At 41.4% G+C, this 71,416-nt stretch overlaps 4 protein-coding genes and 1 long non-coding RNA gene across 7 annotated transcripts in view; all 5 read left to right on the top strand.

Moving 5' to 3' along the window:
- The window catches only part of LOC133745061 (uncharacterized), a 3,258-nt gene extending 2,989 nt beyond the window's left edge, over positions 1-269 (top strand). The window contains exon 3 of the mRNA XM_062173056.1: positions 1-269. This exon is cut by the window's left edge and continues 164 nt beyond it. Within this exon, the coding sequence (XP_062029040.1) occupies positions 1-19 (19 nt within the window). The 3' untranslated portion in view covers positions 20-269.
- Positions 270-19,830: 19,561 nt separating this feature from the next.
- LOC133741925 (transcription factor MYB106-like) lies at positions 19,831-23,592 on the top strand. Its single transcript, XM_062169638.1, has 3 exons — positions 19,831-20,101; positions 20,194-20,323; positions 22,609-23,592. The coding sequence occupies exons 1-3, from the start codon at positions 19,954-19,956 to the stop codon at positions 23,285-23,287; spliced, it is 957 nt and encodes a 318-aa protein (XP_062025622.1). The 5' UTR covers positions 19,831-19,953; the 3' UTR covers positions 23,288-23,592.
- Positions 23,593-34,927: 11,335 nt separating this feature from the next.
- On the top strand, positions 34,928-38,638 carry LOC133745060 (uncharacterized). Its single transcript, XM_062173055.1, has 5 exons — positions 34,928-35,029; positions 35,159-35,243; positions 35,379-35,461; positions 38,086-38,143; positions 38,345-38,638. The coding sequence occupies exons 1-5, from the start codon at positions 34,928-34,930 to the stop codon at positions 38,443-38,445; spliced, it is 429 nt and encodes a 142-aa protein (XP_062029039.1). The 3' UTR covers positions 38,446-38,638.
- Positions 38,639-39,152: 514 nt separating this feature from the next.
- Positions 39,153-51,895, top strand: LOC133706781 (NAC domain-containing protein 100-like). Its single transcript, XM_062132318.1, has 3 exons — positions 39,153-39,242; positions 51,315-51,520; positions 51,589-51,895. Exons 2-3 carry the CDS (start codon positions 51,326-51,328, stop codon positions 51,682-51,684), a joined length of 291 nt encoding a protein of 96 aa, XP_061988302.1. The 5' UTR covers positions 39,153-39,242; positions 51,315-51,325; the 3' UTR covers positions 51,685-51,895.
- A 7,375-nt stretch (positions 51,896-59,270) lies between these two features.
- LOC133707060 (uncharacterized) lies at positions 59,271-62,996 on the top strand. 3 transcript variants are annotated; one of them, XR_009844896.1, is made up of 8 exons: positions 59,271-59,576; positions 59,661-59,851; positions 59,964-60,052; positions 60,423-60,514; positions 60,955-61,056; positions 61,788-61,946; positions 62,038-62,267; positions 62,815-62,996. It is a non-coding gene; the product is annotated as an uncharacterized LOC133707060 (long non-coding RNA). The 3 variants fall into 3 exon arrangements; XR_009844897.1 differs by having other exon boundaries at positions 59,661-59,831; positions 60,423-61,056; XR_009844895.1 differs by having other exon boundaries at positions 60,423-61,056.
- The last annotated feature ends 8,420 nt before the right edge of the window (positions 62,997-71,416 follow it).

Raw genomic sequence — 71,416 nt, 5'->3', positions numbered from 1 at the left:
TCAAGATTATGATTTTTAAACTCGTGTTAAACTCTTGATTTGGACTCAAGATTGATTCATGAAGCATTTTGCAGTTTCTTCCATTAATGATTAACCCCATGCTGCTTCCATTTTTTTTTTGTCGCAGCAGCTTCACAAGTGAACTGCCCAAGATTCCAAGAATGGCATGCTGTTGTCAATGTGCAGCAACCCCTATGGGAACACGTCTCAAGAATGGCCATGCTGCTCAAGAATTCTTTTGTCTAGCAAGTTGCATCAACTTTTATATATTCTTTTGTTTTTTGGAATCATTGCATGCGTATAGATTAATTCCATTTTCCTTTTCTTAGTTTGATTCACAAAAGAAAGTAAGAGAGATGCATTTTAGAGAAGAAGAAGAAGAAGAAGAAATGAAAAGAAAAGAAAAGAAAAATAAATTAATAAAAAAGGGTAAAAAGTCGATTTTGCCCTTCTGTTGTTTGCCACGTGTTTGCCACGTCAGCAAACAGACGGCACCGTCAGAAATTTTGGACGGAAGTATCACGTTGATACCAATTTAGGTCTTTGGGTATCACATTGATACTTTTGAGAGTTCGGGTATCAAATTGGCCTTGGCAACATAGTTTGGGGACGGTAGCTGAATTTTTCTCTTATACAAAATATATAAATCTTGACAGACATGAGGTTCGAACCCCCAACCTCTATCATAAAAGCTCAACTCCCCACCACTGGAGCACAAGCTGCCAATTAAATATTTCCTACAAATATAATATTTATACTCTCTTTAGGTGAGGCCGAATAATTATACAAAATATATAAATCTTGGAAGACATGAGGTTCGAACCCCATATATTATACAAAATATATACTCTCTTTAGGTGAGTATATAAATATTAAGATATATATATACACATACATATATTAATATCTTAGTCTTAATTTCCAAGCCTTATTTTATATATAGCAAAGAAATTAAGATATATATATATATATATATATCACCTAAGATAATATTTAAATCTATCACCTAAGAAGAGTATAAATACAAAGTTTGTAGCAACTATCTAATGGGCAGTTTGTGTTCCAGTGGTAAGGAGTTGAGTTCTTATGAAAGAGGTTGGGGGTTCGAACCTCATGTCTTCCAAGATTTATATATTTTGTATAATTATTCGTCCTCACCTAAAGAGAGTATAAATATTATATTTTTAGCAAATATTTAATTGGCAGCTCGTGCTCCAGTGGTGGGGAGTTGAGTTTTTATGATAGAGGTTGGGGGTTCGAACCTCATGTCTGTCAAGGTTTATATATTTTGTATAATTATTCGGCCTTGCCTAAAAAGAGTATAAATATGAAGTTTGTACATAACATATTGAGTATAGCTCCTGCTCCAGCGGTGGGGAGTTTGGCTGTTGTGTAAGAGGTTGGGGGTTCGAACCTCACCTCTTTCAAAGCTCATTTTGTATAATTATTCGGTCCTAAAATGACCATTTTAGCCCTCAAGCTTATTTTGTATAATTAATCCAAAAAAAAAATTATTAAACAAAAAAGAAGTGAGGGCATAATGGATATTTTGGTGTCAAAAATTGACGTCGTGTACTGATAGTGAGTCGAGTTTCAGATTTCGTGTACCGAAATGTTTGGTTTGAAACTTTGTGTATAAGAATTATTAGTGGCCTTTACTTGGTGTACTGTTTGCGAAATTTTCCCAAAATTAAATTCTTGAATTAATTTTCTATTTTTATTGTAGTGTTTGGTAAGTCATAAGGATAATATATAAAATTAGAATTTTCAATAACACCATTTTACTAATTAAAGTACAATTATGACAATCAACTTATAAGGAATATTGGTGGGGGTATATAAATTTTTTAGAGGGATAATATATGTAATTTTGCCTTTGACAGTGGGAAATGGAATTAGAATATCATCACTGACTAGGTAATTCAATTCAGGCTTTTTTAAGGAGTCAATTTGCACTCAAATCTCATTTTTTTTATTTCCTTTCCAATATCTGATTACAACCAAACGACACCTCTCAATGGAAAATGAAATTAATTCATATTTCATACCATGATTTCATGTCATCCAAACGGGGCCTTATTGTAATGCCCCAAATGGATTGACGTCATAGCACCGCGAATCTTACGAAGCTCAAGTATTGACAAAACAATACTCAAACTCTTTAATATAGACAATAACTGATTTTTAATCTCTACATTGTAAAAACCAAACTAAAAGCCCAAAGATTGAATTTAAGTACTTGTTTCAAGGAAAAACTCCAAAATCCTGTTAACACACTTAATAGTTGGAATAAAGATATCTCAAAATTTTAGGTGAAAGAAGCTAACAAAATTCAAAGTATAGTAATTAAGCTTAAAACCAACTTCAGCAAAATCAAAATAATTAAGAACTAGTGGTCTTCAAGGAGAGTCTAAAATCTAAGAATTTCAACAGTATACTTTAAGGACAGTTTTCAAGCAAATGGCAAGTAGCAAGTATGATCAGTTCGGCAGGAGGAATAATCTCAACATGACTAAATAACAATTTAGAAATAGGAATTGAAAAGATACAAGTTTGCATCACAAATTGGGGTTCAAAGAAGCTTGGTTATATACATACATGACCCCGAAACAAGTTGTCGGGAGTGATTCAACATAAATGACTGATCTAGATATTTATACAGACCAAAATGAGCCTTTCAAACAGATCTATAACAAGCTAAGTTTAGCTTTCCAAGATAAAGTTTAAGGGGGATAAAGGCTAAAAAAAAGCAAAAGAAACATCAAGGTATGAAACAGCAAATATAGACCTTAGAGGACAGAAGTTGACAAGCTCCAAAACGCCAAAGCCACCACTTCAGTTCTACTCCCTTTCAACTTCGGGCACAGTACCTGAAATGAGTAGGGGTGAGCATCACTTACATTCATATACTCAGTAGGAAGTAACGCTAGCTAGGTTTGAAAACAAACTGAAATTTGGTACCAACAATGCTATCAAAACAACAGCAGAAAACTAAAAATTGGTATATGAATTTATGGTAAAAAGATGCATGAAATGGTACCAACTTTTCTAAAAAAATGATGACCGGTCTTAATGCCAACTACTTACTTGCTAAGGTAAATACACAAACAGCGAGCAAGAAGTAGCGAGAGTGGTCGTTTATGCCATACCACCTAGAAGTGATGCCACACCTCAAATGATGTTAGACATCCTCCAATCCGTATAGCCCCTCCAGAGGTTTAGAGGATTGAAACCCAAGGTAGTCACTTTGCTCCCTTCACTCTCAGGTCACCACTCAAAAACAATGCAATTTGTATGCATAAAAACATAGAAATCTTTTCGGGAAAAACTCTAACCAGTGAAAACCCCCTACCTGAAATCTTTGATGTATAACTCCCAGCAAGTACCACATAACTAAATTTCAGTCCACTTGAGTCCTTGATTCTATTATGAAAATGTAAACCATCATCAGTCCTAAAATCATTTCTCCTTTAAGACTAAATCACACTTTTATAGACCGAGCAATAGCTAGAGCTTCCATGTGTGGGATTATTCCAAAAAGAAAACACTAATCAGAATGCATTGATTAGAATACACAGAAAACAGTCCTTTGTTGTTACTTTTGAATAAGAATGAAACCTTTTCTAAGCCTTTCGGACTTAACGTTAAAGTTTCAAGGCATGCTTTGCATGTCTAATTTAACTTACTAAAGATCAAGGACAGAAAAAAAAAAGTGTAAAAGTTCTCAAATCAATTGTTTTGTAACAATGAGCTACAAGTTTGAGAAATTTTCAGAAAATTGGTAACAAGAAAGAAAAATTCACCAACAATCATCATTTCAATGAATTCAATCACAACTCTCCAGATTTCAAGTAAACTTCCAAAGCTACTATTTCGCAAAGTTTCACGTTATTCGCAGTTCAAATGAATGGTCAAACAAAAATCCAAAGTGACAGAAATGCTGAATTCTGCATAAATCCTAAATTCTACAGAAATCCTGAAACACTGTTCTAACTTCAAAATAGCATACATATCATTTAACTCCGTTTTTCATGAAACCGAGTTTAAAATGATCATTGAAGAGTCTACTTTAAGATATCAAAAACTGAGATTAAAACAAGAAGTTTAGCTATTTCGAAAATGGTAGAATAGTCCACTGGTTAAGCTTGGTTGTTGTCTTTGAGGCATACTATCAAACACATGGTGTGCATTATTTGAACCTTGATCTATTTCAATTCTACTAATCCTAATGGACTTAACAAAGCTAAGATCAGTCAAAGATGTATTCCACAACAACCTTGAACAGATTAAAGGACAAAGATTTAACTAAAGGGTCCTTGACCCAAAGCCCCAAAATGAGCAAAAATTATCCCACTTACCCCAGCAACAGATTTTTATTCCCACATACACAATTTGATATCAAATGACTATTTTACCCTTAACTTAATTAAGAAATTACATTTTGTGCCACTCTCATCTATCTCCTCCCTCCGATCTGGTTTTTCTCTCTCTCTCTCTCTCTCTCCCCGTCACTCCCTCCACGTCGGAGTCGAGCCAGACCGAATTCCGACTTCCAAAATCTCTGGCTCATTACGACGAAAACCTCAGGATGCTTCGTATCAAATTCCGGAAACCTTACCAGCTCCCTCCCCGTCGGCGTCGGCATACTCGTCGAACTCAGTCCCGGTGCCATATGGTTTATCCCTCTCTCTCTCCAATCTCCAGTTTCGGCGGAGGAGCACTCTCCGGCTTCTTCCTCTTGCTGCTCCAGCAATGAGCTCAACAACGTCGTTCTCGTCAGCTCGCCGCTTCTGGATCTAGACCAAGACGTTGAACGACATCTCCAGCTGAAGACGACTTCTGGTCCCGAGTCTCAGGGTTGAACTCTGATTGGGTGCCCAGAGCTTTTCTCTGGGTGCCCAAATCAATTTCTTTGTTTTTTATTTTTATAAGTAATGGGAAAGAAAGAAAAAAAAAAATTGAATGCCTATTGGGGAGGGGGCAATAGACGTTTTGAATTGATATAATCTCTTCGTTTTTTTTTATTTAATCAAAGTTTTATTTTTCTAATTTTAAGAAGATTAGTTCCTATTCCGGCAACCGAAAGTTCTGGGCAATAGACGTCTATTGGGGAGCAATAAAGGTCTATTGCCCCTCTATTGGGGGGTAATAGATGTCTATTGGGGGCAATAAATCTTTCCGGTGAGGTTTTCAGAAAAGTCCCGTGGGCGGCGGCTGGTGACCGAAATCCGGCGAAAGTTTGCCTGATTCAGGCGACCGGGCTCCGGCGAAGTCTCCTATGATTTCTCTCTCTTCCATTTTTTTTGTCTCTCTCTCTCTCTCTAAGTAACAAAGGGGTGAGGGTAAAATGGTATTAAAAAAAAAAAAAAAACTTAATGGAATATTAGGGGAGACCTCCTTAGAGTGTTTTGGGTGAAAGAGAATTAAAAAAACTTAATGGGGTAAGTGGGAAAAAAATCTCTAAAAATGGGGTAAATGGACAAAAACCCTTAACTAAAAGTAAAGGTTCTCACCAAAAGAATTTATCTGATAGACATGCGAGGGAAACTCGACAGTTTGAAAGCTCAACCTCCAATTGTTCTGTCATGGTGCAATCAGTGATTCAGAAGAGGTTTACAAGATATGCAAAACAAGAAAAGACTTGGGGGTGAGAACATTGGGAAAGCTCAAAAGAAGATTGATCAAACAATGGCTTCATACCTTGTAACATGATAAGAAGCAAATAGCAGGAATAAGAGTGTGATTTGTTATCAATTTGGATGAAGGCAAAGTGAGCAGACTTAAATGTTTTTGAGCTTAAGAGGAGAGTTGGAGCGAAAAGAGAAAGAGAACAGAAGTAGACTTGATTTTTGTTATGTGAGTATTTGGTTGGAAAAGAGGTCTAAGTGAATATAAAGATGACATTTTAAATAAACTAAATAAATATAAACTAAAAGACTTTTGTTAACAAAAGATGCTGAAAATGTAAGAAATAAATTAAAGGATTAAATTCAGTTTACCCCCCCTGAGGTTTGGGGGTAATTTCATGTTAGTCCATGTCCTTTCAATTTAATCAGTTTACCCCCCAAGCTTGTCAATTCTCCTCAACCGTGTCCATTCCATCCAATTTGGACGTTAAGTCTTATTTTTTTGGGCTAAAATGGTCATTTCAAGACAAAAAAAAAAAAAATTATATTTTTTTTCTTCTGTTTTATTTTTTTATTTTTTTTGTTTTTTTTATTTTTTTCTTCTGTTTTTTCATTTTTTTTAATTTGTTTTTTATTTTGTCTTCAACCTATACACCACAAGTTATAATAGGTTTATAAGAACAAAAAGATACTCTAGGTGGTTGAAAGCCGCTCGCTGATCTACGATATTTGTGATATATCTCCGATAAAGTGGAGAATTTTAGGAGATATCCCCAATAAAGTGAAGAAATATCTGTAAAAAACGATTTTATACTTTATTTAGAAATATCTGTAAAAAATGATTTTACACAGATATTTCTTCACGATTTTACACTTTATCTGTAAATATCTGTAAAAAATAATTTTACACAGATATTTCTTCACGATTTTACACTTTATCTGTAAATATCTGTAAAAAATGATTTTACACAGACATTTCTTCACTTTATTGGGGATATATCCTAAAATTCTTCTCTTTATCGGAGATATATCATAAATATCGTAGATCAGCGAGAGACTTTCAACCACCTAGAGTGTCTTTTTGTTTTTATAAACCTATTATACCTTGTGGTGTATAGGTTGAAGACAAAATTTATATAAAAAATGAAAAAAAAAAATGTAATGAAAAAAAAATATAAAATAAAAAACTAAAAAAAGGAAAAAAAAATTCCTTTTTTTTTTTTTAGTTTTTTTTTTTGTCTAGAAATGACCATTTTAGCCCTCAAAAGTCAGACTTAACGGTCCAAATTGGACGGAATAGTAGAAATTGGACACGGCTAATTGAAATTGGAAAGCTTGGTTGGTAAACTGATTAAATTGAAAGGACAGGGACTAACATGAAATTACCCCCAAACCTTAGGGGTGTAAACTGAATTTAATCCTAAATTAAAAGTCAGCAATTATTTGATCTCTAGTTGTCGAAAATCATTTGATTTCTAGTTGGAGTAAAAGAAATATAACGAAATAAGAGAACATAATTATGAATAATTTATAAATTGGGATAGGTACTAATCAAGGTTAAGGAATAAGAGCAGAATAATATAGTTGTCAAGCTAGCAAAACTTAGTGTTTTGAGTACAGAGAGCGACGACAACGGATCTACTCCTCATCGTCGGGTCTAGCAGAGGCGCGATCTTTCGTCGTCGAGCGAGGTTCTAATGTGAGGCAGGGGAAGCAGGTTTTGCGACTTGGAGCAGGTGTTGCAGCAGAGGAGGAGCCGGTGAACTTACAGAGGTGGTTGGACTAGGTGCGGTTTTTGTAGCGGCGGTGGTCGAGGATTGATTGAAGAGGAGGCTTCTGCTGTTGCGGCGACGGTTGGTTTTGAGAACGGAGTTCCTGATCGGTCGCTCGGTTTGGCCGATTAGGTTTCCGATTTCTTTGTTTTTCTCACCCAGTTCCAGCACCGGTTGGGTTTCTGCTGATATGTGTTAGGTCATTGAGAAGAGGTGGAGCTGATGTTGCGTTTGAGGAGCTGTCTACAGGAAAATATGGTGACGACAGCGATGACTGGCTGAGGCAGATTAAATTCTGCTATTGTGTTGTCTTTAGTACCCCTGGGCTTGGGTCTAGGACTAGGTTTCTTGGGCTTGGTCTCAGGTTTTGGGCTATTTAGGTTTGTCAAGAAGTTTGACCTATTAATTAAAGGGCAGGACCCCATAGCTGTCTAGTTGTTTTATTTAGAATAAATGTCTATGCTTGTAAAACTATCTCTATGAGTCTTGGGGAACTGCTTAGCTTTAGCGTACCACAATTGGATGCTCGGCGTGTAAGGTTAGGTAAACTAGATTGCCTGCAAGGAGATGTATTTTATGTGACATAGACTACTCTGAGCAAGAATTGTTAAAACGAAGTAGTCTTCTGTACTATACTTTATCAATGAACCAAAGGCATACTACTGGTATGTTCTCTTTTATAAAAAAATAAAAAATAAAAATAAAAATCAAGGTTAAGGAATGTTCACTTTTGACTTAAGAGCTAGTTTCTAGAATTTAAGGCTCTTACACTTACCCCACCTAATTATTAGCTTTCACAACCACCTTTAAGATGTCTTATTTTGTTCCCTAATACCCTATTAAGTTTTTTAATTTTTTTTTTTTTTACTAATTGGCCCTCATCCCTCACATAGAGTAGGGCTGGGTTCGGATCGGTCCGGTCCGAAAAAGTTGGAAACCGAGACCGAAACCGATATTGTCGGTTCGGTCCAGATCGGTCTTTTAAGCATGCTAGGACCGATGAGAAACCGATCCGAACACAATCGGTCTGGTCTTTCGGTTTTCCGGCCCAAAAACCTATTTTTCCAGCTTTCAGAGTTTAGGTAACCTGCTTCCAATTTTCAGAATTCCACATGACAAACACCTTCATTTTCAGCCTCAGTATAATATAAATGACTAATTCAGATCAATTAAACAGATAAAAGCTATTGGAGCTGCACAAAACAAGTGAAACCTGGAAAACTTTGCAAAGTTGTGGAGCTCTCTCGACCCTGTGGATGTACTCTTCCTCTCTCTCTTTTTGGGTTTTGGTGGTCGGGACGATGTCATCGTAGACGGAGTTCCAGCAGAAGTTGGTTGGTCTATTGCAGCACCAGCACTTGTAGGGATGACAGCATTCTCGGAAATTTCGGTGTCGGGATCAGAATTGGAATTCGAGTTTGCATTTTCCGAATCGGAATTTGAATTGGATTCGGATTGGTTTTGTGGTGTGTTTCCAGTGGATGAATCCATTGGTGATTGATCGAGACACAGTGATGAGTGATCGACACTCGAGAGTGAAGAACAGAAGAAATGGGAATAGGGTTTTCTCAGACTGAAGAGGACGACTGAAATGAAATCGAAATGGGGAGTTGGGGATTTTAGGTCGAATACTCCGGGTGATTGCCTGCAAGTGAGTTTAGGCTGTGCTTCGTAGGCTTGTCTGGGAACCAACTAAAACTTGACACGTAGACATGTACAAATTATCAGTCCGGATCGGTTCTGCGAATATGGAAATCGAAGCCGACCCGAATGACTCGTTAATCGGTTCGGTTTAGCCCGAACTGAGGAATTTGTGTCTCAAAACCGACCCGAATGGTTGGTTTCGGTCCGGAAAAAGTCGGGTTTCGGTCTCTCGGGTGAAAACGCCCAGCCCTAACGTAGAGAGAAAGTGGAAGAGAGAGGAGTTATAAGAGACTTCCCCGGAGGTCTTCGAATCTCGCCGGATGTCGTCGGACTTCACCGGAGGTCTCTAAAGAGGTTGTTGAAAATCTCATAGGTCAACGGAGAGGTCGCCGCAGACTTTATTGTCCTTCCCACCACAAATAAAAGGTTTATTGACCCTATAAAAGCTGTTATTGCACCCCCCCCCCCCCCCCCCAATAAAAGTTTTATTGCCACCCCCAATAAAATCTGTTATTGCCCCAAATAAAAGTTTATGGCCCCCCCAATATTTTATTAGAGAGCAATAAAGCTGGAATCTCACCGGAACATCACAGGACTTTGTTGACCATCGCCGGATTTTTTATTGGGGGACAATTAAAAGCTTTATTCCGGGGGGGGGGGGTAATAAATGTTTTATTGCCCCCCCCAAATAAAATGTTTATCCCCCCCCCCCCTCCCGCAAAATAATTATTTTCTTAGGAGACAATAAAACATTTTTTCTTTCCTTCTTGGCTTTCTGCCACCATTTTACCAGAAAAAAGAAAAACACCAACTAAAGAAATGCTCTATCCATGCCAATGCCAGGTAAATAAGCAAACTAGAACTGAAATTGAACATGATAGAGACGAAACAATAGTCCTGAAACTAAACAATTGACTGGAGATTCTTTATTCAACACCATAATCAATTAAACTAACATTCTACTCCAAAACAACTAAACCGTATTGATAAGCATCCTATCTATCTATCTATTTAACTCACCGCACAACACTCAAAATGCGTAGGGATCAAGATGTTATTGATTTTCACCGAGAATAAACCATTATGCATCACTCAAAGAGTCAAAGTTTCAGGTTTGGCTTCATTCTCCAATACTTTTTGTTCAGAACCTGCAAAAATCAAAACAAAGAGTCCAAGATCTTTCTTTATAATGATATAGGCTGTCCAAGACTCATTTGACTCTTAAATGGCTCTGGCGACGGGTTTGAGTCAGCAGTGGAGAGGAAGCAGAGCAGCCACGTCATGCAGAGAGCGGTGTTGAGAGGGTTCCTGAGGAAGCAGAGAGCGGTGTTGCCGGACGCTGTCACCGATGAGATTGTAGGATTTCAAATCAGAGAGAGAGAGATAGTTTATTAATTAGGTGGAGGGAAAACTGTCATTTCATGTTTAAATTGGGTAAGTAGGAATAAAATAATCTTGGTGGAGTAAGTAGAAGTACCTTGGTCCAATTTTGTGCATTGAGTCAAGACCCCTTATTTTATTGCTTAGTTTCACAAATTGTCTATACAACATTTTTTTAGCTCAAAACAAATTATTTACTTCACATAAGAGTAATTTCCGAAGAAAAAAAGAAACGTGCTCTACCCGCTGATCCTAAACTACCTTTGTTGTTATCTTTTCCTGCATGTTCTCGTCCGGCTGGACCGCGGTCTTGGCTCAAGCGTCCGGCCTCGCCGGCATGCGACAAGTGCACCTGGACAGGATGTCGTTGTAGGCGAATGTTCCAGTGGCCGGCGAATGGAAGGGGGTTGGATCCAATCGGAGATTGTTTGCGTTTTGGACTTGGATTTTGCTGCAGATTAATTGACCCCTAAGGGTGGGATGGGGAAGGGTGACAGTGGTAGGCACGACGCTGGTTTCAATCTGCAAACTAGAGTTAGGCTCTTGAGTTTTGGGGTTGTGGTGGTGGGAGTTGATATCTGCTGGTGGTCTGTCGGTGGTGGTGGGGGTCCAAAAGCGACGGAGGAGCGACAATCTGAGTGAGGCGATAGTGGTGGTTGTGCTCAAATATTGTACCTTCTTGCCTTTGTTAAGTTGTGGGCCTATGCTAGGGTATTGGCCCTTGTCCAGGCTGATTCCCTTTTTGTTTTCAGTTTATTGCTTTCTTCGTTTTAGTTTGGTGATTGCTTTGAATAAGTCCTTACCCATCTATGGTAGGAGTATGTGGGTTTTGTCCAGATCTGTGCACTCAGTATGCCTCGTCCACTTTAGGTAGGCGGCGAGTTCTAGTGCATTAAATGGTCGCAACCTCCTAGTGGCAGTAATGTGTCTACTATGTTAAATAGTTGCAGATTTCTAGTGGTATGGTGAAACTAAGTGTCACCGGATTTGTATTTCACTGGCAACATAGTGGGAAAACTGATCATATTAGATTATTATGGCTTCGAGTAAGCGTTTACTTTATGGTATGTCACTATAATTATAAAGGTAATGGAGTAGCTCATGGCCCACCATTGTACCGATACTAACTCTTAATCAAATTTTAATTACTATAAGTTTCTCACGTATATGTTCTAACTACACTTGATGCTCACCCGACATATATATCACAATTCATTCAAAATTATTAGAATGGAAAGATTCCATATTAGAAAAGTGACAAAATATAACATAACTTATAAGTGGGTGGCTCACACCCAATTGTATCAAGGCCTTTTGCGTTAAAACCCAACAACTACTGGGGGATTAAGTTGGGACAGTATCGGTACAATGGTGGAAAATGGGCCGCGCTTGTCATTGTTTAACAAAAATAACGCGCATACTTTTTATGACCGAAAGAAAACAAAAAAGACGTAATAGAATTAATCATTTCAAATTTATTCATCACGTACTAATTTAAATAGTACTTTTTCAATGTGCTAAAATTCAGTCGAGCGTGTTGACCGATAGTTACATGACACCAAGTTGTATTATATATGGGGAAAATTCTATTGTATGAAGCACATAAGTGCATTAATGCATACCAAGTTCATGTTTTAGTAGACCAATTTCATGTAATGGTAGTCATTGTATTATCGCCTTTCTTTGATTTACCATTATGGTGTTAGGAAGTATTGCTCACTATTTTCAAATTGAAATGAACTCTGAGGTACTAAACTTATATATATGTATATGCGTGTGTAATTATAGACAACGGTGTTTGACTCGTGGGCCTAAGCGCCCGTGAGAGCCTGCCCGGCCAAAAGAAGAGACCGTTTTGGCCTGACCTGCTTGGACGTAAGGCCGGATTAGGGTGGATGGTTCAAAGGCCGACCCGCATAAGCCCGAGTTATGCCCGGCTGGGCCAGCCCTAAAAGTCCTGCCCGAAAACCCATTTAATTTTTATATATTATTTCTATTAATGTGATCCAACCCTGTATTTATCTTCTTTTTTCTTTCCATATGATTAAATTTCTTTTCCATGAACTTCCTTTTGATATTAGATAATTTATTTATTTTCTTTATTATATTAAAAATAAATAAGCCCAGCTCTTTTGTCAGAATAGCCCGGCCCAGCCCGAAAATGCCTTCAAGGCCATCTGCTTGTGGGTAGGCTTGGGCTTAGATTTTTTTGAAAAAGCCCTGCCCAGCCTAGTCCCGAAATCAGTAAAAACATGTTGTGGCCCAATCCAACCCAACCTGAGTCTACTACTTTTGAATAGGGATGGGCCGGCCCTTCCTATTGACGATCCATTGGTGAACTGATCGGCAGATTATTGATCTAACGATTTCATATCATTTGCTGAATATGTGGGCCCCTACCCAATCTCATTCACTGCATGTCTGTATATGTCTTTTGTGGAGATAGCTTTGCTCTCTCCTCTCTAGGCCCTTGTTTTGGGTTACAATTGAATCCTTCGAAGCCTAAAACAGACGAGGCCGATTACTGATTCTTTTTCATTTTCCTTATGAAACCATCACCAGCTTCACTGAATCCAATATGTTTTGATTCGTGACAAAAAAGTATTAGGAAAAAACAAAAAAAACAAAATTCAAAAATAATTAAAGGTTTGCCCTATAACTTTTTACTGGCCGACAGTATAATTGTGAGCCTTAATATTGGTTGGTATACAGGACTCTGTACCTAACTACCTATATGAATTTGAAACAATTAAGATGGTGTAGCTAGCATGCATAATAACCATAGGTTTATTCTCAACCTCTCCTTTCTTCTCGATCTGCTTCCATGTCTAGCTTTGACAGAGTCCTTTCATTCACGTTTTAAAAGTTGGCTACAAAAATCAGCACCAGATTGAATTGGTTAGCTATACGCCTACACTGCTATAGCAACTAACAACTTCAAAGCAATAAAGTAAACAGATATAATTATACATTTATATAAAATAACCATATAAGAGAATTTTGATCAATTTAATGCGAACGACGTCTCTGCAAGTCTGCATGTATCTCATGCCTAGTTTCACAAGTTAACCAGTGAGATAGATACGGTATGTGATCAGATGGTGATCGATCAGATTCAGAGTGACGAATGCGTCCTCATATTTATATAAATCATTTTTGTTTTGGTCTTAACTGTAGCTCACTGAGGACAGCTGAGAGCCCCAGACTGGCAGACTGTATAGAGAAAGGGATAGATCAGAGCTTTGTGCCGCCTTCAGCTACCTGCAGAGTACGTACACTAAATTCATTTAAAGCCATTATATATCAAATATGAGTAAAAACTGAGAATCCGAATATCTAATTGGCTAGCTTTTCTGGGTGGTAAACATGGCAAGAAATATCAAGGTCGAAAAGTCAAGAATTCGACCAGTCAAGTTACTATTTATTGGACATGGGTTTACACCCGTTTTTTTCTTGACCGGTCAAGACTGTTCATCGTGGTACTGTTCATTTCCCACTGTTCATCGAGTTTTTTAGCTGTTTTATTTTACTGTTCATTTTTTAGGTGTAACTATGAAATCTAATTTTTTGGGTGTGAGATGTTACAAGAAATTGTAGGTATTTATAGAGAAATTTTTTGTATGATTTTTAGAATTTTTTACAATTTTTTTTCTTCCCGTTTCTTACCGTTAGCTATATTAGACTGATATTAATTCCCTAGCCGTCAGATCTGCACCACACTATTCAATCCACAGTCCAGATGTGTTGACCGTTGGGTTCAAATTCCCAAACCAGTCAACGGTTGTGAGCCACGTGCGCCCACAATGCTGCTTTAATTATCGCTACGCGACAAACACGGCTGCAACACGCGCCATCAACTTTTCGGTGCTAGAAGACGAGAATCTCGCCAGCACGCGCGCCTGCAGAGCGTCCATGATCCCACTGAAGCCTGATGACGTCAGCCACGATAGCTTAGGGCCGAGCTGGCAGCCGGCCTTGCTTGGGCAAGAAAAATGTCATGGGCTTGCCCTTTTTTTTGACTTGGGGCAGGGAAAGGCAAACCTTGCCCAGCTATATTTGGGCCGGTGGATGCTACTTTTTCTCCATGCCCGGTCAACACGTGGGATTTCTTACCTGGCAGCCGGTCAAGAGAGGACCGCTGGACTTGCTCTTACATTCTACAAAGTTATTGGCAAACCAGGGTTTTGGATGGGAATGCCTGTAACTTAACTAACTTGTACGGACTGTAGCCAGTCATTGACTGTTATTGTACGTGGTATATAGTAGCTGAGTAGTGAGAGGTAGTTATGGTAAGATTTGGACAATTTACATACCGCTCTTACAGTTCTCGATGATCATCATCACCATTTGTGCAATTTGAAAATGCAATCATTCCTCTCAAATTTTGCATTAAGCGTTCTTGGTTAGTAATTGGTAATTGATCCTAAATTTAAGACCTGTAAAGTTGTTTTCAACTTTTCATGGATATCAGACAAGGTTCTTACGTATGGCAAATTAATGTATCACGTAGCGGTAGGGTTACCCAATAAAAATCTAGAAAATTTTTAATGTGTTTCAAAAAACTATCCTTACTTATTAAAATGAAATACCCATATGCATGTTTACTGAGTGGTCAGCCCCATTAGACACGTGGTATGGTTGTCCTACGTAAGAATCTCTCTTACAAATTACTGAAACTAACCTTACGATCCAGCAAGGCTACACATTTATATATAAAGAATATTAATGACAATGAGATATTTTGAATAGGTGATATTTCATCTTAATATGAATCGGTCCCATGATTTATTAGAATACTATGATGGATATAAATCTATGTGGAGTGTTGTTCGATATTGAAGAAATATAACTTTGTGTATGAGCAGAAAAGAGTTTGGTTTTCTCCCCCCTAATGTCAGCGATTTTAGGTTGGATACCTCTATTTCTTCATCATAGTATCATACTCATGTTACTCCAATGGCCACATGTATGTATTCTATGTCACGTAAATAATCCACGTATTTAACTTCAATTTCTGTCTTAGGTGAGGAGGCCTGCATTTGAAACACTACATGTGAAAACATTTCACAGGTCGAATACTTGGAAATGTCTCCACCGGCTGGTTTCAGGGTGTTGAGAATATATAGGTCCCACATGGGAAAAATGGGACATTGCCTATGAGTTTATAAGGGTTTGGGCTACTTCATTCATTGCCAATTTGTTTTAGATGTGAACCCTAGATTACTTTATCATGGTATCAATGTGGGTTATTCCACATGTGTATGCCTCACGGCAACACGGACTCCACGTCACCCAAAGTTGTCCACGTGTATGACTTGAAAATTCACCACACATGCGGGGGCGTGTTGAGAATATATAGATCCCACATGCGAAAAATGAGACATTGCCTATGGATTTATATGGGTTTGAGCCACTCCATCCATTGCCAATTAGTTTTGTATGTGAACGCCATATTAATTTATCACAGGGTACATTTTGCAATGAACTTCTTTTTTGGTAAAACTGCTGATCAAATGCTTGCATATATGTCTGTTGATTGTTGAAGTACCGAAATGAAGCAATCACTGATCACTCATTTAAAGCCTAGTTGTTCCCTGTTCTATTCCAGCTTCATGCTGTATCCATGCCTGGTATATATCTAGAAAGATTTCAGCGTCATGATCAACTTTGACAAAAGTATTACTATGTGTGCGTGTATAACACTGTGCTATTCAGATACTCTGCTCTGAAATGAAATATGATACTTAACTTATGAAAAACTGTGTGCATATAAAATTCCACAAATAGTTACATTCAGATACATACTTGTCACGCCCAGGACTTGGTTTCGGTGGATTTTAAGCACCTAACGCCGAATCCGAGGTGTGAGTGTTACAAAGTAGAATATAAATATACTCTTCCTTCTAGGCTCGTCCAACCCACTTTGGCTCGTCAAATCTAAGTACTTCTCTGCAATATGTATTAGAAATGGGTGGGTGAGCAAAACGACGCGCTCAGTGAGTAGATCATGTAATATGCCGGTAAAACCATGTCATTTTACACACGCTAGAAAGTAGTATATCGTATACACATCAATTCATAGCAATTCATCACATCGTATCATCCCTTCTTATTGATTATCCTTCAATTTAGTGTACCCAATGGGAACCCTAATGACTTTCTCTAGCCCGAGACCATTTTATGGCACATCCTTACCTCAACATAATCAATCAAGAAGTTCACATGTTCCATGACTAGTCAAACAATGGATCTAGCACATAATATATAAACTCCACATATTTTGCAAATAGACATGTTTTACTTGAAGATAGAGAGATATTCATAAACAGATAAAATCATGCTTTTCCACCATTTTTATTGCAAATAAAAATATTTAAAACATATTACACAACCCACTCACCTTAATAATACGAATTGCCTCACAACATACCGATCGTAAATCGAGTTTCCTAAAACGTGCCTTATAGAAAACATTGTTGGATCTAACGCAGACCTTTATGGATAAATAGATTGAATCAAAACGAATCCATAGCTTTTCGCAGATCCTGAATCAGAGTTAATGATAAAAAATTATGATCCACCGTAGTTTTAGATAGAGAAAGCTAGAGAGAGAAAATGAGGAGAGAGAAGAGAGAGAAAATCTCTCGCAGAAAAATCAGTACGAAAGGAATGAGAAGAAAGCAGCTGGTCCCAAAAATTAATACGCAACACCAATGATTGATCCACTTGGTGCCACATGTCAACACACATCAAGCCTTCCCCCAATTTGGACAATTATGTCATCGTCATCCACATAGCGAATCCGAACTCAGCATTTCTATTTTTTTCTAATTAAACTTTAAAAATTCCTTAAAAATAAATAGAGAATCCGAAAAATTCATCGAAAAATGTTGCGAACCCATGGCGACCTCTACTTTATATTTCCAACTCAAGAAATAAAATTCGACTAAGTTCAAAATTCAGGATCTCACAATACTCTACCCTGAGATCTCTCATTCATTATACTGTACGTTAAATCATAATTTCGTTTTGCACTGAAAACATGGATATTTTTCTCATATGCTGCTGACTTCTACTACACTAATGATGGGGTTGAACGAATTACGAGTAATATTTTTGTTTCAGGTCAAAATTAATTACCAGTATATGCCCCACTTTACCATCATTTGCAAACCTAATGTCATTAAATCGAAAACTAATCATGTCTATTTCTCTTTATCTATCAAAAGGGTTTCATCATAACAAACAGAGATATCCATGTCGTGACAAAGCACCAGATATATGAGATCTCGTCCACCAACGTTTGAATCCTAAGCTCCGAGCTAGTGAATTAAAAATTTATTAATTGTGTGTATGGATTTGAAAACGTTAAATCTCTAACCCAGAGAAAAGACATTATTCACATTAACAAATAACAATATAAAGAAGAAGATATGACATTTTGCGAAAGAATAATGTTAGGTGAATCAATTTTTTTGGCAGCATTTGTATCCCACATGACGTGACAGTTAATGTGACATAGCCATGTCATTTAATGAAATTCTGTGATATGTTAGATTTTCTACTACATCAGTTACCACATAAGACGGGATGCAGTTGGTACTCAAAAAAATAGTTCACCTAGCATTACTGTTTGCGAAACCAATAGTAATGAGAAATTATTTATCATTGTCATTATGACGACGCGTCTTGACGTATAAGTGCATATTACACGCACATAATGTTTTATGCAGCTAGTGCAGCATTGCTTTACGGCCCTAAACTGAAACCAATTGAAATGATCAGATCAGCATGCATACGTATTTCAATTCAATCCCCATTAACCCCCAGCTAATTGTTTTAGTTTTCTGTTGTATATGATTAACAAGGGGCATCGATTATGGAATCTCAATTCCCGAGCCAAGTTTGTCATCTGCAAACCATTAGTAAATGGAGAGTTGGAGATAATTAATATTGGACCTGAAGTAGTGGCATGGTAACTAACGGAGGATCCTATTCTTTCGGTGCGTGTGTTTGGTGGGGTGGTCAGACAGTGCCTTTTCATGTGGGAGATCATATGTTCAAGCCCCATTAAGGGTGGGGTAGGATTTTGAGGGAAAAAAAAGAAAGAAAGAAACAAACAAACAGTATCTCTGCATGCAGGCTAGCTAGCTTTATCTAATTATATTAAAAGTTTTTCAAAACTTTTGAGGTCCCGAAACTATGCCATTTACCAAGCCATCTCCAGGCACTGAAGATCGATCATCGATCCAAGTGCAATAGAAATTCATTCAGTTTAAATGCTATACCTATGGGTATATGTGTTGCTGTTAGCTAGGTATATATCAGCATTGTTGACTATTATTAGTCGACAATCATTGTCAGAAAGAGGAGAGAGCTGTATAAGCTGCAAAACTAGCTCATTCTGTAATCTTCAAGTCAGAAAGCAATAATTCAGTCTCACGGCCTTCATTATCTGCTTCTTGTTTCCTTTAATTAAGTTTTTCATAGCATTTGTCCAGGGGTTCATAGTGTGAGATTGTGGAGTATTATTTCAGATAACTTTTAATAGAGTTTATAAGAGTTTAGTGTTATAATAGAAGAATAAGATTTTGGGCCTCTTCAACGATCAACTGGTTTTGGGTGTAACACCTATATTATTTTGTCATATGTGTTGTGGTTTAAAGAATTAATACAATCTTGCTTGCACATATCTACTATGTATTATCTGGTTCAATTCTTTCCCTTTTATCTGCTGTTGAGGAGCTGAAAATAGTTATCAACGCTCACTCCCCCAACAGGGAGGCGTACCCATCGGTTTGAAGTTTATGTTAATCAAGAACCGGTCTCAGTTAAAGTCATTATACGAAAGTGGTTGCAAAACACATGATTGATTCTAGGGACTTAAAAAATCATTGAAAATAAGGTATAAGCTGCTACTTTGTTGCACTCACGAAATGGAACAATTCATATTATCAAATTAAACCAATTTTGAACGAAAAACCCTAGGTTACTTCGTTACAATCAGAGAACAATTACAGCCGAGCTAAACGAACATCGCCCATATGATATCTATTCCCATGTTATATGTGTACATATATATAATATTACATAACATATTATTCACATGCACAGTAGCACAAGCATTGCATTCAGATAGATCATGAGACCCTGAGATATCCCATCAATATATATTTAACTGAGTTGGTGAAGTGGCAGTTACGTCGGTATACCGTCCATACCAAGTTGTGGAATCTTTATTTAGAGTAATTAGTTTATGTTCACAGAATGGGTGTCTGGTGTGTCAAATATCAAGCTGGAGGTGGGACAATATCATTAAGTATAACACATTAACACGGCTCCAACCAATTTAAGCAAAACCAATAGTCCTGAAAACAAAAGGGTAGTCTGGTCATAAAGAAATTCCAATAGTTACTTCAACCAATATAAATATGTAGGTAATGGCGGTGATTCTGGTCATACCTTGATTGGGAATTCTCAATCCGAAAATCTTTCCTGAGAAGCAGAGGCAGCTATAGCGAATCTTCATCATGGGGAAGTCCATAACGTTAACTAACAGCACTGCTACGACTTCGGAGATAAAAAGAGGGCCATGGACTCCTCAAGAGGACAAGAAGCTCTTTGCTTTCATTCAACAACATGGCCATGGAAGCTGGCGGTCCTTGCCCAAGAAAGCTGGTACTCTCTCTCTCTCTCTCTCTCTCCCCCCTGTCATTTGTTGATGTGTTTCTTTATTTTTGGTCTGCTGTTTTGGTACGTATGTATGATAGGTTTGCAAAGATGTGGGAAGAGCTGCAGGCTAAGATGGAGAAACTACCTAAACCCTGCTATTAAGAGAGGAAATTTCAGTTTTCAGGATGACCAGACCATCATTCAGCTTCATGCACTTCTCGGCAACAGGTTACTAATTATTTTTAGTTCTTGGTTTTATCAGTAGGTTATATTAAAGTCATCAAGTTCATTATATTGTAGGTTTTGAGAACTTGCAAGTTGGTTCATGTATCCCATCTTTACAATCCCAACAAGTTTTTGATATACATGTATATAACACCTGAACATAATATATATTATATTATATCAAATCAAATCCAAATATAAAGTATAAAAAAAAAAAATTATTTGTGACGATGAACATAAAATCTGGATAACTTGCTTCAATACTGTGCAAAATTTAGAGTATATATCCGATCAACTCAAAAATTAATTGAGAAATTCTAGTGGATCAGATCATGATCATGGAGATACAAAATCGTAAACATATATACTTGATACATCTAATGAAAGATATAATTTTAACGTACGTGAGGCCCTAATTTGACTTATATAGCTGTACTGTTTAATTTGTTCAACTGAACATTAAGAGTTTTTCTATTGGAATCTCCAAATTTGCTCACTTGGCCTCTATGCTTTTCACACCTCTTAACAAATTTTCAAATATTAAATTTACTCACTAAACCTCACTAAAGTTCCTCAAATAACCTCACTCATATAATTTGCAAACAAATTATTATCTTTAAAATAAAAAATTTAGTCATTTCAGTGATTTAATTACTCTATAGATCTTAACTAAATCTACATTTCTTAATCAAACAACTTGCATAAATCTCTTTTCCAATAAAAACACAAGGTATTGAGTAAAATGACATGAACTATTCTATGGTTTTTTTAAAATTTTTTTTTTTTCTATTTTAGCTGTGCAAAAAAAGTAAAGAAATCATTTTCTTTAATGTTTATCATTTTTCTGTATTTTTTGTACCTCATGATTAATTATTTAAATATATATTTTTTTTTTTGCAAATATGATGGATAGACTTAGATTTAGTTCATAAATCATAAGAGGATTTATTTTGTTTTCTTTCACCAATATGCGTTCAACATATATATCATACATTTTTATGTCACATGATCTTAATCATATTTTTAATTCTTATTAAATATATATGAATGCTTTAACGAGTATGTAGTGAAATTGGAATATGAAAATAGATAAGGAAAATAATAAGGAATACAATCTAATATTATTGAATTGGAAAGTCTACATAAACTAAATATAATATTTTTTTGGGTATAATTATTGTCCTTAATAGTCATTTTATAGTATGTTATATATGTCATTTATTAATTCATAATAGAGTGAGGTCAAGTGAGCAGATTTGGAGGTCATAATAGAAACTCTCGAATAGGGGTCATCATTTGGCCCGCGGGCCTAAAAGCCCATGGGCGCCCGCCCGGCCCAGTGGGCAAAAGCCCGGCCCGGCCCGCAGCAAAGCCCATCTCGGCCCTGCCCATTGGGCACGAGGCAGGGCTAGGGCGGAGGGTTCAAAGCCCAGGCCCGGCCCGGCCCGCGGCCCGGCCCATTATATGCCCATTAAAGCCCGCCCGGCCCGGCCTTATAAGCCCACCCGAAAGCCCATTCAATTCTTGTATTAATATCTTTTTATGTAGTTATATTGAACTAATTATTGCATTAGGTCATATGTTTTTTTAATTTTGTATTTTATTTTGGTCAATCATTAACATATCAAATTTTTTCATAGCTTTTTGTATTTTTTTTTAACAAAATAATATGACATATAAATATTATGGGCTCGGCCCTGCCCACCCAAAAAAGCCCGGCCCGGCCCGACCCTAAAAAGCCCGTAAGGCCCTGGGCCCATGGGCGGCCCTGGGCCTTGATTTTTAAGAGAAGCCCGGCCCTGCCCGGCCCGAAAAATAAAAAAAATATGTTTTGGCCCTGCCCGGCCCGGCCCGAGCCCATTAATTTTGGGCAGGGCCGGCCCTGCCCTGCCCATTGACGACCAGAGAGAATGTGAGTTTGAATAGCATGAACTAGCTGTCTTATCTGAGATCTCAGTGGGCTAGATTTGCAACACCATATGGTCCAGATTAGACACCTTTCAAAACGTCTTTGTACTTTTGTAGTTCCTAACTAGGGTCTCTGACAAGTGACAAAGTATACAGAATTTTTTTTTTTTTGTGAAAAACCCCACTTAAATGATAAAATTATTTGTCATTTTTATCATTTAAGTGGGGTTTTTCACAAAAAAATTATGTCTACTTAACCCCATCCAAATACTCATTGCCAAAAAAAAAATGATAATACTATTTAAAAAGTGCATATTTTTCGATATTATACAAACATGGTGATGCATTGTTTTTGGGGTAAATCCGTAAATGTGTATTAGGTGGTCAGCCATAGCTGCGAACTTACCAAGGAGAACAGACAATGAGATAAAGAACTACTGGAACACACATCTAAAGAAGAGGTTAGCCAAGACAGGGTTTGATCCTGTAACCCACAAACCCAAAACCGCCATCCTTGCCTCTGCTAATGGCGACCCAAAGAACCTGTCAAACCTCAGCCACATAGCTCAGTGGGAAAGTGCTAGGCTTCAAGCAGAAGCTAGATTTGTGAGACAGTCAAAACTACTCAAACCAGCACCACCAGCACCACAGTGCCTTGACTTCAATTTAAGAACATGGGAAACCCTAATGATGTCAAAGTCATTAGCTGCAGGCGGTGGTGGTGGCGACGAAGCCGGTGGTGTTGGTCGTGCCACTAAGGTTGTTCAAGAGATTGGTTCATTCGGTAATTTTGACGGTGTACTTGGTAATAATGGGAGACAGTTTGAAGTTCCAAAATTAACCATACCAGCAGCTCCGGATTTCAATGAAGTTTCAGAGGAGAGTGGTACTGATGAATACGGTGACCTATTTGAGGCACTACTACTCCAGCAGAGCTACAATAATACTGGGTTTGATGTCGTGGATGCTTGGACTTTGGAACAATGTAATGATATCAGTGCTGACTATCAAAATGTGATCATGAGCGGGGGGTTGAAAAACCTATTTATGTTCCAGTAAGCTGACTAAGCTCTTGAGGAAAATTATGATCTTCAATCAACACCTGTCTCAACTCACAAGTAATAAAGCTAATAGACGACAAGAGGAGATGATCATGACTGGGCTTGATTATGAATTAGTATTAGTGAACTATCCATCTATTTAACTATATAGTATTGTACATTAATTCCACCGTTTCCAATTCTTGCTTCTCGGCCTTACATGATTATGCTGAGATTTGAGAAATTAACGTTTTTTTTTTTTTTTTTAAATAATGAAAAGAGACCAGCTGTATTAAATGAAACTAGCATTTCTTCACACATGCTCTGCATCTACAACTTATTATTATTATTTTTTTCTTCAGGAAATAAAAAATGTTTGTTATCGCAGAGAAAAGATAATGGGAAGAGAAAAGTGGGTTGTGGATACTTTTTTTGTTTATTTTTTTAATAAAAATATATTTTGTAAATGTCTTTATTATCCTTCTAATTTAATTAATTCTCAAAGTTTATTAATCTTCTAGGGTCTTTTCTATTAAAATTTTAGATCTTGGCTAACAAACCCTCTTCTCTTAATAATAGTATAGATTAAGGCGATCCCGTTCCAATGGTCAGCTGCTGACCATGGAACTTTTGGTCACTCACTGTCCGATTTCAATCGGACGGTTCACAACTCTCTTCTCCTCTCTCTTCACTTAGCTGTGAACCGTCCGATTGAAATCAGACAGTGAGTGACCAAAAGTTCAATGGTCAGCAGCTGACCATTGGAACGGGATTAAGGAGTGCATGAAGAGAAATTTTAAATACACACCCCTAATCACTTAATACACATCCCTATTATTTTATATTTTAAATTAAATTTTGTAGGTAGGTTAAATGACCAAAACAGACATCTATGCATTAGAAGAAGAAAAAAATAGTCATATTTTCCTTATATTATTCTATTTATGTATAAATAGTTTGTTGTGTTTATCTAATTTCTATACATGGCCTCCCAATTTAATACAAGAATAAAGTTAGAAACTATCTTAAATAAATTGTAATTAGATGAGGTTAGAGACCATAATATTTAGAATTTCAAAATCAATGGCATTAAATATTTTTAAAACATATCGCTTTACTCCCATTTTTTAGTTAATTTCCTTTTTTGTTCTAAGAGTTATGATTAATCAATTTATTTTCTAATATAAAACATCACAGGTGAAAAAACTTTGTAATTGTTAATTTGTTTGGCCCCTCTAATGACAACTATTTAGTTCCGCCACTATGGAGAAACTACTGGTATAGTTTTGGTTGAATGTTCAACTCATAATTTTATACTTAATTAACATGGTGTTTGGTGGATGAGAGCTCAAATAACACGAAGCCTATTTATATGCATCTATTTAAAGGGAATAATAATAAATCTTTATGGATTTCTCAATAACTAACACAAGTAATAAATGTCAATATACTAGAATATACTAATCATATTAAATAGTAACCTTAATATAGTAAAAAAGTATGATATTTCATGATTTTTGAGATTAAGGGTATTTTAGGTACTTTGGGTTGTGTATTTAGTAAATTATTAGAAGGAGAAATTAAATGGGTGGTGTATTAAGTATGGAGTGTGTATTAAGTAATTAGGGGTGTGTATTTAAAACTTCTCGTGCATGAGACGATATAATAGCATAAAAATAAAAAATAAAAAGCCATAATGCATAACAAGATGCACAAGCATGTCTAGAATGAAAAATTAACCAGGATATATATAACTAAATGCTAAAAGGCATCGCTGCACTACATATGTCACTCGAGTAGTGTAAATGTAATAGTAACCGCAATTGGTGATATGATTGATAGGAGCATAATTATGCGATAATAATGTTGTTAATTCCCATATTTACTTTGTTAGTTTATCTTTTTTTTTTTTTTGAATAATTGTTAGTTTATCTTATTTTCTGGTTAATTTAGTTGTTTTTATGTTTATTAGGTTTTCTGAAGTAAGGAAAGAAATAAGAGCAAAAGGAAGGAGATATGTGCAATTGATGGAGAATTGTGGACTCTTGATGAATCAAGGAAGCTTAAGGCAATATGAAGGAAAAGATATTCAGCAATTAATTCTCTTGGCTGCTCCTATTGGATAGAAGGATGTCAATGAATCCTAAATCAATCAGAACATTAATCAAGGAGTTAGAGTCCCAAAAGAAAAGAAGGAAAGAGTTACAAACTGAATAAAATCTCTCCTTGGACGTTCAAGAAAAGGGGATCTCACATACAAAAAAGCATAGACGCACAAGAGCTTGAGAAAAAGAAGAACTACAACCTTGCCAGAAACGATCGATCGTTGCACGCCAGAGATCGATCGTTGATCCGTATTTTCCAATTTTCTGATTTTTGTTGTCTTCTTCCTCCATGAACTCCTTTGTGTTTTTGATTTCCATTATGTGTAACTAAATTTCCAGTAGTTAGGGGGCAGTTGAAGCCCCTAGACATGATCCATAACATGCTTTGACATTCAATTTGTTTTCCAATTAATAAAGTTGAGGTTTTGTTTACCGATTTCTCATTGATGAATTCTATGTTTGTGTGCTTTGGAGGCCTACTTAGTATGCATTCTAGGGTTCTAATACTTTGATTGTTTGATGCCTGGATCAATAGTTGGATTCCTCAAATTATCTAGAGAAGTAATTGGTAGTATCACTAGCAAGTAAACAAAACCCTAGGTTTAGCAAGGCTCTAAGTTATTTGCGATGCCTAGTGATTGCTCAAACTCTTTTCAAACTTAATGATCTCTGCATGTTTAATCTAATAAACGTACCTTTAGGTTGCATTGCTTGGGAATAGTCTAGGTGTAGAGCACTTCCTGCCTAGCGTACAAAGTAAGAAAGGGTAATAGGTTGTGTTCAAGCGTACCGAGCCAATCTGAGCATCTTCAACTAAGTTAATTGGTAGCAAATTGGACAAAGTGTGTTGTGTGTGATTTTTGGGGGTGGATACTTCCTTCCTAGCTACTTTCATTATCTTGATATCAACCAACTTCAAATCTGCTTCAATTTCGTTTTTCTTTCTGTTCTCTGTTTTTCTGTATTTTATTTCCATAGCAAATCAACTCCGAAATTCACCAAATTTTGTGTGCTGGACGCCTTGTGTGTCTAGTACGTCTCTGTAAATTTTCATATTTTTCTGGGTTGTTTTGGTTAGATTCGTAGTTTGTCTTTTGACTGCTGTTCAGTAGGAACTGCAGTCACGTTTTTGTGACTTTTGTAAGCACTTAGTTTAACTTAATCCTCTGCGGGAGACCCTTATTTCTCTATACTACGATTGACATATTTGCAGGAGAATAAGGAAAATCAATAGCTTTTAAACTTAGCTATCAATGATCACTAAGGAGAGGTGATTCGCTCACCAAGAGTTTGAAAGTAACTAAAGGTGTCAAAAACTCGGACATTAATTAGCAGACAAACTCCCAACAACCAGAACCAATACTGGCACAAATTGAGCCCCTGTCTCTAATCTAAGATCCGAATTCAAATCCGGTACAAATCCTGAGTTAAATAAAAAACCTAGGCCCAAGTGGAAATACTTTGGGCACCCAAACACCGGCCCATCTGGAAAAGCTGTGGACACCCAAGCAGGTGGGCACTCGAGAACCGACCCGCCCTGCGTCGTCGAACCGGACTGTCGCATCGCCGACATAGTCTGGGTACCGCCACCATCACCGAGCAGCCTCGCGTCTAAACCAATCGTCCATCTTGCCATGGGGATTTCCAAAAACCACAGTGCCACGGATGGATAGGGATCCCCGTACCGCACTAGGAAGAAAGAAGATCCACTGAACCGGACGCACGCGTAGCCACCTCAGACTTAACAATCTCCATTCCCTGCAAAGCCATGGCGCACCGCCGCGAGCATAACCCCGATCCAAAGTTACCAGAATAGAACCTGGATCCCAGAGGCGAATCCGATGTCGCCATTGCACTAAAAGACGAAAATTCTTATCAACATCATCACTTGCGGCACCACACGCTATCGTACAAGATGTTGGTGAATCAGGTGCCACAACCAGTTGGTTGAACAAGCCACGATCTCAGAGAGATCAACCAACAGGCACCACGAGGAGAAGAGACCTCAACAAGAGCCAAAAAGCTCGACGGACGAAACCCTAAAGCTAGGGTTCGTAGCCGCCAGAAAGGGAGAAAAGATAGAGCTTTCGCTCTCATCGTTTTGACTAGATAAAAATAAAAGTTAAAAAACATATGTTGAGAAACTTAGATACGAATCTCAAAAGGAAAAAATATCGTTTTAGTCACTCAACTTTCGCTTGATTGACACTTTGGTCACTCATGTTTATAAAATCTCACTTTAGTCACCCAACTTTAACTCCGACTATCACTTTAGTCCGCCAGTGAATTTTTTCGATAAAAAAAGTCACATGATACCTAACATGCCATTTTTAAGGGTTATTTTCGTCCTATAATTTCAGAAAATTTCAACCTATATTCAAACCAAAGGTCTCACATCTCTTCAACATCTTAAAATAACCCTTGAAAAATGGCATGAGAGGCGTCATGTGACTTTTTTTATTGGAAAAATTCACCGGTGGACTAAAGTGATAGTTGGAGTTAAATTTGAGTGACTAAAGTGAGATTTTATAAACATGAGTGACCAAAGTGTCAATCAAGCGAAAGTTGAGTGACTAAAAATATATTTTTTTCCATCTCAAAAAATAAATTAAATCATTGAGATGCTTCTAAAACCAAATTTTTTGATAAACGTCTTCCATCACTTTTACGTAAGGCATAATCTCTATACGAATCATCTTCTTTAGGTTTAATTTGGTGTGAGAAATCTAGATTTATTTTGAAAATTAATAAGGTAATTTTAACTTTCGTTTTTGCTAGATTGTTCATAAGGGTGTAAATGAGTCGAGTCGAGGCGAATACCAAAGTGTTTAAGCTTAATTAGCAGATATATCATTTTACGAGTTTGAGTTGCTCATGAGGTTACAAGCTGAATATATTACAGTTTAAGCTCGGCTCGATTTTCTTATCGAACTTAATATTGAGTCAAGTTTGGCTTGTTTCTTTCCCAAATGTGACGAATATGAGTCGAACTCGAACTCTATCTTGCCGATTTATAGCCCTAATTGTTCATTGTTATTAAAGAAGGTTACCTCCTTTCCACAAAATTAATTTCCTACATTCTCTTTAAGAAGGTATTAGAAGTCAATATAAAAAAAAAAAATAAAAAAAGGTTGGTAGATTAGATTAGGTCCTTGTATCTTTCAAATGCATTAGATGAGTTTCAGTAACATAATTGCGGCAATTTTTTGGGCAAACATCTGGAACTTGACTCCTTGTGTGCTTTCGAAGTGCTTGATATTTTGGCAATCTATATCCCTTGACATTATCCACTAACGACCTGGTCTAGGTCAAGATTGAGCCCTACGTAGGGCTTTATTTTGCAATAAATTTCTAGCTACCTAACTTTAGTATATGACTCTTCTACCAGTTTCTCGGGATAATTTGCATGAAATTTCATGCGAGATTCATTAATCCCCCTTGCTTGATGACGAGGCATGACTTGAGTATCAGATATTGACTTCAGAAAAAAAGGGTAGAAAAGGCAAAGGGGCAACGAATCAGTAGTAAATCCCGAAAATTGAGCTGCTTGTTGTACATTGAGTATTTATAATTTTTCCTTCATTTTTTTTTTGTTCGATTCTATTCTGCTGTGCGTGGGAATATACATAATCAGACGGGCGAGAAGATAGAACAAGCACCATTCAGTTAGAAACCCAAAACAGACTAAACACATTTTAGATAAGATCCAAACTATACATAATTTGTTATTGCAGTTTCTGCATTTCCTCCATTATAAATCATTGAATAAAAGTTATTTTTTATATTGGTTACAGCCTTAGAGATTAGGGGAGAGCTTCTAATAAGGACTTCATGAGGAATTTCTTGTGAGACAACTTTTTGATCACATTTCTGCAAATCAACCATTAAATATTTCAGAAGTGATGTACTCATGCATGCATAAACATCTGATGGTTGATTTGCAGTAATGTGATTGAAAAGTGGGTCTCCCAAACCGTTGATCAGATAATCCTCATGAATCCCTCATTTTAGTAATGCTCATTAAAAGTTCTCGATCCCTAGAGGTCAGTATTATTAAGCATTCAGGTTTGCAGTTATATATGTATAGTTGAGAAAGTAATTTTGAAATAAATGCCGGAATCATTGAAGTTGTGCATCTACTGTAGTGTTCGTGCGTACGTGTAGTAATCATCTGCGCGCTTAACTGAATGAAACAGGGTTATAATTAGGTAGAATGAATGAAACATCAGGTGCTATTATGGAAAACATCTACCATGCATATTAATTTTTTTCTCCTTTTTTCAATTTTTCCTGTTCCATGCAGCAGCTGATCAGTAAACTGTAGCTGGCCGACGGGTGGCTATTTAGCTCATGCTAGACCTGGACAATTCATGCCGATGACTCTTGCTGATCGCGATAATGTTGATCATCATGTCCACAATTTGAAAATGCAAGCCAATTTCCAACACCAGTGTTAATCAATTGGCATCGATCTGCAACTAATTAGTACGTGGATCGGAACTGTAAACTGTAAATGGACCACTGCTGGTAAATGAAGGATCCTATCTCTACGTAGAATCTTTTCTGCATGAACGCTGTGCGAGTTCATTTTGAGGTGCTGAAGCAATATATATATATAGCTAGCCAGCTGGTAACAATGATCTCCATATTTGTAGATATTCGGAGTAGTTGATCTGAATTGATCCTAGGCAAATATGGCAATTGCATATTATCAATATAAGCTAGACCAGTAGACCTAACTGGACGCGTACCTATACGCAGTACTATTTAACTCCAGTAGTTACAGATCCAAACAAGGTAACTAGCATGCAGTACTATTTAACAAGAATAGCTTTGTCGGGGGAAATCACCTGTGTAACGTACAATGCCAAGTTTGGTTTTCATTCCCAAATTAAATACCACACGAAATCAGGTCATTTTCTGGTCCCCGATTTAAAGAAAGTTGTCAAAATGAAAAGGGAAGCTGTAAATAAAGGACGTAGTATATTGTGCAGCATGTACTGTACTATTTATCGGAGACTGCTTGGCTTCAAGCAGAAGCTAGATTTTCCACAGTCAAAACTACTCATCAGTCATGACCAACCTCCTAGATCTGGACCGGTGCCTGTACCACAATGCCTTGAGATGAACGAAAGAGCACGGGAAATCCTGTTACTGTTAAAGTCAATATTAGCTGCCGATAGTGCACTATGTGGCCAAGGTGGTGTTATTGGTAGTACTGCCACCCACGTTGGGCACTTGGGCAGGAGGTTGGTTCATTTGGTTAAGTTGATGTTGACTATTGAGGACGTCCTTACTAATTGTGATCAGTTTGAGGCTCCAAGAACCAGTACATCAGTTCTAGACTTCTGGGTACTAATAATGAATATGGTGAACTATTGGAGGCATTAGGCCATCTCCAACTCTGGGCTAAGGGGTTGGTATATATAGCCCAAAAAACACCATTTTCCATCTCCAACCCAAGACTATGCTATAACAAAAACTGATTTGGGGGGCTAAAAGGGCCAAGGGCTGGGCTAAACATAGCCCTTTGTTTTAGCCCTTGGGCTTCTTCTTCGTGGGGACCACGCTGGTGGTCCAAAATTTTGATCAACAAAATCAATGGCTGAGATTAAAGGACAAACAATAAAATAACATGGTGTTTAAACTTATAGTCTTAAGGATTGGAGATGGTAGAAATTATAACTCTTGCTATTTGCTTGAATAGTGATTATCGGGGGCTAAAATTTAACCCGGGGGTTATTTTAGCCCTCCACAGCTGGAGATGGCCTTACTACCCCAGCACAGTCATAACAGTAATGGATTTGAAGTTGGGGATGCTTGGAGCTTGGAACAATGTGCAACGGTCATGATGAGCGGACAGGGAACAACGTACCTTTGAAATAATAATGATGATATGTCCTCACCAACCGCCTAAAATATAGTACCTAAATTTTAATAGAGGACTAAATGTAGTACGTATATGAAGTATTATAAACCGTGTATCAATTTACGTCGATTTTTTCGTTTCTAATTAACTTTTGTGTCTCTTATTTAAATTTGATAACATGTCAGGAGATAATTTAGAAAACCTACTATTTTTTAAATTTTTTTCTGAAAAATAATTTATTATAGACAAACTTTAGTTCTTAATGAAACTACTATATATGTGCTAAATTGTTCTTTATATTCGCTACTAATTAATGTTATACCAACTATTAGACAGTAGGCTAATTAAGGATTACTGCTAATTCACATATCCTTGAGCACTATTTATACACACATATCAATTAACGCATTATCATGCAATGTGACTATACGTGATTCAATTACAATTCTGGTTATAGGATATACTTGTATACAATAGTGATGTTATGCATATTTTGAGAGATTTTATGAGATTAATCTCTTTAGTTATTTCCTTTTATGAACGTTTTCAGTATTCAGGTATAGTCTTAACCTTTAACTTGTTATCTATTTTAATTTTCATAGCCTAGAAAATATGGATTGGATTTCGATCTTGAATGAAAATTAACAAGGGTGGTGGATAATATCAATTAGGGTTTTAGTTATAAAGGGTGTCAATTCTCAATTTTTAACATTAATTAGTAAGTTAAGAAGTGTGAATCATACGAGACCTTTTTATTCTTGTCAAGAAATTATTTTAACTAAAATACACAGAGCCATAAATAATCGAATTTAATTTGGTAATTTACCCTATTCCAAATATCAAATGGTCATTGAAGTGGCATACATGAGTCAAAGGGACAAGTTGTTTATGAAAATGCATGAAATAACGTAGGTAGATTAGACAAAGTAAACTGAACAGTTAGTTAATTTATAATGTTGATGTTTTTTTTCTCCACAAATAAAGCTACTAGACACATCACACTCTAAGGATACATCGAGACTTTTTGAGCCAAAATACAAACGGATAAAAGTACGTCTAAATAGAGCTGTATCTCACCTATCATACGAGAGTCCTAAGAGTTTCATAAATCTAAAATCTGTCTATTGCAATCTATTAGCCCATGTTAAATGGGCTGGACTCTCCCCCTCAACACAAGGCTGGCCCAAAAACAGCAAACTTGCCATGTATTAAAAACATCCAAGAAGAAGAGCTTCACCTGATTCAACATAGGACTAAATTCCTTTTAGTCCCTCGAATTTTAGGGCTAAAATCAGTTTGGTCCCTGACTTTTTTTTTTAATCAAGATGGTCCCTACACTTCCAATTTTCATCACCCGAGTCCAAATTTCAAAATTGACTCTAATTGTGACGTCATATGGCGAGTTGGCACCGACAAGCATGACCCACTGTTTAGTTTCTGACTCTCAATTTGGACAAAATGTCCAAACTATCCTGAATACTATTTTCCTTATCTCTCTTCCTGAAACCCGAGAGCTCCTCCCTCTCTCTCCCTGTCCCTTTCCTCCTCCACGTCTCAACCCATGTCCTCTTCGCCCTTAGATCACGACCACAATAACTCCAGCGCTGCTCCTAGCCCAAATTAATAAAAAAAAACACAAAGAAAACGGGATTCCATTCACCTACAAGCTTCTACATCTCCCTCTTCTTTCTCTCCCGCATCCCATTCCAATTCTCTCTCTTCTTCTTTTTGACCCATACCCGTACCACATCCAGTTCACCACACTAAACGACAAACCAGAGCTCAGTCGCTCTCCTCCACTGCTGATCTCATTTTGCATGTCGGGTTTGAGGTCAACGACAGTTCACCACGCTAAACGACAAACCAGAGCTCAGTCGCTCTCCTCCACTGCTGATCTCGTTTTGCATGTCGGGTTTGAGGTCAATGACGAGACCATGAGCGTGCTGGAGTTGTGGGAGGGCGTCCGAGCAACCCAACCATGTCCACCGTCGTCACCGCCGTCCACCCCAAACCCCGCCCGGTCCCACCCCCTTGCTAGACCCAGGACAAGGCCCCGCTCCCTCATCCTCGCCTATCGCGACCGTTGGTTCTCTCTCCGCCGCACCAATCCAAAATCAGCTGACTGGGACCAAGTCGCTGCCGCCACTGCTTCCTTGGCTCCCTCCTCGCCGCTCAAGACCGCGTTGCAGTGTCGTCATAAGATAGAGAAGCTTCGCAAGCGGTACCATACTGAGAAGCTACGAGCTTCTAGGTACCCGAGTCGGTTTTCCTTGTCGTGGGCTTTGTTTCATCTCATTGATCAAATGGAGTCCGACTCGGATCGGGAATTGGATAATGGTGGTGAGTTTGGAGGTGGGTTTTCGTTAAAGGTTCGTAATTTGGTGAAATTTGATGGAAATGTTGATAGGGATTTTAGTCCTGATGTCGATGAGAATTCTAGCTCAGGAAAGAAAAATGTTGATTACTTGTGGTTTTGTAGCTTTGATAATGTGCTCTTGTTTTGCTGTGATTTGGTTGGAAGTAGATTATTAACATAGATAATGGATATGGGATTCTGCTTTGAACTAGGGATGGCGGAGGCGTCGAATTTGGTGGAGGATGAAGAAGAATATGAGAGAGCCGAGTGTGAGAGTCAAAGTTAGAGGTAGTTTGGACATTTCGTCCAAACTGAGAGTCAAAAACTGAACAGTGGACCATGCTTGTCGGTGCCAACTCACCATATGACGACACAATCGGTGTCAATTTTAAAATTTGGACTCGGATGATGGAAATTGGAAGTGTAGGGACCATCTTGATTAAAAAAAAAATCAGGGACCAACTTGATTAAAAAAAAAAAAAATCATGGACTAAACTTATTTTAACTCTAAAGTTCAAGGGACTAAACTGAATTTAGTCCTTCGACATATATTCGTATATGCTGAATGACACGTGTCTGCATCCCATTGGAAAAAGCCCATCGATCAGCTCCCTCTTTAAAAGGCGGTGCCTGCTTCCAAGTCGTCGTTTTCACCTTTGGGCTCAACGCCGAGAACTCCTCACTCTTTCTCGCCGGCGATTGAGCATCATGGCAATCCATGATGCTTCCGCGGCGGCGAAGGCGACGGCAACGAGCTCGTCGTCAATGGCGTCGACGATCAGAGCCTACTCCATGCCTCTGATTCTCTTAATTTGTTGAATTGTGCAGTTCTTGGTCTGAGGAGTCAGAGCTCCGTTGAAGAAGTGAAAGAGGCCTACGACAACGTTTCTTCGACGCGGTAACTCTTTCTCTCTCTCTCTCTCTTCCTTTCGATCCTTTGATACGCCGTGTCGTCACAATTTGTATCACACTGTTCTTTAGTTTTGATAATTTTCTGCGTTCATATATGAGTCAATGTGATTTTAGCTGTTAAAGTAGCTACGACGTGTTGTTATTTCAGGAATTCAGAAGCGCAAGCTCCGGATTCTCTTGAATTTTATAAAGGTCAGTTGATTCCTGGTGTTGCCTTAAGAATTGTAATGATATGAGATGGAATGCCAAATTGATGAAGTTTTGTACCATTAAATTTTCCTCTACATATGTGTGTATTTTAATTTTATCTACGATTTTAGAATAGTAGTAGTAGGATTACTTACTGTTGTGTCACTAATTTATGAATATCAGAATATGTAGTTTTCGTAGGTAGTATTTGGCTTCTTTTCTCTAAGTATGGTATTTGGTCATGATTTGCAGATTCGATATGCTTATGAGTTGCTGACAAATCCATCATGGAAAAGAAACTATGACATTTTTGGCTTTGAGGAGCAAATAGTGAGTTCTTGCCTCCATTCCCAGCCTTAGTAACATTAAAACTTTACTGACATGTTTAGCTAGGAGTGCCATCCGTGTTCTTTTCTCTAAGCATCTGCCAGGTGTTCACTGTTTAATCTTCGATGATAGGATGTAATTGAGAAGCTAAAAAAGAAATATGCTGGAGAAAGCTTTTCACGTATACACCTTCCTTTACTAGAGTCTGCTGCTTCTGGTTAGTCAAGAATTTAAGCTGTTACTCATGTTGATACTGTTTTTAGTATTTAGTTTTACTTTTTTTGATTTCCTGTTCGTTAAACATTTCTCACCGTTTCTAGGCTAATGAATAACTACAATTTTCTCTTCTTAGATTCTGAAGATCATAACCTTCCAGTCATTACCTCTAAGGATTTCCAGACCATGTTTCAGGACAACAAGCCCTGGCTAATTCAGGTAAGGTCACTTTAGTCTGCATATAATGAGAGTATAACCAACTTATGCTTTTGTCTTTTCATTTCCCACACCTTCCATCAGAGGTTTTACTTGATAGAGCTTTTTGCTCTTGTTTTCTCTTTCCATACCTGAAAGAGTAATACATATTACATAATAGACTGACATATTTTGAAAGGAAATTAAAGTCCATGTATAACCAGAAGAAAAAATTTCACAAACAGTCACAAAGTTATGACCAATTCGACACTTAACTTACTGACTTTTCAAAAATATCACTTAACTCACTCATTTTAATATCCGTCTTTCACATAACTCACTCCCGTCTATTGTGTCGTTAAAAATTTATACGGAGAGGGTCATTTTTTATCAAATTACATATTATATTTGAAAAAGAAATATTAAGATAAAAAAAAAAAGGGCTAAATACTGTTTAGTACCCTGTGGTTTGGGTCCAAAATCAATTCAGTCCCTGGACTTTCAATTTCATCAAAAACACCCTCACGCTATCATTTCTAATCCAATAGATCCTTTCGTCATGATTCCGTCAAATGGAGCCGTTAAGTAGCTGATGTGGCATGCTAACTTGGCATTGGTGGGGCCCACATGGCAGGAAAAATTCTAAAATTCTAAAATAAAATTTCAGAAAATTAAAATAACACATTTTATTCTCTCTCTCTCAAAAAGGGTTGGCCCTTTTCTTTCCTTCAATATGTGTTTTACGCACTGTTGCTTCCCAAGCCTTCATAATGAATCTCAACTCTTTGCTCATTCTCTCTCTTCACCTTCCTCTGCCCTCTTCACCTTCATCAATCAAAAACTTCTCATTTCTCTTCTTCCCCTCTCTAATGTATCTCTTTTGCACACAATGCATACGCTTCAAAACCACACAAAAGTGACTAGTTCTGGGACAAACCCAGAAGCCTGAATAATGCAAAACAAACTAGCAAATCTGGATTTTGTTTCTTTGTGGGTTTTAAGTTACGGTTTGGTGTTTCAGATTCTGGGAAATTAAAAATTGTAAAAACTCAGAATTTTTTTTATTTATTGCAAGCTATGGCTTGTGGAGTCACCAAACAAGAATTTTGGAACGATGGATTAAAAATCGATTCTCATCGATTCCCAAATCCTCTAGTGTTTCCCAAAATCGATCCTCGTCAGTTATATATGGATTACATCCAGATCGACGCCGATGAAGTCCCGATGACTCTTGAGAATACCCAAACTCAAGATTTCGATGGTGATTGCGATAGCCTCCACTCTGAATCGAATTCCTGCTATTCTAAAGAAATGCAGCGGAAAGACCAAATTTGCATGTATAAAACAAGACCAAATTTGCGGCACACAAACAATGAATTTCTGTAATTGAATTCAACATTCTAGCCGAATCAAGAAGGCTCAATTCAAACACAAAACAAGACCATACAAAGTCGAAGTACCAATTTCGGAACCTCAACAACATCAAGTAGCAAGTGCCATTGAGAGCAAATCACATACATCAACAACTTCCTAATTCATTGAAAAGAACAACGAAAAAATGATAATTTTGATACACTGCTGGGTGCTGTTTGAGCTTGGAGAGCTTATCTGCAAGTTAGATGCAAGTGACGTAGATGCAGATTAAGAAGGAGATGCAGATCGAGGAAGTGGGCCGAGGCGGAAGAAAAGCGGATCGAGAAACCGGGCCGAAGCGGAGGTAGATGGGGATCGACTGACCGAGATCTTCCTGGAGCGATGGCGGTGAAAACTGACGCCTGTTCGTCGAGGTTCTAGCCCATAGCGGCTTGGGCCTGGGCGAGCCAGTTGCTGGTGACGACGCCGTGGTGGGCAGCCTGAGTCTGGTAGTAGCGGAGTTGACATTGGGGCTTTGCAGGGCAGAGAGAGGAGAGAGAGAGAAAGAGAGAATAAAATGTATTATTTTAATTTTCTGAAATTTTATTTTAGAATTTTAGAATTTTTCCTGCCATGTGGGCCCCACCAATGCCAAGTTGGCATGCCACATCAGCTACTTAACGGCTCCATTTGACAGAATCATGACGGAAGGATCTATTGGATTAGAAATGATAGCGTGAGGGTGTTTTTGATGAAATTGAAAGTCCAGGGACTGAATTGATTTTAGACCCAAACTACAGGGTACTAAACAGTATTTAGCCCAAAAAAAAAAAAAAAAAATTTTTTGAAGAAAGTTAGATTTTTTTTTTCAAACTTTTTATAGTTTTCTGATAATTTTTAATAGAAAAAGAATTTAAAAAAAATTAATTTTAATTTAAAGCAAAAAAATATCTGTCATTTTTTATCTAGAAAAATTATTTTTCAAAGTTAGAAATATATACTTTAGTATTTAGACAAATATACCCTCAATTTTAACGGTTCCTAAAGGAAGATTTAACGGCAGTGAGTTAAGTGTAAAATAATGGTAAATGTGAGTGAGTTAAATGATATTTTTGAAAAGTCAGTGAGTTAAGTGTCGAATGGGTCATAACTCGGTGACCATTGGTGATTTTTTGCCTAACCAGAATGTGCATACCATGTCCTGTCAGTTTCAGTATTGAATTCTAAGATTTTCTACCTATTGAAATCTTTAGATTTTCTTTTGTTTCTCATTTCTACCTACATTTTTTTTTCAGGCCTTCCTTCTTTTGTTGCTTTTCCCCAGGGATGTAAAAGTGCCAAGTGCCTTATTAGGTGAGACTGTAGTTAGATATAAGGTTATTTCTCTGCATGTACAACATTGTAAAAACTCAATTTATTTACACAAAGTCTCAGACTCTTTTACAGTTATATAAGGGCAAGTTCCTTCTTCTGGCTTTCCTGCTTGTTTGATGCACTCCGACAAGTCATGTTTCATTTGTTAGTTATGTGATGCATCTGAATCTTTTACATTAGGTATGAAGAAGACCCCTCTATTGATTCAGTTACAGATTGGTTTGCAACAACCATACTCGGTTTACCTCGTATTCTTTACTACTCAAAGGAGTCGCTGGTAATCCTAATGAGAATTTTCTTTCCCAGATTCTGAAAAAAAGGGTTTTGGACAAGAAAGCTAGAAGTGAGGTTTTAAGGTATCAATGATGCAATAAATAGAAAAGTTTGCTGTTCAAGCTGGAACTTTCAAGGAAGATGATCAGATTGATTTGCCACCTGGGTTTCGATTCCACCCAACTGATGAAGAGCTTATTTCTCACTGTACATACATGTACATTTACAAGCATAATTAGCTATAATGGGCTATGCCCATTGTACCGCCAGATGTACTAATTCCCGCCAAAGGAATAACATGCAGATGCACAGCCAGGCGGGCAACAACCTGAGCCTCGGATCACCCCCAGATCACCGTCGATGCGCCGCCACGCGCCGTGCCAAGATAGCATCAGAAGCTCCCAAAGCTGGGGACTGAAGTACATCAGTCCCACATCGAAAACAAAGAGAAGATCAACCTCTTCCTCACCTATAAAAGGTTCTCTCCTCTCTCCTCATTAAATACGCATTTAATACTCATTTATTGTCGTGCTATCTATGTACTGACTTAGGCATCGGAGAAGTGAAGACCGCCCAACGCAGTCTCCCTCTGACGCCCTGTCTTTCGTCTGACAGCTAGCAAAGATCATCAAATCCAAAGAGTAGCGGTCCGCCCACCGGACTTGCGTTAAACGAAGGTTTGGCTACCGCCAGACTTCGAGCATTAACACTCACTACCTGCACAAGAAGGTTATCGATTCCAACTTCAGCTGCAAAGCAATTGGTGATGTGGACTTGAACAAGTCTGAGCCTTGGGATTTGCCATGTAAGTTTCTCAAGAAAAAGAATAGTTTCCCATTTGTTTTTGTTAATGTCTAAAAGTTCGGCGGTAGCTGAACCTTTGTTAACGCTGATCCGGTGGGCGGATCGATACTTGTGACGTTCTCAAAGCCTCCGCTACCTGTCAAGTAAAATACAAAGGGCGTCAGAGGGAGACCGCGTTGGGCGGTCTTCAACTCTCCGATGCCTAAGTTAGTCAATGTATTTATGTTGACAAAATAACAGTAGGTAAGTATTGAATGCGTAATTAATGAGGAGAGAGGAGAGGACCTTTTATAGGTGATGAAGAGGTTGATCTTCTCTTTGTTTTCGATGTGGGACTGATATGCTTCAGTTCCCAGTTTCAGAAGCTTCTGATGCCATCTTGGCGCGGCGCGTGGCGGCGCGTCGGCGGCGATCTGGAGGTGGTCCGACGTTGGGGCTGTAGCCCACCTGGCGGTGTGTCTGCATGTCATTCGTTTGGTTGGAATTAATACCTTTGGCGATAGAATGAGCGTAGCCCATTAGAGCTAATTATGCTTGCAAATGTACATGTATGTACAAGTCCCCCAAGTCCCCAGTCAAGGAGGGCAATCTTGGTTGGGGAGTTGTTCGGCGGTTTGAAGCGTTTTCTTCCGCTAGACTTGCAAGAGCATAATTAGCGTCAGTGCGTTGTCAACCGTTGGTTTTACTGAGCAAACGCTTTATACCCTTTCGGGTGGGCCCCTGCTAGGCCCCCCAGGGAGTCCCCCACTCCCCGGCTAAGATAGACCTCCGGATGGTCGGAAAATTGTTTGTTGAGGGGGAGCTGCACGGAGCAGAGGGTGTTGGGTAGCGAGCCCAAGCTTTAGGACCCAAATGACGGGGGTCAACGTGCCTGATCAGGGCCGTCGTAGACTGTTGACAAGTCCCCGTGTCCCGTAGGGACGGTCTGACGGTAACGCCGCGTGGCGGTCGTTGTCAGAGTGAGGCGTGGCCTCGGGATTCGCCGTTTGGCGGATATCCCCCCGCTAAATGCAGTAGAAAGCAGCGTCCGGTAGGCGTGCCTAGCGGTATTTTGTAGAGCGATAGTGCTGAACAACATACGCAGCTAGCAAGCTGAAAAGGAGGTTCCGCTAGAGGTTCATAGCGGAAGATGCCCAGCTTGCACGATGGCAAGGGAGAAGTTCCGCTGGCGGGGTTTCGCTCAGCGGAGACTCCGTCACTTGGCGGATGACAAGTGAGAAGTTCCGCTGGCGGGGTTTCGCTCAGCGGAGACTTCGTCACTTGGCAGAGGACAAGTGAGAAGTTCCGCTGGCGGGGTTTCGCTCAGCGGAGACTTCGTCACTTGGCAGATGACAAGTGAGAAGTTCCGCTGGCGGGGTTTCGCTCAGCGGAGACTTCGTCACTTGGCAGAGGACAAGTGAGAAGTTCCGCTGGCGGGGTTTCGCTCAGCGGAGACTTCGTCACTTGGCAGAGGACAAGTGAGAAGTTCCGCTGGCGGGGTTTCGCTCAGCGGAGACTTCGTCACTTGGCAGACGACAAGTGAGAAGTTCCGCTGGCGGGGTTTCGCTCAGCGGAAACTTCGTCACTTGGCAGATGACAAGTGAGAAGTTCCGCTGGCGGGGTTTCGCTCAGCGGAGACTTCGTCACTTGGCAGAGGACAAGTGAGAAGTTCCGCTGGCGGGGTTTCGCTCAGCGGAGACTTCGTCACTTGGCAGACGACAAGTGAGAAGTTCCGCTGGCGGGGTTTCGCTCAGCGGAAACTTCGTCACTTGGCAGATGACAAGGGAAAAGTTCCGCTGGCGGGGTTTCGCTCAGCGGAGACTTCGGACGATTGGGGAACTCTTCCCAAATGGTTGCTCCCACCAGATGTTTCGTCCGGTGGTGGTTGACACGTGTTGAACCCGTAGAGGGTTAGCGTGCGCAGGCCTGTCCCCTAAGCGTAGCCGTCTTCTCGCCATTAATGATAGTAATGATGGGTTTCGTAACCGAGGCGACGCCTCGGTTAATCCGGAGAGTAAGTGAAAAGTGGTGACACGTGTACGACTGGTGTATGATGTCGTATTTTAGCGGACGGCCTAGAACGCGTTGATGTTGACATAAAAGGAAGGGAACCTTAGCGAGATTTGACACTTTGTGAAAACTTCAAACCCGAGTCGTCGTCTTCAAGCTCTCTGCGATTTGCGAATAGAGTCCTGCGGGGCGAAAGCTGTGGAGTCACCGGGTCTTGGGAATGAGGTTTCTATTGGTGAGGACAAGCGCTTGCAATCACAGCAAAGGTTTCATCAGTAAGGTTGGTTCTCTGAATCTTATCCCTGTTCCATGGAATTTCTATGTACTTGTTGTTGTCAGTTTTCTGGGTTTTGTGAATTTGGGGTGTTCTGAGTGTGTAAAGTGGGCTTTGGGGGATGGGTTTTGGTGTTTTTGACAGTTGGGATTTCTGGGTTTGCTAGATGGTCGAATCTGGGTTCAGTGTTTGTTGGTTATTTGTTCCTGTTTTTGTGATTTCTGGGTAAACTGTGACTGATGTTCTTGTCGATAACTGATGTAAGAATAGGCTAGATCTGTGCTTGTGCTAACTGGTGTGGGTTTTAGGGTTTGGGATGGCTAACGTCATAGAGATATCGAGCAGTGAGGATTCCGGGTCTGACGTGTCGTTCAGCGCGGCGGATAGGATATTTATTGACTCGTTGCGTCCGTCTGCCCATGCAGGAACCTCACTGCCGGAACCGCTAGAGGTTGAGCCGCTACAGACCATACCTTGGGCAATAGCCATGGGTCGTACGTCACGTCCGGAGAGCTCTAAGGCGGGTGAGGTGGCGGCGGCCAAAGCTAGGCGCGACGAGCGCTTGGCGAGCAACAGTGCCGCCAGCGGATCCGCTGGGGATGAGGAAACAGCGGGGGAGGACGCTGAGTCCGCTTGGTTCCTCCGGGATGGCACCCCCGTCGACGAGGCGGGAGGGCGGATGACTCTCGCCGCTGTTAGCAAGATGAAGCGGACGTTCCGGCTGCCGGGCTCTGTGAAGCTGCGCCCGCCGACTGCGGATGATAAGGCGTCAATTCTCCCGGTGGGATTTGCGGCCGTTCACGAAGCGATACTCCGCCAAGGAGTGACATTACCGCTGGTGCCGAATCTGCAAATCCTGGTGTGTGAATTCGGCCTTGCGTTCGGTCAGGTTTGTCCCAACATGTGGCGTCTGCTGCTGGCGATGAACTCTTTGTGGCGGTTGTCCGGGTGCGAGGGGCCTACCGTGGCGGAAGTGCTTCACTTCTACGAGCTGGTGTACGTGAAGCGCCAGGGTTGCAGAGGGCAAGTGAACCTGAGCCGCCGTCAGGGAGCACCGAAGCTGATAGAAAACCTAAGGGATTCAATGTCCTATTGGCGGGGGACCTTCTGTGTCGCCACGGAGGGATGGGAGTACCAGGCTGGAGCGAACGAAGAAGGGCCGACGTTTAGGATTAAGTCGGAATTCCAACCTATCCGAGGTTGGTGACCATTTTCCGCTGGCGGTAGCCGGCGGGGTTTTTATCTTGAAGGCTTTGTATTCTTACTAATCCACTTGTGTTTGTGCAGCGGGACTGCGGTACAACCTAACGCAGGAGGAGGAGTGTCGCATTGCTCGTATCAGAGGCTGTTGGCGGAACCGTAACCTGCTGGACTTTAGACTTCTGACTGGCTGGGAGTTGCTAGTTGACCAGAAACTTACTCGCTCCGTTGGTAAGAAATTTCCGTCAGACCGATGTTTCCTTTGTAATAAGTAGCCGAGACTGACTGGCTTATGTATATTTTCCCAGAAACTCCGCCAGGAAATAAGTCGAGCCGCGACGCTTTCGAAAAAGCAATGGACCGCGCCGAGGTGGACAATTTTCTGAAGACCATGTACGCCGAGGGGCTGGCGGCCCAACAGACGCTGGTGAACCCCGAGACACTGGCGCTGAGCCAGTCGGAGGTTCCGGTAGTGCTGCCAATGCCGCACCACTCCCATCTTGGTGAAGATGGCCTGCCGGTAGTGCAGGCGGGGGTCCCAGTGGCTGGCGGGAAGAAGGGAGGCGCTGCGGCTGGGCAGCAGAAAGATCGGATGCCCGCCAACAAGCGTGGCCCCCAAAAGGAAAAGGTGGTGCCGCCGGCGGATACTGTCATTGCAGCAAGGGAGGAACCGCCGGTGAGGGTGACGAAGACTGCCGCCGGGAACCAGAGGGCGCCGGAGAGAAAACGTCGGCAGGCCGACTCCCCTGACGAGGAAGAGGGGGATGACGTGGAGGTGATCGGCTCGCGCCGACAGAAGAGGGCCCGAGGAGCTCCGTCGAAGACTATTGTGGGGGAGGGAGAAGAGCCCGTTGCCAGCGAGCTAGACTCGTTTGCCGAGTACGCACCGTTCATGACAGATGGGGAGCGGGAATTTCTCTTCCACCTATGCGAACGGCTAGGGTTCGGCGGCCTAGCGGGTATCTCACGCCCGACAGCAATTGACCAATCGCCCTTCAACCTGGCGTTTGGGCAAATATCTGCGGGACTGCACGACATGTTTGTGGCGGCGTCGAAGCAGCCCATGGTCGAGGGGGAGCTGCGGGAGGAAAGTCAAGGTCTCCAGAGGGAGTTGGCGGAGGAGAAGGAGAAGCTGGCAGAGGCAGAGCGGCGCCTGGCTAAGGCAGAGTGTGACCTTGCCGATGCCCGCGGTAAGCTTCGCGTGGCCATCGAGCGTGACTTGGAGAGGAATGACCGCGTCTCCAAGTTGGAGCGGGACGTTGCGTTGCTGGAGGAGCGGATTGCCGCCAAGGACAAAAAACTTATTATCGTACAGCGGGAGTCCGCCGCCAGGGTGACGGAGTTGAAGCGGTTAGAAGGTGAGGTTGCTCGTCTGAGAGCTGAAGGGAATACCGCTGCGGCAGCCGCTGTCGAGGCATTCAAGCGGTCTGCGGAGTTTAAGAAGGCGATGACCGAGTCGGCGAAGGCCGGGGCCCTGGCAAACATAGATATGCTGAAGCGGAAGGGTGCCATCGACTTCGCCAAAGCGTCGCAGCCCGATGCGCCGCCAGCCAAGAGTACCCCCACGGAGAGAGACGGCGTGGCCGCTCCAGCGGGAGGTGCCCGGTCAGGTAGCGGGGAAAGTGGTGCGCATCCGGCGGAAGGGTCCCAGCAGACTCCCAACCCCACCCCATCGGAGGTGTCGCGCGCTGGTTTCCTGGCGGCGCACACCCGTGCGGATGGCACCATCGAGACTCCAAGTCCGACAGCGCGAGGATCCGATCAGACGAGTCGAGCGGTCGTGCCGCCGCTTGCCGAAGCAGAAGATGTCGAAGGCCACCCCTGAGGCCAGTTTGGACCGCTCCCGATTTTTCAACTTTGTTTCTTTTGTAGCCGTTGAGGCATGTCATTTTGTAATGTTCTGCTGAATAATATGAAATTTTGAGTTTGTGTTTGCCCCATGTGTTTGTACCGTTAGTACTTTGAGTTACATTTTGCTTTTGTCAATCAATGACACATTAAAGGAATTAAAATTGGTCCAAGTGCACCTCGTAGCGGACGAGGTCCGCTGACGATCGCTGGCGTTGCCAGTTGCCCTCAGTGCTAGACTTGGTAACAATGGTTTGAATAATTCCTCGTTTCATTGATAGCTGATTGATCAGCGTACAAAAGTGGGGTAGTACCCGTCGGGTAGCTTCCCTTAGCTAAATATTAAACAAAAATTTAGCTAAGTCAAGATGCTCCTGGGTAGCGGTCTGACTATTTGTAATAATACCGAAGGTGTTCAGTATTCCAAGGGTGGGCCGATTTGACGCCATCCTTGTCCATTAAGTAGAAGGTGCCTGGGCTCACGACTTCCACAATGTTGTATGGGCCTTCCCAAGTTGGGCGGAGCTTTGTTGGTGGTGGAATGACTTCTTTCATTACCCAGTCCCCCAGTTGGAGGTTCCGGGCTTTGACTCTGGCGTTATAGAAACGCGATACCAGCCTTTTGTTTTGCAAGTTGCGCAAATGGGCCTTGAGTCTTTTTTCTTCTAGGAGGTCCCTGTCCAGGTTGATGCCGTCGCCGTTGGTGTCTGGGCAGTAGCCCTCGACCCTAGCGGTAGGCTGAGTTACTTCAATAGGTAGGACCGCCTCTGTGCCGAACATCATGCAGAAAGGAGTTTCGCCGGTGGCGGTAGTTGGAGTCGTCCGGATGGCCCATAGGACTTCTGGAAGCTTCTCCGCCCACAAACCCTTGGCGCTGTCGAGCTTCTTTTTTAGCAGCTTCTTGATTATCTTGTTTGCTGCTTCGACCTGGCCGTTGGTTTGGGGATGGGCGACAGATGCAAAACTTAACTTGGTGCCCAAGTTGGCGGTGAACGATATGAGTTCCTTGTTGTTGAACTGTGTACCATTGTCTGTAATGATTGTGTGTGGGACACCATAGCGGCAGTAGATGTTCTTCCAGAGGAAGCGAATGACCTTGGCGGTAGTAATTGCCGTTAGTGGCTCCGCCTCTATCCATTTGCTGTTGTAGTCGATGGCTACAATGATGTACTTGAATTGGCCCTTGGCGGTTTGGAATTTTCCCATCAAATCGAGGCCCCACGTGGAGTGAACCCAAGGGCCGATGATGACTGACAGAGGTTCCGCCGGTGCATGTGGGAGATCCGCGAACTGTTGGCATTTGTGGCAAGACCTCGAAATTTTCCGGGCGTCATCACCCAGTGTGGGCCAGAAGTAGCCCTGTCGCAATGTGCGGTTGGCCAATGATCTGGCACCTGAGTGGTTTCCACATTCTCCGCCGTGGATTTCCGCCAGGACGATCTTTCCCTCCTCTGGGGTTAGGCAGCGGAGGTTGGGGTAGGTGAACCCCTGACGGTACAGCTTGCCATTCTGAATGTTGTAGCGGGTTGCTCTCCGCTTGAGCTGTCTTGCCTGGATCTTATCCTCAGGCAATGTGCCGTTGCGCTTATATGCAATGATCTCGTCCATCCAGCTGGAGTTGACTTCAATGTTGAAGATCTCCGCCAGGGTCTTTGTGATGCTTGGCTTGTCAAGGTATTCTACCCTTGTGTCCGCTGGACTCTGATGTGGCTGGGCGGTTGCCAGTCTCGCCAGTGAATCAGCCTTGGCGTTCTTTTCCCTGGGGATTTGTGTGATGTTGTGAAATTTGAACTTTTTTAGTAATGTTTTGACGTACCCCAAATATGCCGCTAACTGCTGGTCCTTGGCTTGGAAGCTGTCGTTGACCTGGTTAACGACTAGCTGGGAGTCGCTGAATATGTTGACGCTGTCAGCCCCCGAGTCAATGGCGAGGAGTAGACCGGCGATGAGTGCCTCGTACTCCGCCATGTTGTTTGAAGCTTTGAAGTTGAATTTTAACGCGTATTCCGCGTTCAGTCCCCCGGGTCCTGTTAAGATGATTCCGGCGCCGCTGGCCTTGGCGCTGGCGGAGCCGTCCACATGCAGGTTCCAATCTGACTGTGGGGGGGCTACCTTCTCAACGGTCACCACATCTGTTCCGGGCCTTGTCTCAACACTGGGCTCCGGCTGTCGCTCGGTTAGCTCAGCGATGAAGTCTGCCACTGCCTGGCCTTTCATGGCGGTTCTTGGCCTGTAATCTATGTCGAACTCGCTGAGCTCAATGGCCCACTTGCTGAGGCGCCCCGAGTGCTCAGGGTTCTGCATCACTTGCCGCAGCGGCTGATTGGTTAACCCATGGATCGTGTGAGCCTGGAAGTATTGCCGGAGGCGTCTGGCAGCAACGATAAGTGCGAGGGCCAGTTGCTCCAAGGGAGGATATCTTGTTTCTGCTCCGTTCATGCCTCTGCCGGGGTAAAACACTGGAAGCTCATCTTGGCCTTCCCGCCGGACAATGGCGCAACTTACCGCCGATGCCGAAACCGCCAGGTAGATGAATAGTATTTCTCCTTGCACAGGAACAGAAAGGAGAGGGACTGCCGCCAGGTATTCCTTTAAGCCCTGGAACGCCGCCTGGCACTCTGGGTTCCAGTTGATGACCTTCTTGTGCGTTGTTTTGAGGAGTTTGAAGAATGGGGCGCACTTATCAGTGAGTCGAGAGATGAACCGAGAAAGGGCGGTTAACTTGCCCTGGAGGCACTGGACGTGTACCTTATATTCAGGGTCTGCCAGGTCAAGGATGGCCTGGACCTTGTCTGGGTTAGCCTCGATGCCTCGCTCGCTGACGATGTAGCCCAGGAATTTGCTTGCGGTGACCGCAAAGAAACACTTCTCTGGGTTGAGGCGCATGCCGTAGGCCAAGAGAATGGTTACTATGACCTTGAGGTTTGCCACATGTCCGCTGGCCCTTACGCTCTTAACTAGCATGTCGTCCACGTAGACCTCGATGATTTTTCCCAGATGCTCAGCGAACATGGCGTTCATCAACCGCTGGTAAGTTGCACCGGCGTTCTTCAGACCGAAAGGCATGACATTGTAGCAGTAGAGGCCTTTGTCGGTGGTGAAGGTGGTGCATTCCTGGTCGCTGGGGTGCATCTTGATCTGATTGTATCCGGAGAAAGCGTCCATCATGCTGAGGAGCTCATGTCCGGCAGTTGCATCGACTAGCTGATCGATACGAGGTAGTGGGAAACTATCCTTTGGGCATGCCTTGTTGAGATTTTTGAAGTCGACACACATCCGCTGGCCTTTTTGACCATTACCAGGTTTGAGATCCACTGGGGATAGATGACTTGGCGGATGAACCCAATGTCCTGGAGTTTGGCAACCTCCTCTCTGATTGCCCGGTATTTTTCCTCATCAAAGGCCCTTCGCTTCTGCTTGATGGGATAAAAGGAGGGTTTGATGGTCAGTTTATGAGTGATAATTTCAGGAGAGATACCTGGCATGTCCGCGTATGACCATGCAAAGACGGCGGCATTATCGCGTAGGAACTGAGTGAGTTCTGCCTCCACCTCTGGGTTTAGATGGGCGCCTATGCGGACTGTCCGCTCAAGGTGTTCGTCCGAGAGGCAGACAACCTTTAGCGACGTGTCAGGGTCGACCGGCTCCTTCCGTACATACTTCTCCTCCTCATCCCTAGGATCCTCAAAGATGTTTGGTGGCGGTGCCTCACTACCCACTGTCAGAATTTCATGGCGGCGCGTCGACCGCGATATAGTCGTTGAGTAACATTCTCGTGCCAGCTGTTGGCTTCCCCTGACACAGCCCGTGCCGTTAGGTGTGGGGAACTTCATGAGAAGCATGTACCCGGCAATGATGCACTTGAGCTTGTTAAGCGCTGGTCGACCAATGATGGCGTTGTACGAACTGAAGCAGTCGACAATAATGAATTCTGTATGTACCTCCGCCATGCAGGGGCTAGTGCCAATAACCAGCCGCATGTAATCTGACCCCAGCGGTTGTGTGACGTCACCGGAGAAGCTGAGCAGTGGCTCGTGATCCTGGAGTAGTTTTTTGTTCCGCTTGAGATGGTCGTAGCAACCATTGAAGATGACGTTGACAGCGGACCCGCTATCTACCAAAATTCTCCCCACCGAGAATTTGCCCAGAATGGCATCGACCAAGAATGGGTCGTCATGGGGTAAATGCACTCCGCGCTCTTCCTCCTCCGAAAAGGTAATAGGTTCCCAACCTGATTTTGGGAGCTTGGCGGATCTTTCATAGCGGATGTTGCAGACTTCCTTTGGGTGATTAGCGCGTGCATAGCGCTTCCTTGCCCTGTGAGACATGCTGGTGATTGGAGCACCGCCATCGATGGTGTTGATGCGGCCCAAGGTCTCAACGTTGGCAATTACTGGTGGTGGTTGACGCACCTTGAACTGCTCCAACTTGCCGTCACGGTACAAGGTCTCGATGGCCGTTTTGAGAGCATTGCAGCTATTGGTATTGTGGCCGCTGTCCTCGTGGTATTTGCACCACTTGCCGGTGTTCCTGGGTTTGCCTGTTTTTGGGTATTTTGGAGGGGGTGGCGGTGGGATCTGATCCTTGCACTGATTGTAGATGTCTTCATATGAGGCAGTCAGGACCGTGAAAACTGCATACCGCTGCGAGGACTCCGCCTGCTTGTTGCGGTTATCCCCATGGGTTGGGCGGTTGCCCTTATGGTAATGCTGGTCCTTCTGCCGCTTGCTCTGGTGGTGGCCCTGTTGCCACTCCCTTTTCTTGTCAGTTGATGGTGCTGAGGGGGTTTTGCTAGCGGTTTCCTGATGACTGGAAGATGGCTGTGTTGATTTTGGTGTTAGTGGTGGCGGTGGGGTTTCTCCGTATGTGATGAATTCCGCCTGGGCGTGAATGACCGCCTCACTCATGACGTGGTCATACGTCGCATTGGGATGATTGTAGTTGAGGTGATAGAGGAACGGTCCCTTGAGCAGTCCCTTCCTGAAGGCCGCTGACGCCATCGTTTTGTCTAGGTCACGGCACTGAGATGCTGCCGCCCGCCACCTTGTGACGAAGGCCTTCAGTGACTCGTCCTCCCCCTGCTTGACGCTGAACAGCTGACTTGTGTTGTGATGACCAGCGGATAATAAGATGAACCGGGAGAGGAAAGCATGGGATAGTGCATTGAATGAACTGACAGACCCCGGCGGACACTCAAAGAACCAGTTCATTGCCTCGCCATCCAATGTTTCGCTGAACAAGTGGCACAAGGTGGCGTCGTCGAACCCCTTGTTGTTGGTGACCTTCTTGAAGGTGTCCATGTGGACGAAGGGATCAGACATTCCACCGTAATGCGCCATCTTTGGGGTTTTTGCATATGCCGGTCTGACAGCCTGCAGAATGGCAGCGGTGAAGGGCCCGGGTCTGGAAGCGAAGAGCGGATTCTGAGTTGGCGCTGGGACGCCCGACTCCGCCCGGATCAACCTCTGCTCCAGCTGGTGCATTCTTTCCAATATCTGGGCGGTTGCATCGTTGGTGGAATCAGCCTGAACAACCCGCTGGGACAGCCTGCGCCTTGGCACAGGCGGAATATTCTCGGTCCTTGCCCTAGCCTCCGAGTGGTTGGTGTGCGGGAGTGATTCCGCCTCTTGTTCTAACATGGGTTGGGGTATGGGCGGTGGTCCCATTCCCAATAACTCGGGTGGGTTCAGCGGTACCTGCATCTGTATGACCGGCCCCGGTCCCAACGTTCCGGTGCCGGGTCGGCTATGCCTGGTGCTATGTGACTGCTCGCTCTGTGCTGGGCGGGCGGTGGCCTCCAGCGTCTTTTTTAATTCCTCGAAACGTGTCATGAGCGTAGCCACATGCCGCTGGGCTTCAGCCTTTTCCTTGCGCTCCGCCTCACGTTCCTTGTTTGCCTTGTGAAGATCCGCCAGTGCTAGCTCGTACATAGTGACGAGATCTTGACCCGGCGGGCGGCTGCTGCTCGGATTTGCCTCACCGCCGGGGTTGGCCGGGGTTGTGAATAGTGCGCGGTTAACGCCTACTGCTGGGTCGGGAGGTTGGGGGACGGCGGGATGGTCTGCCTGCTCTTCAGCGTTTCCCCCGCTACCGTTAGTCATGGTGATTGTGGTGGGATGGCCTTTTGTTCAAGGGTTCCCACAGACGGCGCCAATGTTAATGTCTAAAAGTTCGGCGGTAGCTGAACCTTTGTTAACGCTGATCCGGTGGGCGGATCGATACTTGTGACGTTCTCAAAGCCTCCGCTACCTGTCAAGTAAAATACAAAGGGCGTCAGAGGGAGACCGCGTTGGGCGGTCTTCAACTCTCCGATGCCTAAGTTAGTCAATGTATTTATGTTGACAAAGTAACAGTAGGTAAGTATTGAATGCGTAATTAATGAGGAGAGAGGAGAGGACCTTTTATAGGTGATGAAGAGGTTGATCTTCTCTTTGTTTTCGATGTGGGACTGATATGCTTCAGTTCCCAGTTTCAGAAGCTTCTGATGCCATCTTGGCGCGGCGCGTCGGCGGCGATCTGGAGATGGTCCGACGTTGAGGCTGTAGCCCGCCTGGCGGTGTGTCTGCATGTCATTCCTTTGGTTGGAATTAATACCTTTGGCGGTAGAATGAGCGTAGCCCATTAGAGCTAATTATGCTTGCAAATGTACATGTATGTACAGTTTTGAACATCTATTTCAGTGTTTGCAACTTTCAATTCGATTTGATTATGGGGTTTTGGGTTTGCTTTAGCTTGATTTTGATTTTTGGTTTGTGGATGAAGATAAAGTGAAAATGGGAGAGAAGGAATGTTACTTTTTTTGTGTGAGGGATAGAAAGTATCCAACTGGTCTGAGGACAAACAGAGCAACTGAAGCTGGATATTGGAAAGCGATAGGGAAAGACAAGGAGATTTACAAAGGGAAATCCTTGGTTGGCATGAAGAAGACCCTTGTTTTTTACAAGGGCAGAGCCCCAATAGGTGAAAAGGTTTAACATTTCCCTGTGTTTCACCTTGTTTACTCTGTTATCCTCTGTTTTACCTCTCAAATTTGCAGAACAAATTTGTGATTTGTAGGGTCTTTGAAAAATCTGCTGGTGGTAAAAAAATCTATATCACTGGACTTGTGAATTTGGGTTCTCATGGAACTTAAATGCGTTCGTCTGGTTTACCACCATTGTTGGACACAGGGCCTTACAATGGTGCCAATACCAGACCGGCTTCAGAGTCGAATTACGTGCCCTGCTTCTCCAACCATGAATCCATTGATTCTCAAAGAAACCAAGGGATTGTTGATTACATCAACAACAATCCTCTTTTCTCCGTTTCTTCGAATCCTTCAAACAACAACGCTTTCCCACGAGTCACGTTGATACGCTCAAAGCAAGCGCATAATTTAACCCTGAAAAGATCGTTAGTAGTATAAGCAAATAGGGATCGTTCTATTCCGGGGATTGAGGGTACACCTGTCATTGTCAAACAATTAAACAATTAAAATTAAAACAAAGTATAATATTCACAAATGTATTCACAAAATATAAACATTTTACACGAAAAGGGGGGATTTTGTTTTTGGTTTTTTTCGAAAATGAAACTAAGTTAACAAAAACAATTAAAATGCAAAAACATAAAAATACGAATGGAATGAAGGAACAAAGATCAAAACCGAAACTTATGATTAAAATTGATTCAAACCCTAATATTGTTCATCTAAGTCATGAGAAAGGAGTTGATCATGTGAAACATTCGAAAGCAAATGAATTCCCATTTTTTACTTTTCAATGCTAATTAACCTAAGCGAAAGCACCTAGATTAATCCTATCAAACATGCAATCAAACCCTAGAAAGCTAGTCAATCATGTCATGTTTAACGCATTACACATAGAGAAAGGCTATCAACTCAAGTGTACAACTTAGTATGGAAAAGTCCACCTAATTGCAATTCTCTTTAATTAAATTCGATCTTTGTACAAAACCTTTACTACTTTGATTCAAGTTTACACAAAACGAAAAGTCGATTTCATGTTCTTAAACCTAGCACCATTCATATCGAAACCCTAAGTGTTTGCAACCACATAAGATTAAAATACAAAAGTTATCTATAACGCAAATTTAATTAAACAAACCCACATAAGCAACTCTCGAATCACAATATATGAATCTGAAAATTCTCAATTAATCATAAAAATTCCAGAAATAATACTTTGTTCAAACATATATGTCAACTAGTTCATAACCAACGAAATTCAAAGCAAAGGTTACAAAGGAGAATAGGATTACACCGTGGATGAAGATGAGATGGATGATTCACGTTGTGGATTCTTGAAACTCGAAAGCAAGCTTCAAGGATGGCTATGGATGGAAGTGCTCACGGCTTCTCTTCTTCTTCTTTGGCCTTGCTTGAACTCGTGGAGATGACTAAACTTGAAACTAGAGGATGGAAAGGAAAATGGAAAGGAAATGGAGAGACAAAGAAAATGGAATGGATGAAGGAATGTATTTTCTTCTTTGTTGTAGCCTCTATTTATAGGCTACCAAGCAAAACTATTTGGATTTAAACAAATGATGATATGTTAGGTTTGAGCATTTAAACATTAATGGAATTTATTAGGTTTGAATATTTAAACACTAATGGAATTTGTTAGGTTTGAATATTTAAACACTAATGGAATTTGTTAGGTTTGAGTCACTTTCTACTCATTTTTCCTTCAATTAATTCTCCACCAAGACTTCAGATTTTGCCCGTGACTTCTTCATATGAAATGATCCATCATGAGTGTAGATCATTCTGTAAAATTTTCAGAATTTATCTCCATGTGTTTGGGCCGGAATTTCTGCTGGACTCCTTACAGGTCCAGTTTTCCAGTTTTGCTTCTGCAGAAAATTGGGCTGACTGTTTGAAGGCCTTCCACTTCTTTTTGGCTCTTGCACTCTTCATAAGAAATGTTTCTTAGGATGTCTAGAATGGATCTGGAAGGTTTCAGCTCATTTGAAGTTCATTTGGTCAGGTGGTCGCTCCTTCTTCCTTGCTTGGCTTGGTTTCTCCTAGCCGGAGTAGGAAAATGTGTAAAGTTGACCTTTTTAGTGCATTTCCATTTTTCTCCATCATTTTATGGACCTAACACTTATTTCATCATCATCTACTCCAATGTACCTAAAAATAAAAATTGAATTAAAAATCGATTCGTTAAGGAATTAACTAAGCAAAATGTGAGGAATTAACTATTAAAATACCACATTAAAATGCTCCTATCACACGTATCTGAATTCACTCTATTCTGCTCCTGTTTCATCAGGAAATTTCTAGTTTCCGAGTTCAGTTTTAATGCTAGACCAACTGAGGGCCTTGCTTGAAAACAATGTCTCATTCATGAGGCAGAACTTCAAAACAGAGAGGGACATGATCAGTGTGTCTCAAGAAACAGGTCTTACTACGATGTGAACCCTTTCTGTCATGCCAAATCCTGAGATGGGTAGGAGGCCATATGATGATCAAGATAACTTTTGGATGTGAATCTGTTATGTGTAGTGAAAGAAAGAAGTACAGCTAGCTTCAGCTACTAACGTTTTATGGGAGTTGATTGATGGTGTGGGTCTGTGAATATGATATTTTCTGAATTAAAAAGGAATTTGTTGAAAGTGAAGCCTATGTTATGTAGTATTGTGAGAAATTATTGTGATGTGAAACTGTTTTTGTATTTAAATCTTGTTGAGACTGTTCAGATATTGGCATCATTCTTGTGAAGGTGCTATGCAATATTGGTGACATAAAAGAATGAGATTCAGTTGGTGGTAATGATCTTATTTTGTATATTCTAGTTGCTGCAATCTTGCACCTTATTAGTCCTTTGGAAATTTATAATGAAATCAGTGACATATGATGGATCAGTTTCATTCTTTGTCGTTTTTTATCACAATATTTTGGATTATCAATTTCTAGTTGTGGGGTGGAACTCAGCCAATTAGGGGTGTCCGAGTGTTGACCTTCTTTCTCTCTTGGGACACACATAAAAAAAGCCAAGGATCAGTTCAAATAGGATGTGGTGAAGGTGAAAATGAAAATGAGTTAAGAAAATTAGGTCGATTTCAATCTCTTGCTCTCCAACGTAGTGAAAAAGAAACTAAAACATTCGAGTTCCATATCTTTCGGGGTAGGTTCTTTCTCTCAATATGTGGCGCTTCAGTTCATTCATATGTATGTTCATGCATGGACCTGTAGACTTGAGTAGGCATGGCAACGAAGTAGATGGAGAGAAGGGATTACAGTATCATCTTCGAATCTCAAACAATTATCATCCTAATTTCTATCAATACATTTCCATTATGTTAGAGAATAAGTTCCAAATCCTCGCAAGCATATCATATCGTAGTCACAGAGGAATATGTAGGCAACATCTCAAAAAATAATTGGCTATGGCGGAGAATGGTGTGCGTAGTCACACTATTCGCAAGACATTTATGTTCTCCAGTGTCCATTCCTAAAAGAAAAGCTCTGAATTAAAATGGAATCATAATGAAAATAACTTGAAATTTTATTCATAAGCCAACGGTGCACATCGTTGTTTCTTTAACCATAAAGAAAATCTAATCTGAAACGAGCTACTGCAAAACAAAAGTAGTCGTTTGACTTCTTTCATTAACTCTAAAATAAATATGACCAGGAAAGTAGAGAGATGTCGATGGAGCAAAACTCGCTTAAGTACCTCTTATCTCAAAACTTTCATAGACATCATACTCACTTTGGATAAGCCTAGTTGAAGAAAAACTAAACTAATGACATTTACTAAAAATACTATGGCAATTGCCTTATTATATCTCTTGGAAAAATTTAGACTTATACAAAATCGCCTGTCTCTTGATCTTGGTCAAGTTTGAAGTCTTCCACCCTTAGCTTGAGATCACCTTGTTGATCTTCTTGTTCCATGTAGTTTGTTTTCCTTGCTTCACGATATATCTTGTATGAGTTTGCAATGTTCTGGGAAGCGTTACATGCCTTTGCCCAATGTCCGGACTCTCCACATCGAAGACAAGCATCTCTATGGTTAGTCTCCCTTGATCGAGGCGCCTTTGGGGCGCGGTTTGGATGGCCACGTTGGTGGTAAACGCCACCAGCATTGCCTCCCTCTCTCTTTACACTTTGGCCACCTCGGTTCCGTGCCCGCCTGTTTTGGCGGTTACCTTCCTCATTAGAACGATTGTAAGGACCAGAACGTCCAGAAGTGTCCCTAGATTTAGGGTCTCACTCTTGGGGCCCTCCTTTAGGGTCACGACTATAATTGGACTCTGGAATAGACTTGGTTCTCATGGTTCTCGAATTATAGTTTTTCATAAGGATATTGTTGTGCTTTTCAGCTACATTCATTGCCCCAATTAGCTCATGAAACCTTGTGATACGTCCTGCACTAACATCAATACAATAGTTCTTAGCAACCATAAATGCAGAGACGGGAAAGTTAGAGTGAGTCCTCTCGATCGTCATCGCATCTGTCATCTCTTTGCCACAGAATTCCATCAAGGATTTGATACGAAATGCTTCCGAATTATAATAAAAAACAGTCTTGAAATCACAGAAGCTGAGATTATGCCATTTCACTTCTAGGTCAGGAAGTAGGGAGTCACGGACGTTGCCAAAGCGCTCCTCGAGTGAGACTCACAGTCTTCTAGGGTCTTCTTCATTCTGGTACTCATATTGGAGAGAATCATCCATATGACGAGTCATTAGGATGACGGCTTTTGCCTTATTTGCCTATGCCTATTTTCCTCTAAAGTTGCTCTATTGCTTCCAAAGCTTGTGCTTGGGCTATGGTAGGCACGTCCTGAGAGGGTTCAAGGATCGTTGATAGAATCCCTTGAGCCTTGAGATGCTGGAGGACATCACGAACCCACTTGTGATATCCAGTGTCAGTTGTCCCCAATGGAGCAAAGTCCATTTTGTTCAGGTTACTCATCCTGAAAAAGAACAAAAAAATGGGTTAGTTTCGAAGCAAAAAGGCTACCACAAAAACAAAGGAAATTTCTTAGTGTAATCGCTCCTAAGAAATTTGATTCCAAGAGATCTTGGATTTGATAGAAACAATGATTTATGTGGTCGATCATAAAGTCTCAACAAACTCTAAGTTTGGAGATCTCAACAAATTCTAAGTTTGGAGATAGCACGAACCCCCACAGTTCGGCTTAATCTTCCCACATAAGAAGAAGGGGGAGGTAGAAGAAGGGATGTTGAAAATTCCCAAGAAAAAGTAGAGAATGTAAATTACTTGAAAGCGAGAACTTTTAGAAAAATTTACCTTGAAAAGAGGTTGCGGGAAAACTGGCCAGATTCTGGTTGGAAAAAGCTTGCCGAAGGCCGGTCTGGAAGCTAGTGGCCGGGGAGCTGCTGGTGCGTGGTCGGAGGCTTTTGGCAGAAGCTAGGTAGATGTTAGTGAGACTAGCAGACGACGCAGGGGTGCTGGGTAGCCGGCAGGGGCGTGTGCTGGGCGCTGGGCGAGGCTAGCGGGGCAGGCTGGAGTGAGGCTAACCCAGTTGGTTGGGTTAGCGAGGTAGGCATGCGTGGGGGCACGCTGAGGCCGGCAAGAAGGCGAGGCTGGTGCACTGGTGAGGCTAACCAAATATTTTTTTTTCTTTTCGTTTCTAGGGTTTTGGTTTCTTGGTTTCAGGCCTAGGGTTTCGTGTTGATAACGTGTTTTAGAGAATCTGAATATGGAAGAGAATGATTTGTACTTTCATTGATAATATAGGCCTCCTTATATAGAGGATTACAATCAAAGAATCAAAGTCTTACAAGGAAACATAATCGTATAATGATTAGAATATCTACGAAGATATCTATAAGACTAACCCTATTACAACTTAAACAAGTAACTAGAGTTTGGCCAGATACATAAACTAAATATCCGTAAACATCTTCGTTATTATATTAAAAATAAATAAGTCTAGTCCTACCAGTCAAAATAACCCGGCCCAAAAACGTCCACAAGCGTGGGCTTGGGCTTTGATTTTTTTGGAAAAGCCCTACCCAGAAATCTGTAAAAACAAGTTGGGGCCTTACTCGGCCTGATCCGAGCCCACTATACTTTTCGGCAGGGCTGGGCCAGCCCCATCTATTGACGATCCCCAGACCGTGAACTGATCTGCAGATTATTAATCAGATGATTTTATATAATTTGCTGAGAATGTGATTCTCATTCACTGTATATGTCTTTGTGGAGATAGCTTAGCTCTCAAGGCCCGTGTTTTGCGTTACAATTAAATCCTTCGAAGCCTACAACAGACGAGGCCAATTACTGATTCTTTTTCTTTTTCCTTATGAAACCATCACCAACTTAACCCTATCCAATCTGTTTTAATTCGTGACAAAAAAGTAATAGAAAACCAAAAAACCAAAATTCAAAAATAAAGGTTTGCCCTGTAACTTTTTCTGGTTGACAGTATAATTGTGAGCCTTAATATTGGTTAGTATGCAGGAGTCAGTATCTATGAATTTGAAACAGTCACCTTTAATTAGTTTGCAATCAATTAAGATGGTGTAGCTAGCATGCATAATAACAATAGGTTCATTCTCAACCTCTCCTTTCTTCACAATCTGCTTCCATGTCTAGCTTTGACAGTATAGTACAAGTTTCAGAGACTGCCAAAAAAATTAATCTCAGTGTCCTTCATTCACGTTTTAAAGGTTAGCTATAAAAATCAGCAGCAGATTGAATTGGTTAGCTATAACAACTAACAAGTTCAACAGCTTCAAAACAATAAAGTATATAGATACAATTATGCATTTATATAAATAACCACAAAAGGAAATTTGTGACATCACAGAACGTCTCTGCAATTTTTCTTGTATCTTATGCCTAGTTTCGCAAGTTAACCAGTGAGATAGCTAGACAGTGAAATACCGTATGACCGTATCAGATTCAGATTGATGAATGCGTCCTCGTATTTTAATAAATCAGAGCTTTGTCTTCAGCTATCGACATACCCATTTTTGTTTTGGTCTTAACTGCATGTATACAGTTACCGAGACTTGTGTGGCCTTCAGCTACCTGCATACCCATTTTTTACTACGTAGTTCACAGAGGACAGCTGAGTGCCCGAGACTTGTGTGGCCTTCAGCTACCTGCAGGGTACGTACAATAAATTCATTTAAAGCCATTATATACCAAATCTGCCTAATAACTAAGAATCTAAGAATCCGAATAGTTGGCTTGCTTTACGTACTGGGTAGTAAATATTTACATTATACAGAGTTCTTGGCAAACCAGGGTTTTGGATATGGGAATGCCTGTAGCTTAACTAGCTAGTACGGAGTGTAGCCAGTCATTGATTGTTATTGTGGTATACAGTAGCTGAGTAGCTAGGTAGCTATTGTAAGATTTGGACAATTCACATACCGCTCTTACAGTTCCCGATGATCATCAGCACCATCTGCGCAATTTGAAAATGCAACCATTGATCCTAAATTTAAGAAATGTAAAGATGTTTTCATGGACATTACAATTACTGGAACTAACACTACTAGAATTTTGCTCTTAGACATCACAACAATTACATCGGTGAGAAATTCACGCGATGTAAAAAACTATCATTAACATCGATTCCTCAAATTCCGATTTATATGCATATAATTGACATCGTTTATTACTGTTGACCGATGTCTATACTTTGATTCAAAAATTTACAAAAACGCGGAAAGACTAAGTTAAAAACTTTCGGGAACGCGGGGAACAAAATTTTCATTCCCCCCACACTTAGTTATTTTTCCTACTTGTTCATCGTTCTCTCTCTCTCACTCTTGCCTGAAACTCTAGCCCTCTCCTCCTTCCTCTCCCGTTCTCTTTCCACGGCCACCATCGCCTTCCTCTTCGCTCACTCCCGCTACTATCTCTCTCCCTCATTAACCACCTCCACCCCCTCGTCGGCGCTATCACCTCCACCCGCAAGCTCTCTCTCTCTCTCTCTCTCTCGCTCTCGAGCTCTCTAAGATCTCAGAAGATTTCAATCTGGCAAAGCATCCTCTACAACAGGTTTCAATATGAATTAATCGCGTTAATGGTGAGTCACTGCGACTGAATTCTTTGTTTTCTGTTTGGGTCCTAAGAATTTTGGGGGTTTTCAATTTTAGGGTTTTAATTACAGATGGGTGGAGATTTGGGGATGCCATCGTTCCTTGAAGAAGACTGCGTTCTTCAAGAGTGAGATTTGGAGGAGGTTGTTTGTGACAGCAGTACTGATTGTGATTAGTCGTGTTGGTTGTTTCATTACTCTGCCTGGGTTTGATAGAAGGTTGATACCTCAGGATTATCTCAGGTTTGTCTCGGGATCAGTTGGTGAGTAATTGATGCTCATAGTATAGTCAGACTTTGATTTTTGATATCTTATATTCATACATGTTTACTAGTTCTTATTGTTAAGTTATTCCCTCTGTCCCTTTATTTGCAGATGAGCTCGACGATTTTACAACAGAGCTTAAAATGTCCTTGTCCCAGTTTGGAATCAATCCTCAAATTATAGCATCGATTATCATACAGGTTTACTTCAGCTAGTTAACTTTAATTTCTGCTAACTAAGCGAATATCTTTTACAGCTTCCCTGTAGATTGGATATACACCTTTTTGCAACTAACAAAAGTAAATGGTTATTTGTATTTGTTTCAATCTTTTTTTTTTTTTGGGTACAAATATTTGTTTCAATCTTTGATATTGAGAGTACAAGCATGTACAATGTGTTTCACTATTCTGTTGTGACTTTATCTCGTCAGCTCAAAATGAAGTAGTTTTCCCTCTTCTTCTCTAGATATATTTATTATTGTTAGATATCCTGGTCATAGATAGATGTTTGTTTTATATGCTCTTATTTACTATAGGCTCTGTGGATGTTTGTATTTCTGGGATATTGCAGGGTCAAGCATGTGATGCTGACAAGTATGTTATTGGTCTGTGGTGCGATGACAATGACATGGATATGTGATACCATTACAGAATCTGGATTTGGTATGATACTTGACCTTTTGGTTACTTGGTTAGCAGCAATATGGTTTTGCTCATATGGTTTTGAGTCTCGTATTGACTTTCCACTTGATGTAATCTGAATTGTAATTCGCTATCTGACAAAGTATTAGTTTCCATACCCTTTGATCTAATTTTGCGAAAAGGATCTTCACGGTTGCATGAATTTGCTTTTGAAACCTGCATGACTATGTCATTAAGCTATATGTGCAATTTCAGCTTTTGGTATGTGGTTTAGGATTTCTATTCAATGAAACAGCATGCATTTCTGTGGCATGTTGGGGAAACAACAGCGGCCACCCATGGACTAATATATATGACATAGACAAGTTATGTGCTGCCCCCGCATTGCGAATATGAAAATGATTACATGTATTGGACAGCATTTCGGAGCTCTAACATTCTTTTGATTTTCCATTTGCCAGGTTTGTGGGGAAGATATGTAGAAATTTGAGAGAGCAGAAATCGTATGTACGCTGCTGTTGGTTGTCCTTGGTGTTGCTGCACTAAGTGATCTCATCAAAGAGGTACTTTATATAACTAATATACATCACTACCATGATTTCATTTGTGGAAAAGGATGAGCAAGTAAATAATACAACTTAATTTGGTTTCTTATCTTTTACACTTTTTTTATTGTAATCTTCTTCTTCCTTGACAGATACCATTACCAATTGGTTGTAAAATATGGTACATGTTTGTCTTTATTAATATGTGCCTTATTTGAGATGATCCGACCTTGCTGCTAGTCTTAAGATGCACTTTGCACTCAATACCTTTGAGCTGGGCTATCAGTGATTTTCTCAATTGAAGATCATCTATAATATATGTCAATCAATTCTATCATGTACCTTCTTGTGCAGTCTTGCGCATTACATATAGGGTGAATGAGTTGTAGATTACAGTTTTGCATTTGTCATGCTTTTAATGTCATTAAAGGGAAGTGGTTCTTGAGGACACCTCCTGATGGACCTATTCTCGGAGTAGATTTTTCTCGGCTAAGTTGAAATTCAAGTAAATAGCCTAATTGAGTAATGAAGATCAGTAATTTGAAGAATAAAATTGGCTTTTATTTCCTAGACTAGGCATACTCAAAAGCTCAAATGACTAATATGTGCATTTTTTTTCTTTTTATTTCAACTGTGAAGTACATGATGTCTTGATCTTATGTTTGTTTGAGGCATAGATATACCTATGTATTTTATTGGACAAAGAGTGTTTACAAAAACTTACGCTTACCTTTGGTTGTCCATTCAAGGAGTGGAAAAACTTATACCATGAAACCATTGCCTCTAAAAGCATCACGGGACATCTTGAGGTTGATGCACCATACTTACCGCAGTTAGGGATTTCAGTTGTTTGTAAGCTTCTTTGAAATATATGGAGGAAAACTTTTTGATCTCCTCAATGAGCGCAAGTAAGTTGTTTTGTCCTTCCTGCAATTAGTGTTTAGAGTTTAAGATTGTTTTGAAACTTGAAATATGAAACTAACAGTTCATATCCTGCAGAAAGCTTTGCATGAGAGAAGATGGTAAGCAACAAGTTTGTATTGTGGGTTTGCAAGAATACAAAGTGTCTGATGTAGAGACAATTAAAGAGCTCATTGAGAAAGGAAGTGCCACAAGATGTATTGGTACCACTGGTGCATATGAAGAATCCTCTCGCTCACATGCCATACTTCAGCTTGCTATCAAAAGGGCAGTTGATGACAATGTATCAAAGCCTCCCTGTCTTGTTGGTAAACTCTCCTCATTCACTAACTATTAAATCAAATGCAAACTCAAATAGTCAATACTTGTAGATGTTGAATAGAGAGAGTGTGGGCATTTCTTTTGGTTTCCACACTCTAGGATATCCTAATAAACTTAAATTTTCTTCTTCACCTGTAGTAGCTGTACTTTTCATTCTACAAGATCACCTTATGTCCTTGATAATTCCAGTATGAAAGAATGAGTAGCACAAACAGTACTAGAATTTTGCTCAACAGATCCATGGGCCATTTCTCGTTGTTGTACCATTATCTACTTTGGCTCGATTAATCTATCTGTGCCTAGTTTTTTTTATAGTAACTTGTTCAGCATTGTTGACCTTTGGCTCGATTAATCATAATTAAGGACTTAAATATCCCAGAAAGGTATAGTTAAGTTAACCAACAGATTGTGTTATGGATGCTAGGATACGAATGTCTTGTAAGCTCAATGTCTTTTTGCCTTTCCCTTTTCCTTTCCTTTCTTTCCTTCTGTTTTTCTTGTTATAGCTAATTGTTCATTTCATTTTATTTGCAGGTGAAAACAGAAGAACAAATGGGATATAAGTATGGCGAGGCTTGCTTTCGTTTATGTTTCTAGTATTATGTACCATTTAGACTTAAATTTTTGTTTTATTTCGACATGTTATGCATAGAAATACTTGGGATGTTGTTATGTACTTTGAGCATCAATATTAATCAAAATTTATTTACTTACGATATGTATTCTCATTAGATTTCCTAGCAATAGTTACAAATCAGTTTATAACTATAAAAATGAAGTCATATAAGAACTAATACATCAGTTCTAAAAGAAAAAATTGATGTCCCATTAGCCAGTGGATAACAAAATATTAAGTAAAAAACGATGTAACACAACCCAATGAACATCGACTTATTAAGTAAGAAACGATGTAAAACAACTCAATGGACATTGAGTTATTAAGTAAGAAACGATGTAAAACAATGCAATGGACATCGACATTGTGTAAGAAACGATGTAAAATAAATCAATGGACATCGATTTATTAAATGAAAAACGATGTCTAGTATAAGTATGAACATCGGTGTCAACCTCAAAAACTGATGTTTAATAGAAAAATTGACATCACTTCATAAAAGGAAACGATGTTTAATAGAATAATGAACATCGGTCGCGTAATACAAAAAAATGTAGATTTAATCTTAAATAGTGTGATATATGGCAAGTACCCATAAAGCTCATAAACAGCAGGCAAACTTCAAAAACACCGATGTGTAAGAGAATATAACACATCGTTTCTAGAATGAGTAACCATGTTAAAATGAATACTAGTGTTGTTGGACCTATAGTTTGTTAAGCATTAAATGCATAAATATGAAGGTTTAACAATATCTAAAAACACCAATTTGTGATCATAATAGCAGTTTAACATCGAGTTTAGAATCTAATCCGATGTTTATTATTGTATGGGACATCGGTTTTTAACCGATGTATATGTTTTGGCGATCTTTTACATCACCCACTAACACATGTGTACAAATTTTTTTTTACATCGGTTTTTGGCCGATGTATATGAGAAAAATTCTAGTAGTGTAACCTTACAATCGAGCAAGGCTACGCATTTGTATATAAAGAATATTAATGGCAATGAGATATTTTGAATAGGTGATCTTTGATAAAGTCGATCGTAAGGCTACGCATTTGTATATAAAGAATATTAATGGCAATGAGATATTTTGAATAGGTAATCTTTGATAAAGTAATTTGGGGTTCACATCCAAAATCAATTGGCAATGGAGCCCGTGTGGCCGTGAGATAGGTGATCTTTGATAAAGTCAATCGTAAGGCTACTGCCAAATCAATTGGCAATGGAGCCCGTGTGTACGTATAAAGAATATTAATGGCAATGAGATATTTTGAATAGGTGATATTTGATAAAGTAATTTAGGGTTCACATCCAAAATCAATTGGCAATGGAGCCCGTGTGTATAAAGAATATTAATGGCAATGAGATATTTTGAATAGGTGATCTTTGATAAAGTAATTTGGGGTTCACATCCAAAATCAATTGGCAATGGAGCCCGTGTGGCCGTGAGACATGCACACGTGGGTAACCTGGCTCTGATACCATGATAAAGTAATATGAGGTTCACATCCAAAACCAATTGGCAATGGATGGAGTGGCCCAAACTCTTATAAATCTATAGGCAATGTCCCATTTTTTCCATGTGAGATGTATATATTCTCAACAATCTTTGAATCTGAGATGAATGCATGGGTCTTATGATTTATTAGGAAACTATGGTGGATATAAGTCCGTGGGAGTGTTGTCCAATTAATATTGGAGAAATATAACTTTGCCTATGAGCATAAAAGAGTTTGGTTGTTCTCTCCACCTACTGTAGCGATTTTAGGTTGGATACCTCTATTTCTTCATCATAGTATCATACTAGCAAGGAAACCCGCGCGATGCTGCGGGATTGATATGTTTTCCTGAATTTTATACGTAATAGAGTAATTCATAATCTAATGAAAAAAAAAAAACGCTTTATCATTGATATAAGAACCATTCCAAGAGTCTCCAAAACATGCTGCAACTGTAAGACCTAATTTCGATTTTCTATACCAAAGAGAACGAACATCGACAGGATCATAATATATTAAATCTGAAAGTGAATTCAAGCTATTCAAATCCAGTGTACAGAAGAATGTAAAATAGCTAAATAATCGCATGCAACTTTCCCATAAATGAATGCAATCTTCACGATGAAGTTATAAGAGGTTTGTGTTCTATGGCAGAGTAATGATACGAATAATAATTCAGCAGAATTGCATCAATTATAAGAGGCTGACCTTTCAGTCCAAACTTCAGATTGTTCTTCTTTGGCTCATAAACATTAAACAATATCCCTTGGTCCATGAGTATTTCTCCAAATCAAATTCATTCCCTTAGCTTGGAACTGTACAGAAATAATCAGAGTTAAAATCAAGACATAAATGACTATACTCTTCGTGCTAGGCTGTGAACATAATTAGCAGTTGTATGAGAAACCAAATGAAATGCCTACACATATTCTGTACTTCATTCCAATATCACAGCAATTGACTTTCTCCCCAAGCATCCTGTACTTGTGAAATTAAATAATGAAGACCATTAGTTTAGTACCTAAGACAACTAAAAAATAGACGTTCCCAACCTGCTTATCTGTGTTTTAGTACCTAAGACAACAAAAAAATGGGGAACGATATAATATTTGTTGACCACCTTGTGGTTACACTTAAAACTATTATGGCTGATTGTCAGCTTATTTTCCATTAGACCACGGAGGATAAGTTAATAATACTTCAAACGCAATGTGGGAAACTGAAAATGTAATATAGTATATAGCTTGATTGCTTCTTTCCCAATAGACCATAGAGGATAAGTTGACTTACCATTATGTACTTAGACTTATAATATAGCTTGCCAAACCTTTCCAAGCGAGGGAAAATTAGAGCTCAGAGGAACTGAGCAAGCACAAAACAAAGGCAACGACTTCCAAGATATCAAAAGGAAGCAGCCAAAAAAAAAAATTAAAAAAAAAAATCATTTGAACTAAAAAAGAAAAGCAATGTTAATAATCTTTTGGATGAGGAAAAAAATGATGGAATTTAATTGAAAGTGAGGATTTCATAATTCCTACAAGCTAATTCCCTTGTTTGGTATTATCAGATCTTTTCATTTTAAATTTCTCTGTGGAAAAAAACGAAGGAATTCATTGTTTAAATTCCCCACTTCAATTTCCACCAAAATAGGTGTCATTTACGAATTCCTTGCAATATTCAATTTTCATTTCCAAAACAAGACTTCTCGAGTTGGTCTATGTGCGGCGCCAAGCTGATCGAGAATTTGAAGGATTCCATGTCTCCTTGGCTGGGGACCTTCTGCGTTGCCACCGCGGGATGGGAATACCAAGCGGGGTCGAATGAGGGGGTGCCGACGTTCAGAATTAAGTCTTCCAACCTGTTCGAGGTTGTCGCTAGCTTCCGCTGATAGGAGTTGCTAGTTTTGCTTGTATGATATGCCTCTGTACTTTGTTTTAATCCTTACTTCGTTTTTTTGTGTAGCGGGCCTGCGCTTTAACTTGACGCGCGAGGAAGAGTGCCGTGTGGCAAGGATTAAAGGCTGTTGGTGGAATCGCAACCTGCTTGACCTTCGCCTGCTCACCGGTTGGGAGTTGTTAGTCGACCTACAGTTGACGCATGTCCTTGGTAAGTAACTTTCGCTGAGAGGTGCCCTAGCGCAATTTGTACCAGGCTGACTCGTTGTTTTTGTTTTAGATTCTCCGCCGGGTAACAAAGCGAGCTGCGACGCATTTGATAAAGCTATGGATCGCGCCGAAATCAATAATTTTTTGGAGAGCATGTATGCGTAGGGGCTGGCGGCGCAACAAACAGTCGTCGATCCACAGACACTGGCGGTGAGCCAGTATGAGACTCCTGTGGTGATGCCAATGCCTCACCACTCGCACCTTCCTCCCGCCGACCAGACCGTGGCGTCAGTCGAGGGTGGTGACGGGCAGAGGGCTGCTGAAGGGAGCAAGGCCCCTGTTGCTCCTGTGCAGCCGATAGAGAGAGTACCCGCCAATCGGCGTGGGCCCCAGAGGGAGAGGGTGGTGCCCTCGAAGGAACCAAGTTCCATTGCGGGGTTAGAGCTGTAGATGACATCGAGGCATGTTGCCACTGGTGCGACACGAGCGGTTCTGCAGAGGAAGCGGCGGCAAAATAACGCCGATGAAGAGGCAGAGGCCGCTAATGAGACCATTGGGGCCCGTCAGCAGAACAAGGCAAAACAAGCTCCGCCGAAGGCGACTGTGGTCGTTGGCGGGGAAGTGAATGCGAGCGGTTTGGACTCCTTCGCCACATATGCTGAATTTCTGACCGACCCTGAGAGGGAGTTTCTCTTCCACCTCTGTGAGCGGCTGGGGTTCGGTGGACTGGAGGGCATTGTGCGCTCGACCGCCGTTGACCAATTGCCATTTAGCTCGGCCTTCGGGCATTTGTCGGTAGGGCTACATGAGCTGTTCCTGGCGGCGTCGAGCCAGCCTCAGATTGAGAGGCAGCTGAAGGAGGAAATCAAAGATCTCCAGCGGAAGTTGCAGGAGGCCCAAGACAAGTTGGCGGATATCAACCGTCGTTTGACCAAGGTGGAGTGTGATGCTCAGGATGCCCGCGGCAAGCTGAATGTTACCGTTGCACGGGACGTTGAGCGGAACAACCGCGTACTGTAGGACCAGCTAGAAGCGAAGCTGAAAAAGGTTGAGATCCTCTAGCGGGATTCTGCCGCCAAATCCGCGGAGCTGAAAACATTTGAGGATGAAGTCACCCGGCTGGGGAGTGAGAAAAACCGCGTAGAGGCCGCCGCGGTGGACTCGTTCAAGCAGTCTGCGGCGTATAAGCAGGCAATGATGGAGGTGGCGAAGGCTGGCGCCGCCGCCAATTTGGATCTGCTGAACCAGAAGGGCGCCATTGACTGGGCCAAAGCGACTCAGTCCGCTAGTACCTCGAACCAGCCTCCTGTGCCCGTGGGTGGGTCTGCCGCTAAACATACTGGGGGTGCGCGCTCTGGCAGTGGTGAGAGTGACCATAGTCTGGCGGATGGTGCCCAACGGACTCCAATGCCTACTCAATCCGAGGTGTCCCGTGCCGAGTTCCTGGCGGCCAACACCCGGGAGGATGGCACCATGGTGACGCCGAGTCCAATCGCTCGTGGATCCGACCAAACTAGCCGGCTAGCCGGGCAACAGCCGCCGAAGGATGGTGAGGATGACGCCGCTGCACCCAACAATCCCTGAAGATCATCGTGGGGCTGGGTCATCCGTCATTTTTGTAACGCCGCTAAGGCTTGCCATTTTTTTTTTTGGTTGTATTTTGACAATACCTTTTGGGCGGGTAGTCCCGACCCTAGATATATGAAACGTTGTTTCTCAGAAATTTTTCTAAGTGTTGGATTGCTTCTAATGAATGCGTTGTTTGCATGTTTGAAATACCGCTAGAGTTTTGACTTAGGCTTTTGTCAATCAATCGAAACATTAAAGGAATTAAAATTGTTCCAAGTGCACGATGTAGCGGACGTGGTCCGCCGAATGTTGTTGGCGTTGCCAGTTAATTCTTGTGCTTGAGCTTGGTGACAATGGTTTGAATAATTCTTCGTTTAATTGATAGCTGACAGTTCAGCGTTTACAAAAGCGGGGTTGTACCCGTTGGGTAGCTTCCCTTAGCTAAACATAGAACAAAAATTTAGCTAAGTCAAGATGCTCTTGGCTAGCGGTATGATTACTTGTAATAATACCGAAGGTGTTCGGTGTTCCAAGGGTGGGTCGTTGTGACGCCATCCTTGTCCATTAAGTAGAAGGTGTCGGGGCTAACGGCTTCCACAATTTTGTATGGTCCTTCCCAAGTTGGGCGGAGTGCCGTTGGTGGCGGAATGACTTCCTTCATTACCCAGTCCCCCAGTTGGAGGTTCCGGGCTTTGACTCTGGCATTGTAGAAACGTGATACCCGCTGCTTGTTTTGCAAGTTGTGTAAAGGGGCCTTGTGTCGTTTCTCCTCGAGGAGGTCCTTGTCGAGGCTGACGCCCTCGCCGTTGGTCTCGGAGCAATAGCCCTCGACCCTAGCAGTAGGTTGGGTGACCTCAATGGGTAGGACGGCTTCAGTGCCGAACATCATACAGAATGGTGTTTCACCGGTGGCGGAAGTTGGGGTGGTCCTGATGGCCCACAGCACTTCCGGGAGCTTCACCGCCCATAAACCCTTAGCGTCGTCGAGTTTCTTTTTTAGCAGTTTCTTGATTATTTTGTTTGCTGCTTCGACCTGGCCGTTGGTTTGGGGGTGAGCGACAGATGCAAAGCTCATCTTGGTACCCAAGTTAGCGGTGAAAGATATGAGTTCCTTGTTGTTGAACTGCATGCCATTGTCTGTGATGTTGGTATGGGGGACGCCGTAGCGGCATTAGATATTCCTCCAGAGGAAGTGAGTTACCTTGGCGGTAGTTATTGCCGTCAGCTGTTTTGCCTCGATCCACTTGCTGTTGTAATCTATGGCGAAAATGATGTACTTGAACTGACCCCTGGCGGTTGGAAATTTTCTGAGCAAGTCTAGGCCCCACATGGAGTGAATCCATGGGCCAATGATGATTGACAAGGGTTCCGCCGGTGCATGGGGGAGGTCAGCGTACTGTTGACACTTGTGGCAAGATCTGGAAACCTTCCTGGCGTCGTCGCCGAGCGTGGGCCAGAAGTAGCCTTGTCACATTGTGCGATTGGCCAGGGATCTGGTGCCCGAGTGGTTTCCACATTCCCCAGCGTGTATCATTGCAAGCACGACATGTCCCTCCTCTGGGGTCAGACACCGGAGGTTGGGGTGGGTGAACCCCTGGCGGTAAAGTTTGCCATTCTTGATGTTGTAGCAGGTTGCCCTCCGTTTAAGCTGTCTTGCCTCGACCTTGTCAGTTGGCAGTGTTCCATTGCGCTTGTACTCGATGATTTCATCCATCCAGCTGGGATTGACCTCAATATTGAAAATTTCCGCTATGGTTTTGGTGATGCTTGGCTTGTCAAGGCATTCCACCCTTGTGTCCGCTTGACTTTGGTGTGGTTGAGTGATTGCCAGTCTTGCAAGAGAATCAGCCTTGGCGTTCTTTTCCCTGGGGATCTGTGTGATAGTGTGACGTACCCCAAGTATGCCGCTAACTGTTGATCTTTGGCCTGGAAACTGTCGTTGACCTGGTTAACGACTAGCTGGGAATCGCTCAATATGTTGACGCTATCAGCCCCGAGTCTATGGCGAGGAGTAAACCTGCTATGAGCACTTCATATTCCGCCATGTTGTTTGAGGCTATGAAATTGAACTTTAACGCGTATTCCACGTTTAGTCCCCCCGGTCCCGTCAAGATGACTCCGGCGCTGCAGGCCTTGGCGCAAGCGGAGTCGTCCACATGGAGGTTCCAGTCTGATTGCTGTGGGGCTGGTTCTTCAGCGGTTACCATTTCTACGCTGGTATCCACCCTTGGATTGGGTTCATCCTGACGCTCGGTGAGCTCAGCGATGAAATCTGCCACCGCCTGACCTTTCATGGCAGTCATTGGCCTGTAGTCAATATCGAACTCGCTGAGCTCGATGACCCACTTGCTAAGGCGCCCGGAGTGCTCAGTGTTCTGCATTACCTGCCTCAGCGGTTGGTTTGTTAAGACATGAATAGTATGGGCCTGAAGGTACTGGTGGAGTCGCCTGGCGGCAACGATGAGTGCTAAAGCGAGCTGCTCCAGGGGGGGATATCTTGTTTCCGCCCCGTTCATGCCTCTGCCGGCGTAGAACACTGGGAGCTCTTCCTGGCCTTCCCGTCGTACAATGGCGCAGCTTACCGCTGATTTGGATACTGCTAGGTATATGTACAGTACCTCACCCTGTACAGGGATTGAAAGAAATGGGACTGCTGCCAAGTATTCTTTCAAACTCTGGAATGCCGCCTCACAGTCAGGGGTCCAGTCAATTTCTTTCTTGTGGGTCTTCTTCAGAACTTTGAAGAATGGGAGGCACCTGTCAGTGAGCCTGGAGATGAACCGAGAAAGGGCGGTTAGCTTGCCTTGGAGGCTCTGAACGTGCACCTTCCATTCTGGGGCCTTCAAGTTGAGGATGGCCTGCACCTTGTCGGGGTTAGCCTCTATGCCCCGCTCGCTGACGATGTAACCTAGAAATTTGCTGGACGTGACGCCGAAGAAACATTTTTCTGGGTTGAGGCGCATGCCATAGGCCAAGAGGATGGCGAATATGATGCGGAGGTTCGACACGTGTTCGCTGGCTTTGATGCTCTTGACCAACATGTCGTCCATGTAGACCTCAATAATTTTGCCCAGGTGCTCCGCGAACATGGCATTCATCAACCGCTGGTATGTTGTGCCAGCGTTCTTCAAACCGAAAGGCATGACATTGTAGCTGAATAGGCCCTTGTCGGTTGTAAAGGTGGTGCACTCTTGGTCGCCGGGGTGCATCTTGATTTGATTATAGCCAGAGAAGGCGTCTATCATGCTGAGCAACTCGTGTCCAGCGGTTGCATCGACCAGTTGATCAATGCGGGGTAGCGGGAAGCTATACTTGGGACATGCCTTGTTGAGACCCTT

Source organism: Rosa rugosa, chromosome 4 (genome assembly GCF_958449725.1).
Source record: "Rosa rugosa chromosome 4, drRosRugo1.1, whole genome shotgun sequence".
Taxonomy (NCBI): domain Eukaryota; kingdom Viridiplantae; phylum Streptophyta; class Magnoliopsida; order Rosales; family Rosaceae; genus Rosa; species Rosa rugosa.
The sequence above is the reverse complement of the archived record's forward strand: the minus strand, read 5'-3'. Positions and strand labels throughout refer to the sequence as shown.

Excerpts from the sequence above, each read along its gene's own strand:
- LOC133706781 (XM_062132318.1), top strand. The coding sequence starts at position 51,326 with ATGGGAGAGAAGGAATGTTACTTTTTTTGTGTGAGGGATAGAAAGTAT. Across the intron at positions 51,521-51,588 it reads GAGCCCCAATAGGTGAAAAG|AACAAATTTGTGATTTGTAG; the intron begins GTTTAACATTTC and ends TCAAATTTGCAG.
- LOC133741925 (XM_062169638.1), top strand. The coding sequence starts at position 19,954 with ATGGGGAAGTCCATAACGTTAACTAACAGCACTGCTACGACTTCGGAG. Across the intron at positions 20,102-20,193 it reads GTCCTTGCCCAAGAAAGCTG|GTTTGCAAAGATGTGGGAAG; the intron begins GTACTCTCTCTC and ends TATGTATGATAG. Across the intron at positions 20,324-22,608 it reads CATGCACTTCTCGGCAACAG|GTGGTCAGCCATAGCTGCGA; the intron begins GTTACTAATTAT and ends AATGTGTATTAG.
- LOC133745060 (XM_062173055.1), top strand. The coding sequence starts at position 34,928 with ATGGTATTTGGTCATGATTTGCAGATTCGATATGCTTATGAGTTGCTG. Across the intron at positions 35,462-38,085 it reads ACAAGCCCTGGCTAATTCAG|GCCTTCCTTCTTTTGTTGCT; the intron begins GTAAGGTCACTT and ends TTTTTTTTTCAG. Across the intron at positions 38,144-38,344 it reads AGTGCCAAGTGCCTTATTAG|GTATGAAGAAGACCCCTCTA; the intron begins GTGAGACTGTAG and ends CTTTTACATTAG.